At 36.9% G+C, this 71243-nt stretch overlaps 7 protein-coding genes and 1 long non-coding RNA gene across 12 annotated transcripts; 3 read left to right on the plus strand and 5 right to left on the minus strand.

The window, feature by feature from the left end:
* LOC104710243 lies at positions 1249 to 8484 on the minus strand. The gene is made up of 6 exons (XM_010426817.1): positions 8018 to 8484; positions 7640 to 7890; positions 7255 to 7582; positions 6447 to 6892; positions 6230 to 6309; positions 1249 to 1386 (listed from the first exon to the last, which is right to left on the minus strand). The coding sequence occupies exons 1-6, from the start codon at positions 8482 to 8484 to the stop codon at positions 1249 to 1251; spliced, it is 1710 nt and encodes a 569-aa protein (XP_010425119.1).
* Positions 9919 to 11719, plus strand: LOC104700014. Of its 3 annotated transcripts, none has more exons than XR_753479.2 (6): positions 9919 to 10094; positions 10186 to 10641; positions 10762 to 10983; positions 11109 to 11184; positions 11282 to 11389; positions 11487 to 11719. It is a non-coding gene; the product is annotated as an uncharacterized LOC104700014 (long non-coding RNA). The 3 variants fall into 3 exon arrangements; XR_753480.2 differs by having other exon boundaries at positions 9920 to 10411; positions 10586 to 10641; XR_753478.2 differs by having other exon boundaries at positions 9921 to 10641.
* Positions 14784 to 18123, plus strand: LOC104700027. Its single transcript, XM_010415477.2, has 9 exons — positions 14784 to 15021; positions 15118 to 15320; positions 15935 to 16116; positions 16211 to 16495; positions 16579 to 16637; positions 16744 to 16780; positions 16868 to 16939; positions 17033 to 17357; positions 17507 to 18123. The coding sequence occupies exons 1-9, from the start codon at positions 14943 to 14945 to the stop codon at positions 17879 to 17881; spliced, it is 1617 nt and encodes a 538-aa protein (XP_010413779.1). The 5' UTR covers positions 14784 to 14942; the 3' UTR covers positions 17882 to 18123.
* On the plus strand, positions 22492 to 24355 carry LOC104700038 (prostatic spermine-binding protein-like). Of its 2 annotated transcripts, XM_010415484.2 has the most exons (4): positions 22492 to 22614; positions 22755 to 22876; positions 23609 to 23649; positions 23739 to 24355. In XM_010415484.2, the coding sequence occupies exons 2-4, from the start codon at positions 22757 to 22759 to the stop codon at positions 24067 to 24069; spliced, it is 492 nt and encodes a 163-aa protein (XP_010413786.1). In that variant the 5' UTR covers positions 22492 to 22614; positions 22755 to 22756; the 3' UTR covers positions 24070 to 24355. The 2 variants fall into 2 exon arrangements, with proteins under 2 accessions (XP_010413786.1, XP_010413789.1); XM_010415487.2 differs by having other exon boundaries at positions 22499 to 22876.
* On the minus strand, positions 24948 to 26545 carry LOC104700048 (triphosphate tunel metalloenzyme 3). Of its 2 annotated transcripts, none has more exons than XM_010415503.2 (2): positions 25697 to 26545; positions 24948 to 25154 (listed from the first exon to the last, which is right to left on the minus strand). In XM_010415503.2, exon 1 carries the CDS (start codon positions 26325 to 26327, stop codon positions 25701 to 25703), a length of 627 nt encoding a protein of 208 aa, XP_010413805.1. In that variant the 5' UTR covers positions 26328 to 26545; the 3' UTR covers positions 24948 to 25154; positions 25697 to 25700. The 2 variants fall into 2 exon arrangements, with proteins under 2 accessions (XP_010413805.1, XP_010413798.1); XM_010415496.2 differs by having other exon boundaries at positions 24948 to 25157.
* LOC104710252 lies at positions 41661 to 45224 on the minus strand. The gene is made up of 5 exons (XM_010426827.1): positions 45096 to 45224; positions 44719 to 44983; positions 44523 to 44619; positions 44317 to 44432; positions 41661 to 41881 (listed from the first exon to the last, which is right to left on the minus strand). Exons 1-5 carry the CDS (start codon positions 45222 to 45224, stop codon positions 41661 to 41663), a joined length of 828 nt encoding a protein of 275 aa, XP_010425129.1.
* Positions 46228 to 49411, minus strand: LOC104700063 (monogalactosyldiacylglycerol synthase 3, chloroplastic-like). The gene is made up of 8 exons (XM_010415514.2): positions 48792 to 49411; positions 48007 to 48179; positions 47744 to 47905; positions 47378 to 47519; positions 47073 to 47297; positions 46919 to 46981; positions 46735 to 46809; positions 46228 to 46659 (listed from the first exon to the last, which is right to left on the minus strand). Exons 1-8 carry the CDS (start codon positions 49107 to 49109, stop codon positions 46414 to 46416), a joined length of 1404 nt encoding a protein of 467 aa, XP_010413816.1. The 5' UTR covers positions 49110 to 49411; the 3' UTR covers positions 46228 to 46413.
* LOC109128508 (uncharacterized mitochondrial protein AtMg00860-like) lies at positions 69535 to 71243 on the minus strand. Its single transcript, XM_019235108.1, has 2 exons — positions 71113 to 71243; positions 69535 to 70042 (listed from the first exon to the last, which is right to left on the minus strand). The coding sequence occupies exons 1-2, from the start codon at positions 71241 to 71243 to the stop codon at positions 69535 to 69537; spliced, it is 639 nt and encodes a 212-aa protein (XP_019090653.1).

Below are 71243 nucleotides of genomic sequence, written 5' to 3' on the forward strand. Positions count from 1 at the left end.
ATCCGATTTTTCTAACCCTCAACAAGGAGAACCAGAAGTTGAGCCGATGATAGAAGAAGAAGAGGAGCACCAAACTGCCGAGTTTGGAGAGATACAAACAGTCTCTAGATGGGATGAGCCCCCAAGAGACAAGTTTAAGACTTTGATGAAAGCTATTCCGCCCCACATCTCATTCGAAGAAGTGGAGCAAGTTCCCATTGAAGCGTTTCTTCATGGAGAGCTATATTACTGAAGAACATGTGGAGGATCACTTTAGAGAGGCAAGAATATCTCTCTATCCAAACGCACCAGCCGAAACACAAAAACTATGGCGTAGAAGACGCATTAGCGAGGAAGACTTGGAGAAGTTCAACAAAGCTGTCAAAGCTTTACCCCTTGGTACGTCTTTCATGAATGCTTGGTGCCAACATGATATCTCTCGTTTATTTTTGGAAAGCAGAGAATCGGTAGAAGAGAGTTGAGATCTGTTCCTAAAAGCTTTGGAACCTGAAGTTTTGAAAACATTACACAAAGTGGAGAGCCCTGGCCAATTCCTCATCACTTGTTCCATCAATGGTGTTAAATTCGAAGATGCATTATGTGATTCCGGTTCATGTATCAACATCATGTCAACCGATGCTGCAAGGAAGATTGGCTTGAGACACTTACAACCCTCGAACATACGCATAGGACTCGCCAACTCCTCATTCACAATACTCGAAGGAATGGTCCGAGACATTCATGTGAGAGTTGGAATCTGCAATGTTCCAACTGATTTTCAAGTTATCAATGCTGAGAAAGGAAGGTTTACACCACTTATCCTTGGAGGAGCATTCCTAGCCACAGCCGGAGCCGTCATGGACTGGCCTAACCAAAGAATGACTCTCACAAAGATCAATGGAGACATCTTCTATGAAGCTGAACCATTCAACCCACATACTCAACGGTGTAGAGAAGAAGACTATGCAAGAGAGCCACCTGATAACTTTGATGGAGAAAGATCCAAGAGAGCTTGTCTAAGGACAACCCACTCTCCTCATCCTGCTTGAGAAAGCAACTAACGTCGAGCCAACGACAGTTAAACAAGGGCGCTTCTTGGGAGGCAAACCATGTCTAGTAAGTTTTTATTTTTAGGATTTATTTTTTTTTACTTTTAATATTTTTGCATTTTAGTTTCAGGTTTATAAAAAAAAAAACAGAAAAAAAATAGAAAATAGAAAAGCCAAAAAGAAGGAAGAAGAAGGTTCATGGATTGGCAACACACCATGACTAGTGGCAAGAACCACCTACTGACCGGCCATGTTCAACTTGACCAATGTATGCCGAAGGCGATGGATCATCACCATCCTTGAGTGATCGATGCCGAGAGTCCCCACTAGCTGTACCACTTGTAGCTGATGCCATGTCCTGTGTATCATGACCGTACCTGCTGCTTACGTCCGCGACCATTCATCTGTGTGCCGCGAGAAAACTCCAAACCACCACCATCCTCACCACCTACCATCACCATTCTTTTACTTAGGTATGTTTTTCATATTTTTATTTTTCTCATTATTATTGATGGTTTTAGGTTTTTGTTTCAAGGAGGATGCATTTAGAGATATATCAAACACAATTCGATTGAACTTAGCCTAGTTCAAACTCGATTTCAAGCAACCAAAGGAAGTACAAACGGTTAGTCACCACATTTTCATTCCACAGCCGACCCTAAGGCAAAATTTTGGGCAACCATAAAATGTCTAAGAAGTCGACACAACATCATTCCATCAAGGTGACATTGTTCTTAAACCCTACACTTTTCCTTATGATTTTTAATCTTCGTCTCTTTCTTTTTTTCCCACCGAGGACGGTGTGATTTAAGTCTTGGGGGAAGGATGTACCATCCTATACTAATGCTACTTTCTATTTTGTTGACTTGAGACCTTTTTCCACTTTTTACATAAATTATTTTGACATTTTTATCGAGTCACATTTTTTTTATTGAGTCAAAACTAGTAGGGGATTATGATCTTATTCTAGTGGTTTATTTGATTTGGATTAACACTCTTATGACTCTTGATTATGCTTGACAACAGAACCAAAGTTTGGAAAGACTGTGAGTCAACAATCCCCCAAGTCCCTATTCGATGGATATTCAGATGATCTAACGTTGTCTCTAACTTTTATAGGACCTAAACCGGACTTAATTATCAAGCCCTGGGAATTGGTATGCATTGGACTAGATCTCTACATTCAAGCCACACAAGACATTGCACTTCTTCAAGAGTATGTTCCCCTCTCTCTTCCTTTCAATACAAAAAAAAAGAAAAGAAAAAAAAAGAGAAGAAAAGATGATTTTGATCAGTTTAGAGGGGTAAGTAAATTACCTATAACCTCATTATTCTACTCTTGAGTCAAATGATCACACAAAGCTTGGAAGCGAGGGGTAGGTAAATTACCGATGACCCCGGTATTCGCCTACACCTTTGATTAAAAAAAAAGAGAAGAAGTGAGAAAAGGGAGAGGAAATGAATCATATGAATAAAGTCTTGGCTTGAAGAGAGTTTGCAAGCCATTGATCAATTTTCCCTTGGTAAGATTTCACTTTTTATTATTGCTTAATTTATGTAAAGAGATGACAATGGAGATTCTGGAGACTCTAAAGAATTGTGGGATCAAGGAGCATTGATGACTCTCATGGTGGATTACAAATGGAAGTTCCTAATGTCAAGGCGAAGAAGAGTGCAAAGACAATATCCCCAAAGATAAGTGAAATCCCAGTATTTTCAAAACCACTTTTCCATGATTTATTCTGATTATTTGCTTGAGGACAAGCAAAGTCTAAGTCTGGGGGAGTTGATAACATCATTATTTTACCCATTTTAGCTATAGTTTTAGTATGAATTTAGGAAGAGTTTAGTATGATTTCAAGGCTTTATTGTCTATTATCAAATATTTTAGGTTTCAAAAAGGTTTTACAGGTTTTATAGCAAAAATGACCAAAAAACAAGGAAAATACGTTTTAGGAAAGTTTCAGAGCTTTACAGTACGGGCAACGTTTGAAGAACTTTCAGAACTCACATTTCGACATACTTGGTACCTATGGAAAGCTGAAAGAGTCATATTTCTCCTCGAAGTAGAATCAAGTCAATCTATTCACTCATCTGGAAGTTATGCCCGAATTTACCGAGACGTATCTTAAACCGACGTAAGAAGAACCATCAAGCCAATGGGATTTTATTGAAGGCCTGACCAGCTACCACCATGGCGGCCCAGTCCAAGCCTTCACCACGTTCTAGAACATTCCTACGCCGCCTCTTTCCATGCACTTAAAGAAGAAAAGACGTTTCTACCCTTACAAAACTCTAAACCTAGACAAAACCCTATAAATACTCTTCTAAAGCCTAGGGTTTAGTGTGTGCAATCATTGGAGCAGCCAAGAGACACGACCAGAGGAGCAGTCGACGTCAAGACCTCTCCCTCATCCCTCTCTTTGAAGTGTTTCTAAGGGAGAAGATCTTACAACTTTGTTTGACAATCATTGAAGTAATATCTAAAACCCTTTTCTCTATTTATTCTTTTATGTTTATGAATTGTTTAAACCTTTCTTTGATGATTCCCTTAAACATGGTAGAGTAGTTTTCTAGTTGGGTTTAAAGGGATAATCAAAGGGGGGAGATGATCTTAGTTTAGGTGGCAATTTTTAGGGTTTGTTAAATTTAAATCTGTTTATTTTATGCTTTAATTCTAAGTCTTTACTTAATGCTTTAAGTTAGCCTCATGAACTAACTATGATCTAAAGTTTGTGTGCTTTGCCAAAAGCTTGCATGTGTGCTTGACCTAGCTTAGATGTGTGGGGAGACATAGGAAGCACATACCCATTACCTATGGAATTCCACGGATTATAATCGAACCTGTTTTAAATGCTTTGATCTATGCGTCGTTGCCTGCGACAGTTGAGTAACGAATTGTAGTGATCTTAGACGGTTAGCTTGAGAACTTTAAGTTAACGGTTCATTAGTGTTTCATAGTCCGAGTTTAGATAAACAAACTAACCCTAAACTTTCCTAGATAGATAGATCATTGAACCCCTGCGATTCCCCTTGATGCCCAACGCTTGTTTCATTTATTTTACTTGCTTTTATTTACATTCATTTGCTTGCTACAACCGTGACAACCAAAACCCTATTTTTATTGAGTCCTAGCCTTACTTACCTCCGTCAGATTCCGTTGAACAACAACTCTCTCTCTGTGGGATCGATCCTTAAATACTACTATCGATTAATTGTGCACTTTCAGCAGTTGTGTGGTCTTTTTAAGGTAAAAGATTTGAAGTGAAAAACCACACACATTCTCCTGCTCCTATGTTGGTCCTTGCTTGAGGAGCTGGTGGACCGTTCTGATTGTTCATTGTCTCCTCAATGGTTGCTGGTTGCGGTTGTTGAACTTGTTGTTGTCGAAGTAACCGTTGTCTTTCGATGTTGTCGATGAATGGACTCAGGTTGTGGTTACCCTTGGATCGTGTTTTCATGCACAAGTAGGTGACCGAGTGTGTACACGAGGGTCAACCCGATCCAGGTGATCGAGTGACAGGTCGGGTGGGTGCTCGGGTTGTACCTGAGATTCAAAACAAACAAACACGAAAGCAAACAAGTCAGATGCCGAACCAATATAGATAAAAGAACTTGATCTAGCAAGTGCTGAAATCCTAAACGTAGCAAAATTAAATTCGAGCAAATGGAAACAACGCCAAATTGATAACAGGATTTTCACCCAGGGTATCAATTCCCTATGCAGTTGTAGTACAAAAGGTTATCAATCCAAATGGTTGTTTATGCTAGCAGGAAGGATGCAATCAGAACAATGAAAGTCAAGCGAGGCAAAAGATGGTTTTCGTCTAACAATCCTAGAATGAATAAAGAAAGAATGTAAGCAAGAAACCACACGACCTAAGCACTCGATGCAAGCATTCAAGTACAGGATCGGGTGGGGTGTTCGAGTAAGCAAAGAAGGTATGAACAACTTGAGGTGTTACTCGAAGCAGGTGATCGTGTACCTGTTCGGGTAATGGGTCGAGTGATGAATGAAAATGCAAACAATTAAAATACGAAAGCTTCTAAGGATGGGGTAATCGAATCCTAAGTGTTCCTGAACAATACAGATGTCTTACATGCCTCAAGCAAATATTCCCTAGACAATGAATCTGTAAAATCTTGTTAAACCACTCTTGTGATAGAAAAAAACAATCTTAATCACTTCTCTACCCAACTCTCGTTGGAGAAACATGACCAAGTAGGCAATGAGAACCGATTCATTATTGTCAATAAACCCCTTACTCATCTAATCTCTTAGGCTAAGTGAGTAAATCTCTAGCATTGGTTGATTCAAGTATTTCATCTACACCTCTCGGTGGTAAAACACCTTAGATCTAATCTCACCCTCTCGGTTTGTTGACAACATTAAGAACACCAACCTAGAATGGAATCTATAAAACATTTACAATCAAACTAAGACATCCTAACCGATCAAGAACACAAAATCATCTATCCCATCCTTAGAAACTTTGCTGCGCTACTCAGAAATCATAGCAAGAAACATAAAAGCATATATGAACGAAAATTGCATTGTGTAAAAGGATAGAGTAGAGAAATAAGAGTACAAAGTATAAATCTAAAGAAAATTACAAAAATATATAAAATAAATCCTAACAAAAAGTAAAAAGTGTTTGAGTCGCTCTAGATCTCTCTCAGAAGCTCTCGCTCTCTGGTTTGAGGGTCTGCGGCGTGCTCGTTTATATATGGAAACCCATTAACCCTAGCTTCCTTATCCTGCCCGAGAGTCTGCTCGATGGGGTGCACGAGGATGTCCTCGGGTTGCTCTTCGGGTAGACTCTCGGGTTGTTCTTCCTGCTCTTGGATCCTCCTCGATCGTGTTGGGGTTCGGACTGTTCTTCCAGCTTGATGGCTCCTTCGGGTACATGCTCGGATTTGTCCTTGTTTCTCCCCATTTTAGGCTCTAAAGCACATGTTTTCATCTAAAGTATGCAAATGCAAGAATGCAACACCCTAAATGGCCTAAAAGTGAATTCCTACAGTTAATGACCTAAAAATGCTAAGGTAAGGGTATAAACAATGCAAAATATGGACAAAAAGGATGCTAAACACATGTAAATGAGAGAGTTATCAGAAACTGAAGGAGAGTCATCGGCTTTCTTAGAAGCAGAATGAGACTTCGGAGAGGCTACTACAGACGGAGTAACCGGTATTGTTACCAGACCAGTCGGTGCAGGAGAAACAATAGCAATCGGAGACTGTGGTGAATCCAAAGCAATAGGAGGGGAAGAAGACGACACTGGAGCCACAGGAGCAAAGCAATAATCCTTTTCGACAACTAAAGGTGGAGACAGTAATGGAGAAGATGGTGTATATGACGTAGCAAAAGGAAAAACATCCTCATAAAACCGAACATCTCGACTCACGAAATCTTACCAGAGTCAAGATCATAAACACGCCAAGCTTTCTTGCCATAGGGGTAACCGAGGAGGACACATTTGCGGCTGCGGGACTTGAAATTATCTCTATCCCTATGACGAATGTGTGCATAACATAAACACCTTAATGTGCACAGCATGTCATAAGAGGGTCGTGTACCAAATAAGACCTCATACGGTGTCTTGTCGTTTAAAACTGATGATGGTGTCCGATTGATGAGGTGAGTGGCAATGAGAATGTTTTCCCCCCAAAACTTGACAGGGAGGTTGCCTTGAAAGAGACAAGCGCGAGCCACATTTAAAATGTGACGATGTTTACGCTCAGCCCGACCGTTTTGTTGGGGAGTATCCACACACGACGTTTGGTGAAGAATGCCATGTTCTTGGAAGTAAGGAGTAAGGCACATAAACTCAGTACCATTATCACTGCGGATTACATGGATTCTATCATGGCACACAAATTGCGTACGAGTTGAGAGACTTTAGACTTTGCGGATATAAGATATGTCCAAACGGAGTGTGAGTAATCGTCGACAAGGGTGAGAAAATAAACAGCACCAGTAGTAGATGGAGTTCGATATGGACCCCAAACATCGCAATGAACCAAAGAAAAATATACCAATGATCTCTTGATACTAATAGGAAAAGAATCACGTGTTTGTTTAGCACAAAAACAAATTTCACAACTTGCAATCTTGCCAACATCATGTGGAGATTGTCTACAATCTGATAAAGAAAGCAAAACACTAGTAGAAGGATGTCCTAGTCTTTGATGCCACAAGGCTTCAGACGACGCTTGAGCTAACAAAGCTATGTGAACCCTAGCAGCAAGAACACCCGTAAAGTAATACACTCCCTCACGTTCTTCCCCCGCCCCAATCAAAGTCCTCGAAAAACGGTACTGTAAGAAACACAAAGTGTCAGTGAATACCGCAATAGAACTCGTTTGCTTAAGCAGTTTAGATATAGAGATCAAGGTGCAATCAAAGTCAGGAGCGTAGAGAACATCGCGCAATTTATAAGTGGAGTTGAGAGGAAGGACGCCTCGTTTCGTTGCGCGGGACGCAGTACCATCGGGCTTGGTAACAGCGGAGGGAATAATATCAATCACGTCATGTAAAATAGAACAATCTTCTGTCATATGATGCGACTCACCAGTATCAAGAATCACATCAGTTAGACAAGTTTAACCTGATAACTGTTCATAAGACACATTAGGACGCTGAGCTTGAAGAACAGAGATCTGTTGAGGAATCTGATCGGTACTAGTAGCCAAGGAAGAAGCCGCTTGCGCACTGTGAACATGACCACGACCGCGATCAGTACCTCTGTTCGAGCGTCCGCCACGTTGAACAGCTTTGTTGTCAAAGCCGAAGAGGGAGTCATGTGTATCAGGAGTGGAGCGAGGAAGACTCTTTTTCTCATAATACCAGTCCGGAAAACTGTGAAGCAAGAAGCATTCACTAATATCATGACCCTGGCGGCGGTAATGTGTGCACACACGATCACGAGATTTAGGCGGCGAGACTGTAGCAACCTTCAATGGTTGCTCGGCGTGAACCGAAAAACCAATCGCTTCTGGTTTTGTTGTCTCTTTGACCGTCAACATCCAGGTTTTGATCTTCCCGAATCTCCCTCGAATAAACCAGGTTGAGAGAAGGTAATGGATCCTCATCGGTAATTTTGGAGCGAATGTGAGAGAAACGAGGGAGATCAGGGCCAAAAAGGAATTGATGAATTTGATCATCCTCACGTTCTTTTTCTACATCAGGCGCAGCTTCACAACGATAAACCCTGCTTGACTTGTAATTCTGGAGTTCCTCCCATAGCTTGGAAAGGCGTCCATAGTATTCAAGAACCGGTTGACTGTCTTGTTTACAAAAAGCGATCTCGTCCTTGAGAACTTGCTTGCGGACTTCGTTGCCAACAGAGAACCGAACACGGAGACTCTCCGACAACGTTGAAGCTTCGGAGATGAAAGAAACAGTGGAGCGGATGCGAGGATCGATAGAAGTACAAATCCAACCAACAATCATGGAGTTCGCCGCGAGCCACTGAGCAAGTTCTGGGTTCGAAGGTGGTTTAGGAGTCGAGCCATCAATGAACCCGTTTTTGTTTCGCTTGCAGAGAGTTGCGAAGTTCGGTGGCCCATCCAGGATAGTTATCTTCCTTCAACACCACCGAGGAGATAAGAGAACCAAGGTTGTCGGAGCTGCTGAGCGAGTAGGGGTTAGTTGTCGTGGTTGACACAGCAAGTTGAGTTGTGGTAGAAGATTACTTATAACCCAGTTTTTGTGTGTTTATTTACGGAACATGCCATTTATAATTTAAAAAAAAACTTGAGAATTGATGTGTAATTGAGAATACATCATAAAAATCCTAATTCGAGAATTGATGTGTAATCTATCGAATCCCACACACAATTTCCCTAAACCCTAAATCGACAATACATCATAAAACCCCTAAATCGAGAATTGATGTGTAATCTATCGAATCCCACACACAATTTCCCTAAACCCTAAATCGACAATACATCATAAAACCCCTAAATCGAGAATTGATGTGTAATCTATCGAATCCCACACACAATTTCCCTAAACCCTAAATCGACAATACATCATAAAACCCCTAAATCGAGAATTGATGTGTAATCTATCGAATCCCACACACAATTTCCCTAAACCCTAAATCGACAATACATCATAAAACCCCTAAATCGAGAATTGATGTGTAATCTATCGAATCCCACACACAATTTCCCTAAACCCTAAATCGACAATACATCATAAAACCCCTAAATCGAGAATTGATGTGTAATCTATCGAATCCCACACACAATTTCCCTAAACCCTAAATCGACAATACATCATAAAACCCCTAAATCGAGAATTGATGTGTAATCTATCGAATCCCACACACAATTTCCCTAAACCCTAAATCGACAATACATCATAAAACCCCTAAATCGAGAATTGATGTGTAATCTATCGAATCCCACACACAATTTCCCTAAACCCTAAATCGACAATACATCATAAAACCCCTAAATCGAGAATTGATGTGTAATCTATCGAATCACACAAACAATTTTCCTAAACCCTAAATCGACAATACATCATAAAAACCCTAAATCGAGAATACATCAAAACCGAAAACGAATTTGGAACACAAACCTCTTTCAATTGGAACCGGCAGATAACTTTCAATATAATAGAGCAGATCGGCCTTTGCGTGAGGAAATTTTCAAGGTGATAACTCAGATCGGCCGGAGCAAACAAATCGCCGTTATGAGAGAGAGAGTAAAGAGAGAGATTCGGAGAGAAAAGAAATGATCTCGATACTTCGATTTTTTTTCCTTCACCCTACCCATAAAACAACAACAAATTAGATGCCAACACGTGTTAAGACGGACGAAGCAAAATACATCCCAATTATAGGAACGTTCCTTCGATATATCGTTGATTTCTATTTAAATTTAAGATTTTATTACTGAAGGACAGACCATATATACGCTAATGCAGATGCTCTTATGCTCTTGCTCTGGTTTCCCTGTTTTTGTTTTTATTTCTTTTTGAATCGATGTTTGTTTGATTTTTGTCAAATCCTCCTTTACTCTGATTCTGCTTCCTTCGTGAGTTTCCCCTTTGTAAGTGCGATTAGTATTGGTTTTTTGCAAGGTGATTCGGAGCTTGTAATCGAAGGATCTTAAGGCCGTATCGGCGAACTGTGGGTTACAGGTCTCCGTCTCGAATCTCGGAGTGGTGTCTTGGTGCGTCTATGCTGGATTTCGCAAGTCATTCGCTGTGGTGGCTCAGCCATGTCCAGCGATGGTCGCGTTGCAAGGGTGGCGGTTAGGGTTTGTCGAAATTCTTAGATCTGTTCACGGTTCAGTTCCCAAGCATTTCTTCTTCGGGTTTTTTTTATTTTCTTGCTTATCCGCCAACCATCTTTATTATGCTCCAGGTATGTGTCACAGACTCACAGTTTCAGTCTATTGGTACTTCTAGTTAGAAATAGTCGTCCTCGAAGCTGATTAATTTGTGTTTCCTATGATACATATAACTAGCTAGATGAATTTGTTTGATAAGAAATTAGGTGTATTTTGTTTTACTCTCTCTTTGTTACATTTACGAAAAGGTGGCGGCATACATGGACGGAAAGAAGCTACGCATCTTTTTACATGCTGCTCAACTGTAAGTTCAATCACTTTATTAACTGCCGATTTATTCTGAAGTGTATTTTGTTTATGATGTAACCATTTTGGCAAAAGTTGTTCTTCTTTCTTCTCTAACTTCGTTACTTTCTGTTCAAAGGCCCCAAACTGTTAGACAGCTTTGATTCTCTCCATGTGGGAAGGAACTCCTCAGATACCGAAAACGACAGTGAAGGAAATCTCTTTGCTTTGGAAGCATTTGGTTTTGAGGCTGGTTTTGTGTGCGGATTTGTGGTTATTTGTTCAAGTTGAGGCTCATGTTGGAGATAAATTTGCAGGATGGTCTCTAGGAGCCAACATTTTTTTTAACTATTTGGGTCAGGTTAGTTAGCTTAACCCATGAGTCCGTTGTATGCTGCTTCAATACTTTAGTACTTGACTGCAGAAAGTGAAGAGGCTTGTTCTTAACTGTTGTTTTCTTTTTAATATGTTGTCCTCTCGTTGAAGATAATGGATGCAAAAGGATAGAACTCATTAGCATTGTTTCCAGCTAACTTTTGTGAGAGCATGTGGATCAGACGAGGTAAATAAATTTCGTGTTTTTATCAAAACAATGTTACTTGATTCTTCTCTCAGGCTTGAAGTTTGAGATAGTGTTTGATGTTTGTTGCTACATGAAGTTATACAGGAAAGGAAAAGTCACAAGAGTTTGGTAGCAAAGTTACATCTACTGTCTGTAAAGTTCTCTTCTTTGAGCAAGTCCGTCTCCTTCAAAAGTCTCCGGAATGGTAAAAAAAAAGCTTCTTTCTTTTCTTCTGCATGATTATGAATGGCATCTATATTTTCAGCAGCATAGTTCATGTCCGTCTTCTTGTTGTTCTTCAGGTATATATATAAGCTTCTGAGGATATGCTTGAAGATGATGTAGCTTCAAACAAAGCAATAGGACCCTTTGGTTCGAGCCTGTTGAGAACTTGATCAGTTTAGGACATGACTTTGTGTTTTGTTTATGGCTTTGTTTGATGGTTACATCTTCTCTTCTAGAGTTCATGCTTGTGATGTGTTCACTTTGTATGATTTGGATCTTTTATGGAAAAGCATTGGTATTTTATGATTTTTTTGTTGGCTTTAGATTTTTACAAATCTCTCAATACTTGTGTTATGTATGAACTGCTAGTTGGTTTATGAAATGATGTATTTCTTTAAGAATGAAGTAATAAAAGTAGAGATGTTTGAGAAAAGAAGTGGGTGAGTTTAATGAAGTAATAGGTGAGAAATAATATCTATTTAGAAGCTATAAGGAATAGAAGATGGAGCCTTTGCAGAAGATAAAAGAGTTGCAACAGAGACGGAGGGAAGACTTGTTTGGTTGTAATTAATAGAATTTTAGGGTGAATGTGAGGTCTTATGTATAACTAGATCACTTAGGTAGAAAATTTCAGTATAACTTAAACTAGTTGGTGCAAGACTACTAGAGTTATTAAAATAAATTTAAATATGGATCATGTGAAAAGGAATAAAAAATAGATTTTCGCGACAAATATTTATTTAAAATTATCACACTGTGGTAAAATGAACCAAAGACAACATGATATTAGTAAAACATTATTTGGTATGCACATAACTATACATAGTTATCTAGTTGTACTCTTATATTCATAGTTGAACTTTTGCATTTTTTTTGTATTTCTAGTTTATAATATAAATTATTAATTAGCAGTTGGCCACAAGATTTATCACACTATTAATTAGCATATACAAGGTTTTTATAACACAATGTTCATAAAAACTTGGGTTTCACCTCTTTTGCTTCATTTGAAGTGATCACTTACTAAGTCTTCTTTATACTATAAAGAGTGTTTTATGTGAAAACGATAATATATATTAGAAAGTGATAAATTCCTGTATGGTTGATTAAACATGGTTCTTTAATAGTTCAATATGTTTTAGAAATTCTTATAAACCTTAATTATCATTTTCATATTTTAAATATAAATACAAATCTAAATATATATTTAGTTGTACCTAGTTGAACTGAGTAATATATACAATTCGACAAATACCATTTATGTTATCTAAATATTACCTTCTATAGTTAAAATGTAATTTTGTGTGGTTATTATTCATTACCTCTCGAAAATATAATAAATAAATAAACAATTACGAATTACATAGGTTGTTCTAGTAACATCTCTTACTTTTTCTAGTAACATCTCTTACTTGTTCCATTTCCGGTGAACAACAACGCCAATATTAGCTAAGGTTGCAGAAGAAGATATGTTGAAGATGACTACAAAATTACAATAATATCGTTCATTAAAACGGATTTATGGACGTACACTAAGCAAAAGAACGTTATGTACGTACACTAATCTCAATAACGTTATGTACGTATATGTTCATATGTACGTACACGTTTATATGTACGTACACGTTCAATTTTAGGTTTAATGAAACCAAAATTACTAGAATATCCTCGTCTTCTACTTCTAACATACGACTGAAAACCCTAATTTCCTCTGCCTCACTTTATTTTTTCACTGACTTATGTCTATTTTTTTTGTTTCACTTGTGGGGTTTTTACTCAACTATTATAGATTTTCATCTCAACATCTGATTTCTAAATTAAAAACCTATAAAAAGTGAGTTATATAGATCTCCCAATAAGTCTATCGCAACGCTATATTGTCTTTGCCAGCTCAAACAAATTGTATTATTCTGGTAAGACTTTACAGCTGTCAAAAATGCCTACTTAATCTACCACAAAAAAGAAGTCAACCAGTACACTACTAAAACTATTTCAAAAAACAAAGAAAGTATACCAAAAATATCTGTCAAGGACTAAGTCTGTCACATAAATCTGTCGCAACATGTCATTAGTCTACCATAAATATCTTCCCTATCTTTTAAATCTATCGATTTACCCGCTCAAAACATAATTCTATCATCAAAGGTAGTTCCTCTACCAACTTAATCTAACGCAATCATATATCTATCAAATTAATCTACTTTAACCATAAGTGTACCAACACTACAACTAAGTCCACTGATTAAATCTAACGTACCCTTTCAATCTGCCACCTTAATATACCAACTATAACTACTGATTTTATGTACCAGAAAAATGTATCGTCAAAGAACCGGTAGACTTTCTCCCAGTTCCCAATGTTTTTTATTTTCCACTAATGGTATTAGCTGTAATTGCGTTCTTTCTCAACACCAATTTTAAGAATAGTATAGATAAAGAATTTATTCTAGTAATTACCAACAACTATGTGCTACTTTTATAATAAGAAAATTTTTATATAATATTATAGTAATTCTCTCTTATATAGCTATTCGGAGATAAGATAACGTACTACTCAAGATGGAACACATGTTAACTTCTCAGTGGATATTTCCAAATGTTCACCTTCTTGGAATTGTCTACTGAATACGAAATTCGACCCGAACAGAGCGTGTGATACATTATACTCACAATTACAAATACGTATCCGAAGATATTTTACCACATTGAAAATTAAAATAAAGGAACAACAATTAAATAAATAAATAAAGAGGACAGTTGTGCTCAAAAAGATTAAATATCTCTGTCACCTGCAGGCTCCAACAACAAGTCTTTATTCTCAAAGATTTGCTTTGTGACGCGTGGGCATATATACTTAGAAAAATCATGTTAAGTTTCTACTAATTTAATTATACAAAAAGTTTTAAATTTAACCAAAATATTCTTTTTTTATCAACTGATATTATATAAATTAGAAAGATACATAGTGAATTACGATTTAGCCGGCAGAAAACAAGAATATTCTCGAAATTTAAAGTCCAAAAGAAAGAAATTAAGCCGACAAACAAACAGAAGTTCCCGGAAACATAAAACGAAACCAAAGTAAAAATTATAAAATATAGAAATTAAACCCAAAACAGAAGATGAATCTTTAAAATAAAGAAATAGACAACAACGCTAAACCCTCACATGATACAACCAAAATATTCTATTCTCAAATTTTTTCTTAAAAAAAGAAAAGAAAAGAAAATTTATGCTTTTATTTAGGAGAATTAAATTCGATGGAACATCTTTTTAATTTAAAAAGATTTAATTACTTTACAAAATGCAGATTAAAAACTATTATTAAAAAAATTGATTTAAAAAAAAATCAATAATGAAAACGCCGATGATTCGAGGAAGAGAAGAGGAGAACCGCGTGAAGCGAGCTCTCAAAATCAATCGTGTTCTTAACGTGACCCCATTGTTTCTCAAACACGATCATCAAGAATAAACATTAATTTTGAGAAGACAAAAAACAGAGAGAGCAAAAAAAAAAAGTAAAACCAAACATAATGTTGTGTTCCAGATCTAAACTAGTGTTGTGTATTCTTTCTTCGCTTCTTCTTGTCGCCACTGCAACATCGTTTACTGGTAAAAAATACTACTGTCACAGATACATTTTTTAAATGTACTTCATTTATTAATCGTATCGATTCAAGTTCTTAAGGGATTTGGATTGTTTTTAAGGGTTTGGTAAGAAGGAAGAAGAAGGAGGTGTAGAAGAATGGACCAGGACAACAACAAGTGTAATAGAAAGAGTTATTGCAGAGGAAACTGGAGGAAACTCATCTTTGATTTTGGCTGCAAAGAGAACCAAAAGAAAAGATCCTCAAGATGATTTCAAGCTTTACACTGGTGGATGGAATATTAGCAATTCTCATTATTGGACTGTGAGTCGTTTTTTTTTTCTGTGGTCCAAAACATTTCTTTTGTTGGGTGTATGTAATCTCTCTCCTTCCTTGTTGGGTATGCTTCATGTTGCCATGGGTTCTTCTTAGATTCCTGAATTTTGACTAAAGTTTCAATCTTTAGTAAAGATTGGCTAGGGAGGTGTAATTATGCTCACTATGAATTAATCAATGGATTAGGTCACAGACTATTTGGGTTTGGTTTGTTTGATTTGGGTTCTTCTTAGATTCCTTTATTTTGATTTAAAGTTTTGATCTTTACTATCAAAACTCTGGGTAAGTGAAGTTTGATTGTTTTGATGTGTATTTATTATGCTCAATGAAAAAATTAGGATACTTAGCTAGCCTTCTTGATTGGTACAGTTTCGTGCTAATATGGATGGAAGATTTTTTGAAAACAATGGATAAATATTTCATCTTTATGAAATTGGATTAGCATTCATAGCTAGCCTTCTTGTTTGAATCAGTTTTGTGCTTATATGAATGAAAGATGTTTGAAACCAATCGATAGTTTTTCATCTTTGTGACGAGTGTGGAGGATATTGTTATAAACTTTTGACTAAAACAAACTCTCTCATTCTTTGGTTGTGGTGCAGTCTGTTGGTTATACGGCAGCGCCTTTCATTATAATCGCATTAGTGTGGTTTGTGTTCTTCGGGCTATCGTTGTCTCTGATTTGCCTTTGTTATTGCTGCTGTGCCCGTCAACCTTACGGCTATTCTCGAATTGCTTACGCTCTGTCCCTTATCCTCCTCATATTGTTCACAATTGCAGCAATGTAATTCTCATTACTCTCCTTTTACTTTGCTCACCCTTGTTTCTAGCGGTTAATTTCTGGAGTTGACTGCGGTATCTTGTGTTTGATATTCCAGAATAGGATGTGTTTTCCTTTACACGGGTCAAGGGAAATTTCATGCTAGCACAACCGATACTTTGGACTATGTGGTGAGTCAGGCAAACCTCACGTCAGAAAACCTTAGGAATGTGTCAGATTATCTCAACGCTGCTAAGAAGGTGGACGTGCAGTCCTCCATTCTGCCAAAGGATGTTCTTGCGAGCATTGATAACATACAGGGAAAGATTAACTCCTCCGCCACAACTCTTTCTGTCAAAACAATGGAGAACCAAGACAAGATTCAAAATGTCTTAGACAACATGTAACAAATCCAGTACCATATTGTTATTTTTCATCTGTTTTCACCTTCTTGCTTTATATAATTCGTGTCTCTATTTCTTGCAGGAGACTTGCGCTCGTCATCATCGCTGCCGTGATGCTTTTCCTTGCATTTATTGGATTTCGTAAGTCCTAAGTCGTCTAGTTATATGCATCAGCAAATGTCTAGAGATTAATATTTGATTAAAACTCCCAGCAAGCACTTAACTTGGTGATTTTTTTTTTTCACAGTTCTCTCTATCTTTGGACTGCAGTGCCTTGTGTACACGTGAGTGAAGAAGTCTCATTCTTATGTTCCCGTTTACGATGGTTCCAATCTCGTGTTGAAATTGTGTTTGTGATTATCAATGGTTAGGTTGGTGATTCTTGGTTGGATTCTCGTCACGGGTACCTTCATCTTGTGTGGTGGATTTCTGCTTCTACACAAGTGAGTTCTGTTCTCTCTCTACCATTTTGTCTTACTCAAATGCATTGAAAGATTTCTCAAACAAACAAAAAAAAACTTCGTCTACTTTGTCAGCGTTGTAGGGGATACATGTGTTGCCATGGACCAATGGGTCCAACACCCAACAGCTCACACGGCTCTAGACGATATTCTACCATGTGTTGATAATGCAACCGCGAGAGAAACATTGACTCGGACTAAGCTTGTGACATACCAGTTGGTCAACCTTCTTGACACTGCCATCAGCAACATGGCCAACAGGAACTTGCCACCTCAACTTCGGCCCTTGTATTACAACCAGTCGGGTCCTCTAATGCCCCTTCTCTGTAACCCCTTCAACGCTGATCTGTCAGACAAACAGTGCCAGCCTGGTGAGGTCCATCTGAACAATGCTACTGAGGTAAATCTATGATTCCATCTGTATATTTCTAAATTTTCAAAATCACAACTAGAAATTGAAATCAAAAGATTCAAATTGAATGCAGAACATTCTTAAAAGTAGTGTAGAATTTGTATCACAGTCTGTCTTATGATTCGGTATTTATGCAGGTGTGGAAGAACTTCACTTGCCAAATTGTAACACCGGGAACATGCAGCACACAGGGACGTTTGACTCCTAAGCTTTACAACCAGATGGCTGCAGCAGTTAATGTAAGCTATGGTCTATACCGGTATGGTCCGTTCTTGGCAGACCTGCAAGGGTGTGACTTCGTGAGGTCTACATTCACTGATATAGAGAGGGATCATTGCCCTGGACTGAAGAGATACACAAAGTGGATCTATGTGGGTCTTGTATTGGTGTCTGCAGGCGTAATGTTGTCTTTGGTGTTTTGGGTTTTATATGCGCGGGAGAGGAGGCACCGGGTTTATACAAAAGACTACAATGCCATGCACTCTGAAGATCCACGAAGCAAGGGCCATTGAGATATTATCTTCTTTTGCGGGTTCGCAGTGTACATTATGTGTGACAGTTTGGTGATCTTATGTGTAGTAACTGATGGGAGGAATCTTTGATTGTCATTGTTGTCATTAATACTTTTTTTTATATTGCTTTGTGGTACTACAAGATTGCTTTCTGTTTTTTTTTTTACCTAAGATCGTACAGATCTGTAGTGTTATTTATTTAACCAACACTTCTCTTGTGTTTAAAGACCATTTCCTGGCGACTTCCCTGTAGGCTTTATACGTAGATTAGTGTTTCATCTTGTAATTGTAGTCTCCATCACACCACTACAGGTATAATGACTTCGAGAAGTGAGAATCCATCACCTCCTTGTAAATCATTACCTATAAACTTCATGATGTTTTTTATTTATTTATTATATAAGGTTAATCAGTCAATCTTTGTTTTCGACTGAGATTTCCATATTTGAAAGGTTTCAAGAGAATGATTTTCCGAGTTTATGCAATGGAGGCGAGTTATATAAAGACGATATAGCAAAGAGTCAAATTATATGATGTTTTTCCTAGTATGGCCCATACTAGCTAACGGATTTACTAACTCTACTATTTTCTATCTTTCAAATAAATCTTATTTTAATCCACGTAAATGTTTGATATTTTAGTTGTTAGCATTTGTAAATTAATGTGTTTTACCATCTATCTTAACATTTTTGTAATACATTTTTGTGTTATTCTCTTTTTTTTTTTGCAAACAATTTCCACTATTATCCTTAGGTTTAGCCAATTAATCAAAGTTCATTAAGATTATTTGTATAAACCTTATTATTGGATCGGGTTAAATACAAACTAACAAACCCGATTGCTGTAAACGGATCCTCTTTAATTGTGTCGGGTCGGTTTACAATCGATAAACAACATCTGATTTCCACTCTCGGATCCTCTTTAATTCTTAATATAATGTTAAGATAGAAAGATTTTTATGACTTTACTAAGCAGACTCTCTATTATTTACTGTATTTAATCAATTCATATAATATAGCAATTCCTATATGTTTATAGAAACACATATAATTATATCTTTGAAAAAAAATACTTAGGTTCACTCCTAGGGTGAACCTTCTTATTCACTTCTTCCTTTTCAACCAATCAAAATCTTCTATGCATTATCTTGTTTAAAAAAATAAATCAAAATTAAATTAAAATGCAAAACAGATGAAAGAAACAATTCTGTATATTTTTATTAAAGAAAGTTAAATATTGGCTTGGTTTAGATTTTACAATTAAAACGAAATTAGATGTCAGTTTGAGTTTACAAATGAAGTGGTTAGGGTTTAGATTTTACAATTAAAACGAAATTAGATGTCAGTTTGAGTTTACAAATGAAGTGGTTAGGGTTTAGATTTTACAATTAAAACGAAATTAGATGTCAGTTTGAGTTTACAAATGAAGTGGTTAGGGTTTAGATTTTACAATTAAAACGAAATTAGATGTCAGTTTGAGTTTACAAATGAAGTGGTTAGGGTTTAGATTTTACAATTAAAACGAAATTAGATGTCAGTTTGAGTTTACAAATGAAGTGGTTAGGGTTTAGATTTTACAATTAAAACGAAATTAGATGTCAGTTTGAGTTTACAAATGAAGTGGTTAGGGTTTAGATTTTACAATTAAAACGAAATTAGATGTCAGTTTGAGTTTACAAATGAAGTGGTTAGGGTTTAGATTTTACAATTAAAACGAAATTAGATGTCAGTTTGAGTTTACAAATGAAGTGGTTAGGGTTTAGATTTTACAATTATAATGAAATTATATACCAGTTTGAGTTTATAGATAAGCGATTTAAGTTTTTAATTTTATAATAATATATACAGATTTTGTTTCCTTATTTTATAAGGAGATAAATGAATAAGTTCTTAAATGTATTATGACATGTCAGATTCTCATTGACTAAAATAAGTAGAAGTGAAAAAAAGGGTTCACCTTAGGAGTGAACTCAAGAATTTTTCATCTTTGAATAATATCTTAATAATCTCCTAAATATATAGAAACTCGATTACATCTTTGGTAATTGGTAAGATCTCATTATCGTTAAATATGCAGTATAAATCCAATATACCAACTTTCTATAAATTATAAGCCTAACTTATCGGACCTATAATGGTGTAGTCGCAATGATCTATAACTGATCATATTGAAAGATAATTCCATACCAATCTTCCCTAAATCAGATCAAATCAGATCGCAAAAAAAAAATCTTCTAACCTTGCGAATCAAGGCTTCGTGCGACTAACAGTGATGAAACCCTACCTACCACCTTAAACACTACATAAGTGTGCCATTCACCATTCACACATCCACCGCCACACACACAACCATATTTCATTGCAAAAACCCACTCCTACGAAAATCTGAAATGGATGCTTCATTTGCCTACTTAATAGACGTTTTTGTATAGATATAGATTATTATTTTTGTTATATTATAACTAAATAATTTTCTTTCTTTTTTCTAGATGTGCTTGGCCAAATTGTTACTATTAGGAGATGCAAATGCTAGAGTTGAACAACAAGCCAACAAGCTTCATTTCGAAATAAGAAATTGAAAGTGAGTTTAATAGACTTTGATATATATAATTTAGAGCTCTTTTCATTGTATGATATAAAAATAATTTATACTACTTTTTGTATAGTGATGAGAGACAAATATTGTCGTGTACTTAATTTAATTTATATATTAATTTAATTTTGAATAAAATCAGTTTATCATTTCTATTTGTTTCTTCGATTTATTTTAACTTTTACTGAGTATTGTTTTTTTTAAAGTCAGTTTCCTTAGTCACAAAATCAAATATATATGTCATATACATATTAAAAAATCAAACTATTATAAAACGGGGTTATATGGTGAGATAGGTTATTACAATAAAATAAAATAAAAGAATCATCGAGCATTGGTTAAATCGTCATTATTTATTTGGTTAACACCTCAATAATAATAATAATAATAATAATAATAATAATAATAATAATAATAATAATAATAATAATAATAATAATAATAATAATAATAATAATAAAAGAATTATTATTTTCAACTAACTTTATTTCTCAGACATTTAAAATTGAAAACTTGAATATAACATAACAACCCAATCTTTTGAATTTATGTATAAGTTGTGATTCATTCAGATTACTTTTATAAAGTTCTGAAGTTAGTCATACTTCATATTTGAAAATATATTAAAATTTGATACATTATGATAACTTTTTTTTGTAAATAAATCTATCTTATTCATTATAAATTTTAATATAGACTCTTATAGTTTAAAATTACTATTTAATTTAAAAAGTACAAATACTTATGTTTATTTCAAATTTAACTCAAAGAAACTGATTAATGGGCTGTATTAAGTCTTACAAATATAAATATATTGACAAATAGAAATGTGTTTTACTCATACATTATTTTAGCAAATATGAGTTGTATTATATTAACAATACACATATAGTACTTATAATTCTTTCAGATCCAACACATAAATTCAATAACAATTAACACTGCAACATCTATACTTAAAATCAAACAAATTTAATAATTCTGTAACACAAAATCATAAAGTTATATCAAAATAAAAAATTGTCTCGTGGTATACCACAGAGTAAATCCTAGTTGTTATCATTTATTTAAAGTTTTTTTTTCTGTCTTCCAGGGTGGGCGTTCCGGTTTGAAGCTGAGTATTTTGAGTTTTCGAGTTTAGAAATATAGGATCCATTCCACAATTTCTATATTCTGGTTTGGATCGGTTATTTTGGATTTAGATTACGATTAACCAAAATTTGAAAACTTAAATTTTAGTATCCAAATATGTCCAAATAGAAAATATATAAACTATTTCAAAAAGTTAGTATTTTTATCCAAATTTATTAAAAATAGTTTAATACCTAAAAAAAATATCCACTAATATACAAAATCTGAATATTTTGGACATTTAGATGATTATAAATAAATATAAAAATATTACTAATATATTACTATTATATATTTATATTATCAGTGTATTTGAGTATTCATCCAGATTCAGGTTTTCGATTCTTGAAATTTAGAGCCCACTATGATATTTTGTAATTTCAGGGTTAGATTTGCATCGAGTTCAAATCGATTCATCTGGTTCGATTATTTTTGTCATGTTTCTTCCATATAATAGTTGTAGTTATGAAAATTCCAACAATAAAACTAACATTTTACAAAAAAAAATTCAATGGTGTTAATAAGATTAATATTCTATACAAAGAAAAGTTATGAATTTTAAAATAATTAAATATTTTTTTAAAGAAATGATAATTATACAACATTAAATAATCAAGTATGAACTTGAGATTGTTTTTTTTTTTTTTGAAAATTATTTTCATTATAATTGGTTTGAATTTAATGTGTACACTTTTACAGTAACCAAAATTTGTGAATAAAAGTTACATGAAATATTATATAGATAACTAAATTATTCAATTTTTCCTAGATTAAAATTTAATCCCTCACGAAAAAAATCTATTTTTTTTAAATAGCTAATCCCTTAAATAATGAATAATCAGGATAAAAATCTAGATTACACCAATCAAAAATCATCTTAATTCTTATCATGTGTCGACATAGCAATTAATCTGTCTATAAATCAGATCTTACCTCAAAGACCAAAAAACCCTAGTCGTACCAAAATCTAGGGTTTACCTTGACCGGATCTAGACACATAAGCTGTTGAGGTTCTCTCCTCTTATTCTCTCTCTCTTTCTCTCCCTGTCTCTTGGTCTCCTGTAGATTTTTTTTTGTTAAAAGTTGAACACTTTCTGTCTTCTCATCTCTTACAGGAGTGTTTTTTTTGTGTGTGTTCAATTTTGAGTAGCTATGGAAGTGGTTGCTGCTGCTGGGTCAATGGTGACGCAGAGTCAACAGACATGGGCTTGCTCTGTCACTGAGTCGCTTCTCATCCTTGTCGGAAAGAATCTGGCTTGTCTGCTCCTTGTGGTAAAGAACAGTTTTTTTTTCTTTCTTTATCAGTCTCCTTGTAGTGTAGATTTGCTTCTTGTTTCTCTGTTAGGATTGTAGTTGTGGTTGTTTGTATTGTATTTGATTTGCAAAGAACATTAGGGATTTTTCTTCTCTTTTGTCTTAATCCAAGGTTTATAGATTGAGAAATTGCTTCATATTTGCATATTCAGATTTCTGTTCTAAGGTCTAGATTTTGTGTTGATATTGTTGTGGTTTGAATTTAGCAATGTGCAGGTTTTTGATGGGTCTATAGTCTTCTGTGTAAATGGTTCTGGACTATGAAGTTGAATGTAGCTTAGAAAACAAAGTCCAGTGTCACTCTTTTTGTTAATTGGTCACTTTTATTTTGTGGGTTTTGCCAATTGTTGTTAACTCATTGTTTTGCCCACCGCTTGTGTGTTTCTTTGTGTTGAGGATGTGTTCTTGGAGTTGGTTAAGTAATAGAGCAAAACACAAATGAAGTCCCTCTTTGCAAGTTCGGATCTCTATACACAAGGACTGCAACAATGCAAATTTAGTTTTTTTTTTGTTTGTTGGTGGTTGTTATTTGCTTTCCTTTTTCGAGTATGATCCTTTTTAAACTTGTTTTCTCGCTTTTGAATTCCCTTTTCGACCAGTCTTGCATTAATGCATCATATCTTTATCACACATTCTGCTGTTTATTTCTGGCTTCCTATTTTAATAAGCATTCTTGTGTGATTGTCGCAGGCAGAATCATTGCTAATGGGGTTGATTGCTGTTGACCAGAGGTGAGTATGACGGGGTTCCTTTCCTTGTCTTATTGTCGAGGTGCAAGAGTTTTATCTAAATGAACCAATCTGGATTCATGTTTCTCTAGGTTGTCTCTGAAGGAAGGTTACAAAACAGGAAGCCGTGTTGAGGAAAACAAAGATGCCAGTGACAGTGACGATGACGATGATGATGATGAAGACGCTGATGAGGATGACGACGATGAGGATGATGCTAATGATGAAGATTTCTCAGGGGAAGAAGGGGAAGAAGCTGATCCAGAGGATGATCCAGTGGCCAATGGTGGAGGAGACAGTGATGATGATGATGATGACGACGATGATGAGGAGGGTGATAATGATGATGATGGAGATGAGGACAATGAGGATGAGGAAGATGATGACGATGTTCGCCAGCCACCCTCTAAGAAGAGAAAATGAATCATGTGTTAACAAGTGTTTGTGCTTTGGATGGTTAAGACTTGAAGAGGATGATCTTCTGTGTTGGTTTACGTAGTGTAGGGATACTTCTTGTCCTCTTATTGAGATTTCATCTTGTGTTGGTTACCATTTGTTGTCATGTGTGATTTTTTTTCGATGTGGATTTTAGTTATCTTCTGTGTTTAGAATGCTTGGTCTCTTCTTCTTTTCTTTGTTTCCACATCTGCCTACGGTGGTTAGCGGCATGAATGCCCACCGTGGTTGGCAGTTTCTTGGTTGCTGTTGATGTTTCTCTTGCCATTGTTGCAGCAGCTGTTTAGTCGTTAACACTTACTTAGTGTATTAATATGGTAGGCACAATTCATGTGGTCGAACAACGTACACCTTCGCAATAAGAGAAACGAATCTAAGAAGAAACCTAGGAGCTTTTATAGTAAGAGCTTTCTCCATATGTCCTTTTTAGGAATATTTTACGTTGTTGTTCTTTTGAGTTTCAACTAACAGACTTTTGGCGTACTTCTCCAATGCCACGATACAAAGGTGAAGGTTCTAAGACTACCACCCTCTACACAATTTGTAAGGTACGGAACATAGAAATTATGTAAGCTTTTATGGTAAGAGCTTACATAGAAGTCTCACAACCCATCATATCTCAGCTGACTTGTCAACTTGAAGTAGTTCAGACTATCAGTAACCAACTCTTCTTCTTTTAAACGAAGGGCCCTTTTCGAAGTTTATTTCAGATGTTTAACAAATCCTATATAAACCCTTCATTTTTTTGTCTTCATCATTAGGTTCTCTCTTTCCCTCTCTCACTTAACTGTTAAAATTTGTAGTCTGATTATCTTATAGGTGTAAAGGTTTTGGTTGAAATCAAATTTACAGAAAAACCAATTCCAAAATAATATTAAGGCTCGTGAACCAATCCTTAGAACTTAGAAAGATTGACAAGACACTGAGAAAATAGTACAAACTGTGATCATCTAGTTCAATAGTAAAAATTCTTGCAAATGGCAATCACTATAGTTAAGTTGATCATGCTGATGCCCGAAATCCGTGAACCAAGACACCACTCTTCCTCCCACCTACTGAATACACGAACAAAGTAAATTAGATCATATGGAACCACAAACATAAGAAACCAAAATTGTATGAGTCTCTTCAAAGCATAAGATTCCAAAAAGCAATCCACAAAAATGGATATGAAGATGTTTAGCAACACATATTGATAGAAGAGTTAAACCAGTTTAGGCGTCTCTGACATATACATGAATCAGAATAGTATCAACACATCAAAATGAAAACTTTGGTCCTCTCAGACCAGCAAACAAACTAACAAGACATCATACTGAAATGATTGAGATCCATCTATACAAAGAAGAACATTCTATACTATAATCAAATGGAACTCATTTCTTCAAAAACCCCAACTTGACTTCAAAAGAGAGCACTCTAACGTTGACCTACAAATTCAGTCGAAACATCGAGCTAACCATTCTATATTAGAGAATCTGACAGAAACCATTTCTTCAATTACTAATTTTGATCTCATTAAATCGAATACTTATAAGTTTACTGGTGAAATTCAATCAAAACAAGCTAACCACAGAGATTAAGAAAGACTAACCATGTCAAGGAAGCTTTCCTGACCGGAAAACAGCAAACTTTGTCATGTCCGAATTTGAGAACTCAATCTTGTTCTCTGTAAGAAACTCCTCAATCATGGTCTTAACACGCTCTGGTTCTTCTGTCTCACATTCAATCTCAAAACATTTCCCAAAAGCATACTTGGTCTCATCAACCTCAAGTTTGACACCTCTCCACTCATACACATTCCTAACATTCTCAAACCCACCTAAACAAACAAACCCTAGAAAGTCTTTAAACCCATACTCCTCTTGAACCCTTTTCAAAACCCTAGATCCAACGGCTGAGAGCTTATCCGGTGAATCAACACATTCTTTACCAACACCATAGTCAATCTCCTCTTCATCTTCCTCCACACGGCTAATCCCATTAGCCAGAGTCGGTTTCGCCTTGAGGGAGACGATACAACGAGGAGGCGGAGCAGAAACGGCGGCAGCGTTTTGGAGGAAGCGGAGGCGGAGGACGGCGCGGCGGAGGGAGAGATCGTTTTTGGGTGTGTCGAAGAAGATATTGCGTTGGTGAAGGGTTTTGAGGTGGAAAGGAGTGAGGAGAGTGGTGAGACGGAGATGAGCAGCGGCGGTTAGGAGACGGAGCTTGACTTCGACTTCCATGGAAGTTTTCAGGAGAGGCCGATTCTGTCGGATTTGGAAGAAGGGTTTTTGTGTTTTGGGTCTATAAGGTGGAGGAGAGAGGAGGACGAAGCTGTTGTAGCGGTGGTGGTGGTGGTGGTGGGAGGTTGAGATTTGCGTGATTGTTCAAGCTCCTCGCGGTCTTCGATTTTGAGTTGGATTTTTGTGGGTTTTCTTCTCAACATTTCGGAATCAAGCGACCGACCGACCACTCTGCATCGGCAATCTCAATTTCTTTATAGGGTTGCTGTGACGGATTTGTCTCGGCCTCGGCCCGTTTTAAAACCGGCCCGTTTTAATAAATGAAACTAAGAATGTAATAAACTAATATATTTTCAGACTCAAATATATATTTATAAATATATTCTCAAACTAATAATTCCGATCATGAGAAGTTTTTAAAGAGTTAGATGTTAGCAGTTTTCGTTACATCTATTTGTTATTTAATAATGTAGTATAGGATTTTTCTATAAAATAAATTTAGGGTTCTTAAAACATGTTATTAGATTGTTTTTTTTGGTAAATTTTAAAAGTGTTTTTCGTATTCTATGAAAATTTGTTTATATTTATCATAACAGTTTAAATATAAACCAAACAAAATATTATAGAAGAACTATATTAACTGAAAATAGGGTAGCAAACCTACATGGAAGTACCTTTTTTGCAGTCAATTGAATCTATTTTCGTAGATTTGGTTCACGCCTTAGCACATCCTGCATTATGACAAAAATTGTATAAAATTAGTATATAATGATAGATGAAATTAACTTAAATCTATATATATCTATGTATATCAAATAGTTGCAAAATAAAATAAAAGAGAGAAGTATATAAGTTTTAAATAGAATTGCAGAAACTGAACTTATGCATACCATTTTCGATACCTTTTTCTAATGGTTTTGTCCTTCTTTATTATAAGGTTTACTGAATCTGTCAACTTTAATGTTTAAAGTGATATGCATTGACTAAACTTATGCATGCCATTTTTAAAACAGTAAAAGATGGTTTTGTCATTTTATATTTTAATGTTTTCTCGCTTATGTATTTTTCCTATAAGTTATTGCTATCATATATGTAAAATAATATTGATCTAAGATATAAGCGAATCAAAACGGTTATAAAAGATTTTGCAATATTATTATCTTATTTATTAACAAAATGTCGTAACGCTTAGGTACATTTTTTTTTTTTGAATCTAATGTTAAATTATATTCAAAAGAAAAATAAACTTGTTTACATTGTTAAATGCAAAGACTGTTTTGAAACTGAGAAATAAATCATCTTGAAATTAATCTAGCTGCAAACCAAACTTGAATTCGACAGCCACCCCCCTCCCCAATGGTGCTCATGCGATTTCGGACATTCTTGTTAATGAGCTTAGGTACGTATTTTGCATATAAAAGAAAGCAATATATGTCATTTGAGAAGATATCTTCTTCCGATTATTTTCCCCAAAATATTAAAAACATCTTTCACAAAAAATGAATGAATATGATAGAGTCAAATATCTACATTCATGGAGATCTGGCTGGAAGATTCAAGTGAAGGTGTTGAGGAAGTGGAGGAAAGTGTCTCAGGGCGATGCCACAATTCAACTAATTATGTGTGATGCATTTGTAAGTATATAGAGATTAAAATGGTTGAAAGGGTTGAAATGCATCATATATAGTTCGTTGAATTGTAGCATCGCCCTGAGACACTTTCCTCCACTTCCTCAACACCTTCACTTGAATCTTCCAGCCAGATCTCCATGAATTGATGTTTTTAATATTATGGGAAAAATAATCGGAAGAAGATATCTTCTCAAATGACATGTATTGCTTTCTTTTATAGGCAAAATACATACCTAAACGTTACAACATTTTGTTAATAAATAAGATAATAATTTTGTAAAATCTTTTATAACTGTTTTGATTCCCTCATATCTTGGCTCAATATTCTTTTACATATATGATAGCAATAACTTATAGGAAAAAGACATAAGCGAGAAAACGTTAAAATATAAAACGACAAAACCATTTTTTACTGTTTAAAAATGGCATGCATAAGTTTAGTCAATGCAGTTCACTTTAAACATTAAAGTTGGCAGATCCAATAAATGTTATAATAAAAAGGACAAAACCATTTTGAAAAAGTTCTTAAAAATGGCATGCATAAGTTCAGTTTCTGCAATTCTATTTAAAGTTATATATTTCTCTCTTTTATTTTATTTTGAAACTATTTGATATACATAGATATATGTATATAGATTTAACTTAATTTCATCTATCATTATATACTAATTTTATACAATTTTTGTCATAATGCAGGATTTGCTAAGGGATGAACCAAATCTAAGAAAATGGATTCAATTGACTGCAAAAGGTACTTCCATGTAGGTGAAACGACCTGACCCGTTTTTTTTTAAAATAATAAATAATAATAATAGTAACTACAACTAGTGGTCCCATACCCACCTAACCAAAATCATAACCAACAGTGGAAAACCAATACCAATAAAAATCCAATAAATAATAACCAATAATCAAATATGAAACCAGCAACCTAGCAATAATCGAATAACCAATCATCAGAAAACATGAAACCAGCAACCTAGCAATTTTTCTAATGACCCAACTCTAGCAACCTAGAAATGCCAAACAACATCCAATCGAGTCCCTAGAACATCCTCCTCTTCATTGCCTTGATTCCACAATCACACTTTGCCTTTACCTTTGCCACAGAAGAAATCTAACCCAAACACACGAAGAAAACGCTCCTAGGAAGCTCCTACAACGATCCCAGCTACAGATCTCTACAGAAACAGTTTCCAACCCCAAGAAATCACCAAGAACACTCAAGAACACCAAGAATTCTTCTCTCTCTCTTTCGTTTCTCTCAAAAGCGGCCAAAATCGACTAATGAGACAAAAGAAACGATTTAACGGTTTTTCTTTTCCCTTTGCCCAAAACGCAACGTTTCACTTAAGTCAAAACGCAGAAGCTGAACCTGCATCGACTGATGCTCCTCCAGCATCGACCGATGCACATCCCCAAACCGGGATTTTGGTTCGCGGATGTTACAATTCTCCCCCACCAATTTAGATTCGTCCTCGAATCTCGAACAACCATCAGTCAAGGACTCCCGTGCAACCGTCTCCAAGGTCTGCACTCCTCCAACCGGTCTACGAAAGGTCACCTCTAGGCGATAGACTCACGCTCTAGGTATTATTTGCTCTCGACTTTTGGACTTTCCTTTACTCACAGACCTAAACCTTGAGTTTTTATTGGCTCCTCATCAGACCAAAGCCTGCATGCCATAATATTGGCTCCTCGTCGGGTCTAAGCCTGCATGCCATAATATATAAGGAAGTCCAATACTCGTCCCTCGGATCGCCACCCTACAGCGCGCCCCCGAATCGTCATCCGAAGTCGATATACCAATCATACTCTCAAGACACAAAGTCTTAGAATATGACGGTACTAGGAGAACCAAAGTTCCCCAAGAGTCGCGAGCAAACAATTCTGAACACGTCTGAGTCATATCCCTATCCAGGTTTCCTTTCCATGGCTCGCGTAAGACAACACGATGTCCTACCAACCACATATCCCCTCACTGGAATACCTCATGACCACACAAGGATCATCTCACTGCCCCACTAGCCGCCACAAAGGCCAAACAAATGTCCTAAACAGGACCGTCACAAAGGCCAAACAAATGTCCTAAACAGGATCGCCACAAAGGCCATCTATCCCGAAGGACCATCACAAAGACCATCTGTCCCGAAGGACCGTCACAAAGACCATCTGTCCCGAAGGACCGTCACAAAGACTATCTGTCCCGAAGGACCGCCAAAACAGGCACTCTGGCTAAACAGCCCGCCACAAAGGCCACACAATTGGCTAAACAGCTCGCCACAAAGGCCACACACGGCTAAACAGCCCGCCACAAAGGCCACAAAAGACCGCCACACACGAGCAAAATGACTTAAAAGTCCATCACAAAGGCCTCACAAGCCCCTCCAAGGCTCACAATCACTAAAAATGGACAAATTCTAACTCACATAAAACTTTCCATTTTTAGACTTTCCACTTCTGGAAACTTTCCACTTATAGAAACTTCTATTTCAGGAAACTTTCCCTCAAACCACTGCCTCACGGGAATTCCGTACCGCGAGCACCACCTCATCTTGTTACTTAGTCGCACAACCAACCACCTCAAGCGACCATGTAAACAAGAGAGATGGGCTGGAATACTCCATTCCCGCTCCAGTCACTGATTACAGATGGGACCAGCCTAGGCAAGCTCAAGTCGCGGCTTGCTTCTCATACCACTTCTTAAACCTTGCCTTCATCCTCGCCTCAGCCTCCCAAGTCTGCTCCTCAACACCATCACAATCCCAAAGGACTCTCATCAAAGGAATCTTCTTCTACCGAAGTTCCTTGATCCTCCTCTCGAGAACCCTTACTGGTCTCGCTTCCAAAGTCATGTTAGGCTGAAGATCCTCAGGAATCTTAGCCAACAACTGATCGTCCTCACGGAGACACTTCCACAACATAGACACATGGAAAACCTTATGGAATGCTCACATAACCTCAGGTAACTCAATTCTATATGCAACTGGTCCAACTCGCTCAATCACTTTGAACGGACCCATATACCTCTGACTCAACTTAGTCTCAGTTAATGACCTGTTCGGACCCCGCAACATGGCCATCTTGAGGTACACTCTATCTCCAACATGAAACTCAAGATCTCTCCTCCTCCTATCGGCATAACTCTTCTGCCGATCCTGAGCTTCCTTCATGTTCAGCTTGAGAATCCAAATCTTCTCCGAGGTCTCTTGAAAAAAATCTGCCCCATACATGCTCCTCTCCCCCACCTGAGTCCATCATAACGGTGTACGACACGATCTTCCATACAAAGCCTCATAAGGAGCCATGCCAATACTGGCCTGGTAACTATTGTTATAAGCAAACTCTACCAAGCTTAAATGATCTGCCCAATGGCCACCCCAATCCAACACACATATCCTCAACAAATCCTCCAACGTTTGGATCGTCCTCTCTGACTGTCCATCTGTCTGGGGATGAGAAGCTGTACTCATATGCACCTTAGGGCCCATCTCTGCCTGAAATGCCCTCCAGAACACCGAAGTGAACTTGGAATCCCTGTCAGACACAATGCTCACGGGCACCCCATGCAACCTGACTATCTCCTTCACATACTTCTTAGCCAAGACCGCTGCTCCATCAGTCTTCTTAATGGCCAGAAAATGTGCCGACTTAGTCAACTAGTCCACAATGACCCAAAAAGCATCAAACGTCCTGGACACTGGCAAACCAACCACGAAGTCCATAGTAATCATATCCCACTTCCACTCTGGAATGGGAAGTCTCTTCAACAATCCACTTGGTACCTGATGCTCAACCTTTACTAGCTGACACACATCGCACCTCGCAACCCAACTAGCCACATCCCTCTTTATCCCGACCCAGTGATAGTAGCTCCTGAGATTACGGTACATCTTAGTCGCTCCTGGATGAATAGAGAACATGCTCGCATGAGCCTCTCTCAGGATCTCCTGCCTCAACTCCTCATCCTTAGGCACACAAATCCGCCGATGCACCAGAATAGTACGATTAGCCGAAACATGATACTCTGAATCAACATCCTTTGAGGCATTCACCAGCCTCAAATCCTTCTCCTGAGCCAACCACACTCTGCTCAACAAATCTGCTCTATCAGCTGCAACCAAACCCAACGGCTCCTGAGAAACCGCACACAAGCTCAATGCACTGATCTCCCCTACCAGAGACTCCATATCCTGCTCCTGAGCCGAAGCCACCCGCTTCCGACTCAATGCATCTGCAACCAAGTTAGGCTTACATGGATGATAGGCTATCTCCAGATCATATTCCGCCACCAGCTCCATCCATCGCCTCTGCCTCAAGTTCAGCTCGGGCTGAGTGAATATATAGTTCAGGCTCTTATGATCTATAAGCACCTGTATNTATAAGCAAACTCTACCAAGCTTAAATGATCTGCCCAATGGCCACCCCAATCCAACACACATATCCTCAACAAATCCTCCAACGTTTGGATCGTCCTCTCTGACTGTCCATCTGTCTGGGGATGAGAAGCTGTACTCATATGCACCTTAGGGCCCATCTCTGCCTGAAATGCCCTCCAGAACACCGAAGTGAACTTGGAATCCCTGTCAGACACAATGCTCACGGGCACCCCATGCAACCTGACTATCTCCTTCACATACTTCTTAGCCAAGACCGCTGCTCCATCAGTCTTCTTAATGGCCAGAAAATGTGCCGACTTAGTCAACTAGTCCACAATGACCCAAAAAGCATCAAACGTCCTGGACACTGGCAAACCAACCACGAAGTCCATAGTAATCATATCCCACTTCCACTCTGGAATGGGAAGTCTCTTCAACAATCCACTTGGTACCTGATGCTCAACCTTTACTAGCTGACACACATCGCACCTCGCAACCCAACTAGCCACATCCCTCTTTATCCCGACCCAGTGATAGTAGCTCCTGAGATTACGGTACATCTTAGTCGCTCCTGGATGAATAGAGAACATGCTCGCATGAGCCTCTCTCAGGATCTCCTGCCTCAACTCCTCATCCTTAGGCACACAAATCCGCCGATGCACCAGAATAGTACGATTAGCCGAAACATGATACTCTGAATCAACATCCTTTGAGGCATTCACCAGCCTCAAATCCTTCTCCTGAGCCAACCACACTCTGCTCAACAAATATGCTCTATCAGCTGCAACCAAACCCAACGGCTCCTGAGAAACCGCACACAAGCTCAATGCACTGATCTCCCCTACCAGAGACTCCATATCCTGCTCCTGAGCCGAAGCCACCCGCTTCCGACTCAATGCATCTGCAACCAAGTTAGGCTTACATGGATGATAGGCTATCTCCAGATCATATTCCGCCACCAGCTCCATCCATCGCCTCTGCCTCAAGTTCAGCTCGGGCTGAGTGAATATATAGTTCAGGCTCTTATGATCTATAAGCACCTGTATCGTTGCACCATAAAGATAAGATCTCCAAATCTTCAGGGCAAAAACTACACCACCCATCTCCAGGTCATGAGTAGGATAATTTTCCTCATGCTTCCGCAACTGCCGCGAAGCATAGGCAATCACCTTCCCATGCTGCATCAACACACACCCCAAACCAACTCTGGATGCATCTGTATAAACCACATAGGGTTCTCCCTGCTCAGGCAAAGCCAACACTGGAGTAGTAGTCAACATCTTCTTGAGGCTTTCAAAGCCTNTCCCTGTCAGACACAATGCTCACGGGCACCCCATGCAACCTGACTATCTCCTTCACATACTTCTTAGCCAAGACCGCTGCTCCATCAGTCTTCTTAATGGCCAGAAAATGTGCCGACTTAGTCAACTAGTCCACAATGACCCANAACCTCCTGTAGTAACCTGCCAGACCAAGGAAACTCCTGATCTCTATGACACNAAAGCATCAAACGTCCTGGACACTGGCAAACCAACCACGAAGTCCATAGTAATCATATCCCACTTCCACTCTGGAATGGGAAGTCTCTTCAACAATCCACTTGGTACCTGATGCTCAACCTTTACTAGCTGACACACATCGCACCTCGCAACCCAACTAGCCACATCCCTCTTTATCCCGACCCAGTGATAGTAGCTCCTGAGATTACGGTACATCTTAGTCGCTCCTGGATGAATAGAGAACATGCTCGCATGAGCCTCTCTCAGGATCTCCTGCCTCAACTCCTCATCCTTAGGCACACAAATCCGCCGATGCACCAGAATAGTACGATTAGCCGAAACATGATACTCTGAATCAACATCCTTTGAGGCATTCACCAGCCTCAAATCCTTCTCCTGAGCCAACCACACTCTGCTCAACAAATATGCTCTATCAGCTGCAACCAAACCCAACGGCTCCTGAGAAACCGCACACAAGCTCAATGCACTGATCTCCCCTACCAGAGACTCCATATCCTGCTCCTGAGCCGAAGCCACCCGCTTCCGACTCAATGCATCTGCAACCAAGTTAGGCTTACATGGATGATAGGCTATCTCCAGATCATATTCCGCCACCAGCTCCATCCATCGCCTCTGCCTCAAGTTCAGCTCGGGCTGAGTGAATATATAGTTCAGGCTCTTATGATCTATAAGCACCTGTATCGTTGCACCATAAAGATAAGATCTCCAAATCTTCAGGGCAAAAACTACACCACCCATCTCCAGGTCATGAGTAGGATAATTTTCCTCATGCTTCCGCAACTGCCGCGAAGCATAGGCAATCACCTTCCCATGCTGCATCAACACACACCCCAAACCAACTCTGGATGCATCTGTATAAACCACATAGGGTTCTCCCTGCTCAGGCAAAGCCAACACTGGAGTAGTAGTCAACATCTTCTTGAGGCTTTCAAAGCCTTCCTCACACTCTTGTGACCAAACAAAAGGAACATTCTTCCCTGTCAACTTAGTCAATGGTCGTGCTCTGCTCGGAAACCCCTGCACAAACCTCCTGTAGTAACCTGCCAGACCAAGGAAACTCCTGATCTCTATGACACTCTGCGGTCTAGGCCAATCTCTGATAGCCTGAATCTTTTCCGGATCTACAAAAACCCCATCTGCAGACACAATGTGACCCAGAAAACTCATCTCACGCTGCCAGAAACTGCACTTGCTCAACTTAGCAAACAACTTCTACTCTNCTCAGGATCTCCTGCCTCAACTCCTCATCCTTAGGCACACAAATCCGCCGATGCACCAGAATAGTACGATTAGCCGAAACATGATACTCTGAATCAACATCCTTTGAGGCATTCACCAGCCTCAAATCCTTCTCCTGAGCCAACCACACTCTGCTCAACAAATANAAAGGCTTCTCATGAACTTATGTATCTGGCAAACATGCCTTTCCCGGCTTAAACCTGCTGCAACTCCCTTCGTGGGACTCCAGAACCACCAGCCTCACAATCCTGGCGCAACAACTACACATTCATAATTGCCCTGGTCTTAAATCCCTGAGNAAATGATGACAGACACGTCCATAAACTCCTGAAACACGCTGTTCATCAACAANACCAGAGACTCCATATCCTGCTCCTGAGCCGAAGCCACCCGCTTCCGACTCAATGCATCTGCAACCAAGTTAGGCTTACATGGATGATAGGCTATCTCCAGATCATATTCCGCCACCAGCTCCATCCATCGCCTCTGCCTCAAGTTCAGCTCGGGCTGAGTGAATATATAGTTCAGGCTCTTATGATCTATAAGCACCTGTATCGTTGCACCATAAAGATAAGATCTCCAAATCTTCAGGGCAAAAACTACACCACCCATCTCCAGGTCATGAGTAGGATAATTTTCCTCATGCTTCCGCAACTGTCGTGAAGCATAGGCAATCACCTTCCCATGCTGCATCAACACACACCCCAAACCAACTCTGGATGCATCTGTATAAACCACATAGGGTTCTCCCTGCTCAGGCAAAGCCAACACTGGAGTAGTAGTCAACATCTTCTTGAGGCTTTCAAAGCCTTCCTCACACTCTTGTGACCAAACAAAAGGAACATTCTTCCCTGTCAACTTAGTCAATGGTCGTGCTCTGCTCGGAAACCCCTGCACAAACCTCCTGTAGTAACCTGCCAGACCAAGGAAACTCCTGATCTCTATGACACTCTGCGGTCTAGGCCAATCTCTGATAGCCTGAATCTTTTCCGGATCTACAAAAACCCCATCTGCAGACACAATGTGACCCAGAAAACTCATCTCACGCTGCCAGAAACTGCACTTGCTCAACTTAGCAAACAACTTCTACTCTTGCAGCTTCTCCAGAACTGCCCTCAAATGCACTGCATGCTCTTCAGGACTCTTAGAATAAACCAGGATGTCGTCGATGAAAATGATGACAGACACGTCCATAAACTCCTGAAACACGCTGTTCATCAACAACATAAACGCTGCTGGCGCATTTGTCAACCCAAACGGCATCGCCACGAACTCTTAAACCCATACCTCATCCTTTCTACTTGACGCACCACACCGACGCTCCCCACGGTGAAATGATAAGACGTAAGAATCCCCTTTTTCCTTCCTCAACTCTACTAGACTAATAATCAAGTACGCTGACATCAATTCATCACCACCCGGATATCAACACCTCTTGTCCATCCAAGAAGCTCTAGTAACTTGTCTCTTAAAGAAACTTCCACAAGATAGGTTATTACAAAATTAGCTTCCCGCTTAGGAATTCTCCACAGCAAATCATCAATACGAGCGTAATAAAACAAACAAGTACCATACGTTCGCATATTCTGATTCACCGCATCGAATGCTTTGCAAGCCGCCAACTCAAACCACTTGCCTTGTTTTCCTCAACAAGCTTACCAAAACCTTGAATCTAGCAACCCTGTCCATCTCTAATGAACGTAAACCAAAATCGTCGCAACGATTAGATTATCCTGCCATAAAGGCTTCTCATGAACTTATGTATCTGGCAAACATGCCTTTCCCGGCTTAAACCTGCTGCAACTCCCTTCGTGGGACTCCAGAACCACCAGCCTCACAATCCTGGCGCAACAACTACACATTCATAATTGCCCTGGTCTTAAATCCCTGAGCCATTGGTCAACACATCCAAAACCCGAGATTAAACCAACCTCAATCTCTCAAGGTCTACATTCAATCGGTTTGTTTATACTCACGTCCTAGGCATTGCTTGCTCCCAACTCCTCCACCCTTAGGTCGCAACCTTCGAGCCATACCGATCTCACTCTCAAACCAGCGTCTTCAAGTTATACCGTCTCACTCTTGGACCACAATCCTCAAGATCTCAGTATCAGGGGAACTACTCATCCCCTCAGGGGAACATAATCCCCTCTGCCACTCTCGGAGCCCCCGTCCCCTCGAGCTATCGGTATTCAGGAGAATCACCATCCCCTCAGGAGCAACAATCCTTAACGACTATAAACATCTCCTGATCAAAAGTACCTCATGTGGTCCGAGTATAATATTGCAATGTTACACCTTCCCACTCAAATTCTCATATCAACCTGCATATGAACACCTATCTGCCCCTCTAGGCTTGATACCTCTCGAGAAGAATCTCGTATCGGTCATCTACAACTGCTCCTTCCTCCTAACAAAAGATGGATAGTCCTCAACATCCGCTGCCCTCGGCTGCACCCCACCACATGCGGTACAACTGGAGCCTGCACTGGTACCCCTCTCGGTAACCGCTCCCACAACACGCCAACAGATCCACCAGCTGCAACCCCACACTTGGGTTCCCAGCACCCCCGACACGCTCACCGGCTAATCCCCTCTGGTAACTCCTGATACGCTTGCGCTCCTACGACGTACCTCCTCGTGGAACTCTGGACCACACACTCGCGGGCCTCGGAAACCTGTCCGACCATGACCACAACAATGCCCACGTCCATGACCAACAACTCAAACCCGTTTAACCACTGCAGTCCCAAGAACAAAGGCTAACAAGCAATCTTAACATAACACAAAACCACAAAAACATAAACTCACCATGGAATCACACTATAGGCTCGAAAAGGATGTTCTAGGACTCCAAACCACACATAATTGACTAACTCACATACTTAATCAAAGCATGCAATCCCAACATCAACAACAGAAAACTAGTGAACCCAAACCTAGAACTGTAAGGGCTCTGATACCAAACTGAAACGACCTGACCCATTTTTTTTTTAAATAATAAATAATCATAATAATAACTACAACAAGTGGACCCATAACCGACTAGCAACCTAACCACAATCATAACCAACATCGGAATAACCAATACCAATAAAAATCCAATAAATAATAACCAATAATCAAATATAACAATAATCCAATAACCAATCATCAGAAAACATGAAACCATTAACCTAGCAATGCCAGACAACATCCAATCGAGTTCCTAGAACATCCTCCTCTTCATTTCCTTGATTCCACGATCACACTTTGCCTTTACCTTTGCCACAGAAGAAATCTTACCCAAACACAGGAAGAAAACGCTCCTAGGAAGCTCCTACAACGATCCCAACTACAGATCTCTACAGAAACAACTTCCAACTCCAAGAAATCACCAAGAACACTCAAGAACACGAAGAACTCTTCTCTCTCTCTTTCGTTTCTCTCAAAAGCGGCCAAAATCGACTAATGAGACAAAAGAAACGATTTTAGGGTTTTCCTTTTCCCTTTGCCCAAAACGCAGCGTTTCACTTAAGTAAAAACGCAGAAGCTGAACCTGCATCGATCGATGCTCCTCCAGCATCGACCGATGCACATCCCCAAACCGGGATTTCGATTCGCGGATGTTACAGTAGGTTTGCTATCCTGTTTTCAGTTAATACTAGGTTTTACTCCGTGGTACACCACATGTCTATTATTTTGTTGATATGATACTGTAATAGTTTTGTGGTGTTTGTAATCGATGGTGAATTGCATCTATATATATATTGTTAACGGTTGTAGATAGGTTTTGTATAAACTCTTGATTCGAAAGTTGGGAATATACATTTGATGATTTAGTTAGTTATGATTTAGGAATGAAAGATATGACATATTCTTATTTTGATTCTCAATTGATATTATTGGATTAATAGTGTACATTTAAAGCTAATAAGAACTTAGCAAATATGCAATCGCTTATTAAACGCAAATTAGATATTTTCTAAGATGTGTTCATCTTGAATTATTTGCTATATTATAGGGATGTGATTACAGAATTTGTGTTATCAATTCTTTTTGTCAAACTCAGCCCAAAAAAATTGGCATGTAAATTAGATCTTTCCTAAGATACAATGGGCATTAATTGGCATTAATTGGATGTAAATAAGTACGCTATGGATTAAAAACCGGCCCAAAATATTTGGTAATCTTAAGGAGGATCCGGATAATTGAATCGGTTATAATTTTAGTTAAAAATCTGACCCGAAGTTGGCAAAAAGCCAAAAAGTGATGGCACCCTATTGTACTTTAAAAATGTATTTCGAGCTCTATATGTGGATATACTTGTTTGATTATAAATATCCTAAGAAATTTTTTAAAATATATATCCGTTTATAAAAATTCAAATCACATCATATGCTGAAAAAAATCTAAAATTTTATCAACTTTATGTATTAAATAGTAATTAAAATAATTAAATATAAGATTAAATAAAAGTGCAAGGAGAATTATATTTTAGTCTAACATATTGATTTAAATTAGGTAGATAGTTTTAAGGAAATTAATATTATCAAATAAAGAAATAATTGTGTTTGGTTGTAAGGATTGTAGAGAATTTTGTTGAGACTTGTTTGGATACAAAGATAAGAGAGGATGACACAAAAATGTACTTCAAAAATGTTAAGATAGATAGTTCTTCTATAATAATTTGTTTGGTTTATATTTTAACTGTTATGATAAATATAAACAAATTTTCATCGAATACAAAAAAAACTTTTTAAATTTGCCAAAAAGACCAATCTAATAAGATGTTTTAAGAACCCCAAATTTATTGTATAGAAAAATCCTATACTATTATTAAATAACAAATAGATGTATCGAAAACTGCTAACATCTAACTCTTTAAAAACTTCTCATAAACTTGAGGAAGATCCGAATTATTACGGTTATCCAGTAACGAATCCTGTTTCAAAGGTGAAAATGAATTATTAAAGTCTGAAAATTCAAAGAATAAAAATATGAGTTAAACAGTTTATAAATCAAGCATGAGTACCTTATCTTATACGTCGAAAATGACAGAAGCTGATTTCGGTGTCATTAACAAATATTCTGGAAAACTTCTTTGAACACTACATTCATCGTTTTACTCTCTAACTTTCCATCTTTATCGAGTATCAGAACTTTCAATCTTTTTCTTGATGTAACCCTAGATATAGCAACATAGAGCTGGCCATGTGAAAATACTGGTCTAGGTAAAAACAATCCTACATTTTCCAAAGACTGCCCCTGACTTTTGTTTATTGTCATCGCAAATGCAACTGAAATTGGCAACTGTCTTCTCCTCATCTTGAAAGGCAATCTTGTTTCCGATGGTGTTATCAACAACCTAGGAATGACTACTTTATCCCCTACGATCACCAGTAATAACTCTAGCCTCAATCACAAATTCAACCATTTGAGTGATTTGTAATCTTGTTCAATTCATTAGACCACCGGTAGGATATATGTTCCTTAACAACATTACTGGACAACCAATCTTCAATCGTAAACGGTAGTGGGGCAAACATGAAAGTTTGATACTGTTGAGGAAATCTGGAGTGAAAACAGCGTTATTCTTGGACTTTTTGTCAGACAGATCCAAACTATCAGCACTAAGATATACTCTCTCATCACCTGCAAATTAAATTTACAATATCTTTATCACATATTCTGATAAACAGTGTATTATTGAGAATTAATCATAATACTGTACCTTCCATTTGATCTAGGATATAATCATTTATTTGATAGATATCGTCATTAGTTGGAGCGAGTATAGCTCTGGCTTAAAAAATTTTATGATCATTATTTTTTTCAAAAACCGTGGATCACCATAGACCTCTTTGCTTATAGCTTCTATAGGATTAGTGTCTTCTGTTATAAGCAAATCTTCTGGAATATCTATAACAGCCTCCTCATCATTGGGCTCTGCAATTTTACCATCTTCGACATCCAGTATCCATTCTGAAAATTCTTTAATTGCCTTCGCCTTATTAGCACTGATGTCCTTTGCTAGCAGACGCATATTCTTTGTAATAGTACTTTGCAATGATCCCAAATATATGATGAATTCAATGTAGCCATCACTATTTCTGTCTGAGAACCACCATTAATGACTAGAAGAACTTGTCTGAAATCTCCTCCAAATACTACAACTTTACCACCGAAAGGTTTGCTATGATTGTTTACAACAACATCCTACAAACTTCTATCCAATGATTCAAAACAGTACTTACTCATCATAGGTGCTTCATCCCAAATTATTAGAGAAACTTCTTTGACTAATTTCCCTAAGTCTGAACTTGGTTGCATTCTACATGTTGAAAGCTCATCCTAAATTAATGGAATCCCAAATCTAGAATGAGCAGTCCTCCCTCCTGCTAATAAAAGCGATGCTATACCACTGGATGCAACATTTAGGACAATCTCATCGTCTTTTCTTAATGCAGCAGATAGTGCTTTCCATAAAAACGTTTTCCCAGTACCACCAAATCCGTATACATAGAAGACTCCTCCCCTCTTAGTTAATACAACATCCATTAGCTCTGAGTATACTTTTCTCTGTTATGGAGTCATTATCTCTATCCAGCCCGCATGTTTCTTTGCCTGATCATCATGGTCATAGTTTTTTTCGTCAACTATCAACACATTAGAGTCACTAATACTCCGTCTAGGTGGCTGTGGCATTGACTTAAATTTATCAAGAGAACTGTCGTCTCTTTTAGGTCTGATGTCTATATCTTGTAGCGCAAATTTCTTTTTCTCTTCATCAGATAAAACTAACTCTGCAAAAAATATGTTTACACTACAAGAAAACATCTGTTTTGCGACTACATTATTCGTCGCTATGTAGTCGTTAAAACTGTGGTTATGTCTAAATAGCGACTAACGCAAGCACTCAGCGATCGAGAGTCGCTAATTAATGTATTCGTACATATAGTCATCTTTTTGCGACTACTCTACGACCAAAACTTGTAGTCATAATATTGTCATAAGGTCGTCGTCCCGTAGTCGTTAAATTAGTGATGGTTTTACTACTATATTGTGATTAAGTGTCACAGACAAGTGGTCTTCTTACTGTTGTTGGTTTTTAGTCGTATAATTGTGGTGACTTGTTGGCGACTAAGTACTAGACTATGGGTTTCGTAGTCGCTATATAGTCACTTATCGTTGTGACTTTGAGGAGACTATTTAGAAACTACATTATGACTATTTGGCCACTGATGCTGATTTCAGAATCTGAATGTTGCATATACTAATTTTCCCTTTATCCTCTTCCTTTCATTCTTTTATACCAATTTAAATAGAATGATTCAAATTTGGAAAGACATAATATTGAAATATAGAATTACACCGTACATGTTCAAGTTACAGAAATAAAAAAAGTCATAAACACAATCTAAAAGCGGCAATAAGTTCATCCTAAAGAGTGAGATAGAGTTCATCCGAAAAGAGTTAGAATGAGTTAATCCAAAAAGAGTTAAGACAGAGAAACCTATTCAGCAGATGTTGATGGAGTTGGAGTTGAATCATTTTGGGGAAGAGGTTCTATGGTTGTCTCTTTAGTTGAATGGCTTGCAACGAAATTCTATAACCGCGGATCACATTCCCTCAGAAACTGCTCCACCAAGGAGAAGTGGTCAATCTTGTCCTTCTGGTCAGCAATAACTTTGGATTGCTCAGCTTCACGCGCAGCAATTTCTGCATCACGCCTCAACGATTGAGTAGCCTGTTCTTCTATCATGCGTTGAGCTTCGTTCAACTGTTCTTGGAGAATGGAGAGACACTATGGGCAATTTTTCTCTTTTTTCCTTGATTTGGCATCGTGTGACTGATGAGCAAAGATTTGATTCGAATAGAAAGAAGAATGGAGAGAGTTTGGGTTTTGAGTTTGGATTGATAGAGAGATCAATGAGAGATTCGATTAGAAAAACTGAGAGGAAGAATTGAGAGAGGGTTTCGAGATTGAATGACTTAAGGGTTCTGATTGTGAGAGAGGGTAGCTAGGGTTTCATATAAAGTAGAGGTTAGTGGTTAGTGGGCTTAATTTAGGAATATTTAGGCCTTAATCATTTAATTAGCCCAATTTGTAAACTGTAAAAATCAGTAATCAATTTTAATGTTGTTAGCCCATAAAATGTTGTTGTTAATTCAAAAAAAATATGTTATTACATAAAAATATATAGCCATCCATATAAAAATAAACACATATAAACTTAAAAACATAATTCATTCTTGACATTTTATTTAAACATAAAACAACAAATTTTAAAAATAATAATAGTACATAATATATCAAACATAATTAAATAGTTTTACACATTGCTTTTATACATATATAATGGTTTATGCTTTAATTTTTATATAAATATTATAAAATTTTAAATTTTGAAAGTTTAATGTTTAAATTATAGGATTTGGGGTACATGTTTAAGATTTAGGGTTAAGTTTTGATAATAATATAAGATTTAGAAAACTATTATCTTTTTTCAGCCTTAGATCTCAGTTTTTGGATATATTATATTAATTAGACTTTCTTATGTAAGTATTAAACCTTGGTTTTTTGTATATATATATAATAATGGTTAAGTTTTGGTTTTATGGTTTATGAATTAATTTCTAAGATTAATAATTGAAAGTTCAAGATTTAGAGTTTATAATATAAGTTTTAGAGTTTACTAAAGGGTTTGAAGTTTGGTTAATGGTTTGGGGTATAGGTGTTTAGGGTTAAGATTTAAGATTTGGGATAGATTTTCTTATAAGTTCTAAAGTTTGGTTTATGTATATAAATAATGTTTATGTTTTGGTTGTATGGTTTATGAATTAATTTCTAAGATTAAAAATTGAAAGTTTAAAATTTAGAGATTATGATTTAAGTTTTGGAGTTTGGTTAAGGGTTTGAGGCTAAATTTTAAATTTTTTAAAATTTCCTAAACTGCGACTGATATGCGACTTTTTAGCGATCTTTAACTTGAGTCTCACATTAGTCGCTAAATTAACGACTATTTAGTGACTACTTGTTCCGGTATGCGACATAGTCATAAAACAATCGCTAATTTACGACTAATATACCGACTACTATATGTAGTCATAAAAAGGCGACAAATGTACGACTAAATATTTATATCTATATGTAGTCACTATATAGATATAACACCCAAACAGGTTAGTATTCATATGATTCTAGTACTATTATTTGATATGGTTGAATATGACTCACCTCTGAAAGTATGGATCTTTGTAAATCTGATCAAACAAACAACCCTGGTACCCTCAACGTCTTCACATGCTTGGTAAACCTGATCAGCAAATTTGCCCCATATTGTGCACGGTAGACTGTCATTGTTATAGGAATCCCACACAAACCAACAAAACTAGAGATTGTTATATTGATATTGAAATCGATGGAATGGTCATAATGTTTACCTTATGTTTCTGATTTCAAACTCAAGCTTTTTTGTTGGTTTGTTGTTTACCTCAATGGTATCCATTGGACCAACATTCACGTTTTGACCAAGTACATCTACAACAAAAATGTCAAATAACAAATATTTTAGTTCCTATATTTGTAAGAAACAGTGCAACTTAAATCTGAATTTTTTTTAAAAAAATAGAAACTTACCAATCAAGTAGAAGGGATTAAGATCCCCAACAATGATGTTTTGAAAGTCGGGCAATGTGAGGTACACATCATCAGAGATGGCAACATACGGGGTTACATGAGTGTTGTTCACGAATCCCATCTTAAACAGATGGTTAGTAACCCTGAACTGGACTCTGACCTGGGTTAGCCCGAAATTTTCAATGACCCTCCACTCACCTTTTGTAACCTGCCTCTCGAACTTACTCACAAGTTCTTTTTTGATGGAAGCATTAATCTTAGCACTCTGGTTATAATAATTATTTAAAAAATTATCAACATTATAAACATTGATTATAAGATGTTTACTTTTTTTTTTTAATATAGTAGCCTAAAAATACACAAAAATAACAACTAACCTTCTGGTCAGCTAACACCATCTCCAATGTTTCTCCAGATTGGGAAGTGTACTGCTTCCACGCATGAAGTACCTTAACCTGAACCCTCCAACTGGTTTTGTATGACTTGACATCAGTGAGGTAAGTCATTGCCATAAGACCATTTATCTTTGGTATGTCAATTGCTTCTAATAAGAGGATAGCTGTTTACGTATTTGTGTGGATGGTTTGTAGAAAGTTGCTAATGGGCTGTTTATATAGATAATGAAGTAGCAAATATGTTAGGTTTAAATTGCAGAGATAAAAGTTTGATATTATCATCAAAAAGGGATCATTCGACTAAGAAGATCTTTTACGATATATTCCAGGAACTATATGATCAATGTATGATCCCTTCATTGAGAGAAGGTTCTTAAACTGTAATATCTCGTTAGTTGTGTAGTTGTGGGATTGCCAATTGCATGTAATTGTAATTTTGAAATGCAGAATCTTAGTTGTTCGAGCTTATAACATATTTTCTGATTGTATTGTGATTCTTCGGTTCAAGAATAAGATTTGTTTGAACAACTCTATTTTGGTGGGATTTTTCGAAGTCTATTATGAGGAATGGATCCTTTACATACGAATTCAGTTATGATGGTAATTTTAATGTTATTTCAGTTATGATAATAATTGTAATGTTATATACTATTTCATTTTAATAGGTCATTTTTGATTTTCTATTTTGTTGGGTAATCATTTTCTGGTTACAGCAAAATAATATTAAGATAATATTAAGATGAGGTTATTATATTTTGTAATTAAATACAGTGACATTTTGTGTAATATACCACAGGGGAGTAGGGTTTTTGTTGTTGTTGAAAATTATGTACGAGTTTTCTTTTCTAAGGATGAGTAAAATTTTAAAATATTTGTGACTGTGACACTGTTATTGGTCAAGGCTAAATTTTTCTAGAGATGAGACAAAAATTCTCCTTATTTATTCAAAAACATGTTTTTAACCGTGTAGTGCCATTAGCATTCCCTAAGATGATTGAATTGACAATATCCCGTCTAGAATTGAAAGTATAAAAAATTAAAGGTAACAAAAACGCATAATCCGCTAATCCGATGTAATAAAGTTATAGCACAACAATGTTAAAAACTAAATAACTGGAGAGAAAAGGATTAAATATATTCAAAACTTAAATCCATAAAAGCACATGAAAAGAAATAGCTAATGTGATGGACAAGCTATATATGAATGTTACAAATGAGCGATCAAAGAATATGACAAAAGCACTAGACAATATACAATATTAAGAAAGGAAGGAAACCTAGAGGCTAAAAAAGAAGTACGTCAGTCAGTAGGAAAATCTGTTAAGAGTGGAATACGTTGTTGTTGTTGCTGAGATAGATGATGGATATCCTTGACGATGTCAAAAACGGCCTCAGGTTGCGCCAACTTAAGAGCATTTTCTGACATACTTTTTAATCCTGTTTTGTTGCTGCTGAACCAATCGGCCACGATTCTCGCCGTTTCTTTGGGACTTCGAGTGAAAACTCCAGCCCCATTATCGACAACATACGGTACATTCCCTTTTTCCTTTAAGAGTTCCATTCACAAGAGTTAGTTTATGGATTATGATGGGCCTGATCAATCCCAAAGGTGAATATGTACCTGTCCAGGAATATAGTCATTGAGAATAATTGGGAGACCACATATCAATGCTTCCGCGATTGTACCTGGACCAGCCTGTTTGATGACATAAACCCTTGTTAAGCTTGTGGTTTTTTAAAATCCATCATAAGTTAAAGTAGTAGCAAGGAGTATAGAGGAATCAAACTTCAAAGATATGACTTACCTTTGTGATGATACAATCACAAGCTCCCATCCATTTTTGCATTTGTGTTTCAAACCCTCGAACCTATAAACCATAACGAATATATATTACTAATTACGTACTGGCTATAAGTATAAATATAATTAGTAGTAAAAAGTAACCTTTTAATTTGTACCTTGACGGGAATCTTCCATTCATAGGATGCTAATGTAGAGGCAAGAACTTTGTTCCGGCCGCATATGACAATCAATTGTCCTATTGGCTTTCTTTCTTTAGAGTTGTATAAAGAAACCCCAAGGGCTTTAGCGGTTTTCTGAACCGGACCCATTCCTTCACCGCCTCCCATTAATAGAACCGCAGGTAGATTTAAGTCTATTTCAAGCTCTCTCCTTAGTTCATCCTGACAAAACACATAATATTGATCTTGGTGACGGAAAACAAAAAAAAAACTCTAAAAGGTTTGGATGGGACAAAAGTTACTTTGTTGATAATAGTGCGGGGGAAAGATGGGCGGACGGGTAAGCCAAAGACACGGATTTGAGAGTCATCAAGGCCGTCTACTAATGCTCTCTTAGCGACCTCTCTGGACGGACAATAACATCTGCTGACTCCATGATGGAACCTATTACGTACGTACATCAAAATAAAAGATTTCATTTTCGAGCTGTTAGATTAATTTTAAACATCGCATATCATCTACATTTATTATAAGAAAAATCATGAGAGAAACATGAAATGATTTCTGTGAACCAAATAACATGTTGACGTGTGGATTAAACTGATTTGAGGTACTCATACAATAAATACATATAGTATATTATAAGTATTAAATATCATATATCTTACCATGTACGGTGACAAGTGTTTAAATCGGTGATGACCGTCACGAAAATGACTTTCTTATGAAGTCCTTGCCATTTCATTACCCACAATGGGATGTGTTGCATCAATGGATGCACGCTAATAATAATGTCCGGTTTGTACTCCATTAAACCGGCCTCTATTTCTCTGTTAACCAAAAGTAGAAGAATAATATCCATTATATTGCTAATTTTGTCACACTAAGGGATCAATAAGACACAAAAAACAGAAGGTTGTCGTATAAGTACTTGGCATAATATGCGGCAAGAGCACTGAGATAACTTTTGTGGATCCATTTGGGAGAGGTACCATGAAACGCGACTGACCAAAGACCAACATGTTTCACCATGAACTTGTACTGTCTCTCCATGTCATTCAATGGCCATCCAGTGTATTCTTTCCAAACATCTTTTATGATTATCTATAATACAAAAAAAAAAGGTCATTAGTACGTCGAGTAATATCAGAGCTAGAGAAATAAATAATGCAAAAATTGTAATCATCATTAATTGACAAACAAAATAAAATGACGTGGGACAGGTTTTTAAAGACATAAAATGTTGACATCAGCGCGTATCTCCGACACCCTGGCAAACTCCAAGAGCTATACTAGGCTACAAAACTTCCAAGTAGATATTTGTTTGGTTTTTATTTTATTTTTCTTTTTCAGAGTCAAGAAGACCACACTACGACGGCTTTAAACGGCTGAGATTCATCAAGCTTGTTGTTAGAATCAGTAACTCCTCTATGATATATTAGCATAATAGTCAATTTATTCGATGTGTATATTACCAGCTTTGAAAATTTCTAAAATGAACACTTCAAAATGTTTTTTTTTCCCCGTTTAAATAGAAACTTAAAAGAAACAAGTAAATGCTTGTGGATTTTGTAGCTTATATAATCTTTTTTTTTTTAATTGTTTTTTGTTGGTTATAAACTTATATGTTTTAGGAACCCTGTTACTGGCTCCACTCCACCCTATGCGTTGGATTCAAGGCAAAGAGAAAATAAATTAAAATAATAAAATATTTACCCGGTAATCATCTCCGAACTCGATCTTGAAAGCGTCACGGATAGCTTCGGCGGAGGCACGGTGGCCACCGCCTGTATCACTCATGAGAATAAGAACAGTTTTGATCCTCTCTGCTCCCATCTGCTCCATCTCCATAACCTCTTTCTTTTCTTGGAACCCTTTCTTTCTTAGACTCACTTTCTCGTAATCACTTGATCTCCGACAATGGATGTAGTCATCATCCTCGACCGTGGAGATGTTAAAATTGCTGTAGACTCGTCGGAACACCTTCTCAGTGATTGAATCCGACCGTGTACGAGGAGAGGCTACTTGCATCATGACTGTTTGGTGTTGAAGAAAGAATAAGAAGAAGACCGATGGTTGTGAGTTCTATGTGGCTGGTTGGTGATCTTTATGTAAAGATCTTTTGGGGTTTTAAAATTTTTGGAAGCAAAAAAAAAGGGAAGACCAAGTTGCTGCTTTGAATAATTGTCTTAAAATGATATGAGGAATGATGCTGGAATGATTCTTTTTATTTATTCTGTTCCTATAGTTTTGCTTATGTGTTTATATTTCGTGTCTTTATTGTTTTATGTGGGGTTTAATTTAGTGGTAGAAGTAACTAGGGAATAATGCAGCTTGGAGCCGTCGGATCCGTCTTTGGTTTCGGAATCTTCGGATATGAAGATTCGGATCTTTCGTTGTATCTTAAGTATTTGAAACAACTTGGCTTTTTTCATTTTTTTAATCACATGGATGCTACTTTATGTTTGGTCAGGCATAATTTTAACAAAAAAATTATCTGGTTATGTGAAATATGAGCGTGATTGGTTTTGATTTTCAAGGCATTTAAATATATATATATATATATATATATATGTCAAATTTTCCAATCATAGTTGATACCAATCGACCCTCTGATTCGATTCAGATTAATTTGGGTCCATTTTTAACATATTATTATAGTAATACTTTTGTTTGATTAAAGTGATTTCAACTTTTGTTTAGTTTTAACTTAGACTAGATATTTATCCACGGTACACCGTGGAACTATATTAAAAAAAATAAATGGTCATTTGTACAATAGATTAACTATATATGTAAGTTATTAATATTTTTAAATATACTACCCTTATATAGTCTAGAAATATATAGATAACTGTGTTTTATGTTTACTTTTTTTACTAGGGAATCACCCGTGCTACACCACGGAGTTATATTTATTTTTAGTAATTTGTTTTTTTAACTTTTCTTTTTCTTGCTATAGACAGATAATTTTTTTTTTCTTCGATTACGGACATCTTGGAGAGATAGCTATAACCCCAAATATACAGATAAACACAAATATAAAAATCTATATACTATATAACCCCAAATATACAAAGAAACAATATATAAACAAAGAAAATAAGTCAAAATAATAAACTACCTTACAAAAATACTAATTACAAAAAAGTAACTAACAAAATATATAATCTCTTGTAGCAATAATAATGATAATTTGTGTTTATGAGTGTTTAATATCCAAAGTAAACAATAAGAGAAGAAAAAAATTAAAAATAGTAACATTAGACATGACTTATAAACTGACGGAGGTATCATACTCCTTCCTTAACCGCTTTAACCATTTATTGTATTTAACCTGTACACCAAAATAGAATAAATATAGAGTTACTAGGTAAACAACCTGCACATAATGCGGATGAATGATTCGAATAAAATTATTATGAGTAAAATTATTATTTGAGATCTAAGATTCGTTTGTATAAAACCAAATATGTAACTAATTTTTTATTGTTATTCAAATTTGTGACTATTTTGTGTAAAAATAGATTTCATCCGTGAAATATTTGAATGTAGAAAAAAATTTTAACGTGGTGGAGAAATTTTTATGGACTTTAAATATGAATAATCATCAATTTAAAAAAATAATTTGTTGTTTTTTAAAGAATAGTAATATAGATTCAAATTAAATGGTTACAAGTAGTTTTAGTTTATGTAATGACTTTTGATTTAAATCTATAATGGCATAGATGTAATTAGTATAATTAATGAGGGTTATTTGTTAAAATGTACTTCGAGCTCTCTGGCGGTGACACATCAGCATTTTTTCAAGAATGCTTCTCTATTAATATATAGGGGCTTAGTATAGATATTATTTAAAAAAATTATTAGTTACCAAATATTTAGGAAGTAATTACCATTCCTTTTCCTAATGCAGATTTTGGAAAACTTCTTTAAAAATAACGTTGGTTGTCTTTGTTTGAGGTTTTCCATTACTATCTGTTATCAACATCTTTAATCTAGACTTTGTTTTAACCCTTGACATTGCTACATATAACTGACCATGTGAGAAAACGGGTCTAGGCAAGTATATCCCAATTTTTTCAAGAGATTGGCCTTGGCTCTTATTGATAGTCATTGCAAAAGCAACTGAGACTGGGAATTGTCTTCTACGCATTTTGAAAGGCAACATAGAATCTGATGGTGATATCAACATTATAGGTATGAGAACTATCTTACCAACTCGCGTACCTGTTAAAATCTGAGCTTGTAAAACATGGTCCGCCATTTGGGTGATCTGCAATCTTGTACCATTCATTAAACCACCATGCGATCAATATTTCTCATCAACATAATTGGACAACCTATTTTCAAACGAAGCCGATGATAAGGTATACCTGAAACTTTAATGGTATTAATGAAATCTGGTGAGTAAACCTTATTTTTCAGGGTATGTTTATTTTAAGGGTCAATGGAATCAGAACTTAGATAAATTCTTTCGTCAGCTGAAAATATAAGAAAAAACAAAACCAAGATCAATGAATAGGATGAAATATGTCTGAAGGATTACTAACAATAAATGAAGGACGATTAAAGATGAACTAACCGTTTAAACTTGATAACATGACATCATTGATAGAATTGACATCTTCATTGGTAGGGCAAAGAATAGCTCGTTCTTGGAAAAATTTAGGATCCTTTTGGGTGGCAAAGTTCTTTCCGTAAACAACTTCAATAATTGACTCTAACGGAGAGGAACCCTATGGAATAAGTAACTCTTGTGGGATATGTATTTCACAAAGACCATCATTGGGTTCATTAGTTTTTCCTTCTCCAACTGCCAGTATCCATTTTGAAAACTCTTCTATCTCTCTGGCCTCTTGTTTACCAATGTCTTGGAAGCAACCTCATGTTCTTTGTCAGTCTTAAAACTTTGCACTGATTCCATAAGTATGAAGAGTTTAATGATGCATTGACAATCGCTTCCCTTCCTGCGCCAACAATAACCAGAAGAATTTGTCTGAAATCACCTCCAAAAAAGACAACTTTTCTCCAAACAATTTGTCTTCTTTATTCCTCATAATATCTTTCAAGCTTCTATCTAATGTCTCAAAGCAGTATTTACTCATCATTGGAGCTTCATCCCATATGATTAACTTTGCTTATTTAACCAACACACCAAGTTCTGAGCTCTGTGACATGTTGCAAGTAGAAGTTTCATTTGGATTTAAAGGAAGGACAAACCTAGAGTGAGCTGTTCTTCCTCCTTCCAGCAGTAGAGATGCAATACCGCTAGATATTGTACCGAGAACAATATGACCGTTGGATCTTATTGCTACAGACAATACTTTCCACAAAAAGTTTTCCCTGTTCCTCCAAATCCATATAAAAAAAAAGACACCACCTTTGTCGTTGATAACAACTTCCATTATTTCATCATAGACCTTCTTTTATTCTTCTGTTAGCATATTTTTCCAACCATCATGTTTCTTTGCTAAATCCTCACGGTTGTAGTTGAGTTCATCCATTATCAACTGATTAGGCAATGTTACATCTTCAAGGGATATGTGTGGCATAAGGTTATATTTTTTCAATGAACATCCATTTCTTTTCAATAGCTTCTGTAACTCTCTTAGTAGCAATTTCTACTTTTCCAGTTCTGACAAACAAAAGTCTACGAAAAAAATAAAATAGTCATTTGGTTAGAGAAATTTAATTAAGCTATCATATATTTAATGGCTGGTATATAGTTTAATTACATTAAGCTATATAAGACAAAATATATCTGGACGTTGTCTCCTCTGTTTTTTTTTCTCTCAATATCTTCTGATAGGATTTTCCATGTTTCTTCCCATACAGTTTTAGATGAAGTTAAACTTTCAGATATAAGCATTATCACAAAAAGTCTACGACAAAAATTTGATGAACACCAAAAATTAGCTTCCTTTATGCTTTTAATATACTCTTTGTCATCATCTAGCAGACCTAGAGCAAAACATGCCTCTTTGTAGGTTTTATAAACAACACCTTTGACAGTTTTGATGTCGTTGAAACAGGTAGGACGGTAGGACCTGTTTTGCTGTTGATGAGAATTCGAAGATGGTAGGAATCTTCTAAATTATGGGGCACATAATTGATTCGCCCAATAAAGAAACCAGTTTTACCTCTACGACGAAACTCTTTCTCCTTTTTATCATAGATGTATTTATTTGGAATCTGTTCATATGTAAGCTTTATGGCTTCCTCATCCCTTAGACACAACTCAAACCAAGCCGTAAACATTGTCTGATCAAGAGTTGGGCGATTTAATACGGTTGTTGGCTTGTCACCATCTTTGTAGAAAATAGGATGCTTCCCTTCCTCATGGAATGTAAGTTTCACAACAGGTGTTGTTCTATAGTGTATAGGATACTGATTCGTCCTCCAGAATGCTTCACATGCGGAAACATATCTGCAAATTGTTGAAATTCATAACATTCAGTTTATAGCACGAAATAAACATCTTATAATGAAAAAGTTAAATGTTTTATAATGAAATATAGTTAAACCTGTAGTCAAAGAAATCTTGAACATCATCCTTTTTATTTGTCTCTTTATTATTGACACTGTCGGAGGGATACTCTGTTTCATCCCCTTCCTCATCGGCCTCAACAGACACAGTAACATGATCTTAACCTTTGTGCACATACTTAAATAAGTACTTGACCGATCCAGTTTGGTTACACCATTCCACGTTAATGTGAGCTCTGTACTTCATATGTATTGTCGCACTTGAAACCATTCTTCTCTATAAAACGGTCATCATCCCTCCTCCTGTAAATTGGATATCCATCTCTGTCTAAGTTTGTTGTGTTAACAAATTCCTTAGGATAGAACTTTGAACATTTTCCTCCAACCATACACGGAGAGTTAATATTCGCACTTCCACAGGGACCATGAATAATACATTCTTTGACAACTTCGTAGAGTTCTGGATCTTTCTCTTTATCTGGGATTTCAGCAGAAATTATCTTGTCGATATGATCGGCTGTTGGGAAATTATGTTTTTTATCCATCCAGACAATAATATGAGCATGAGGAAGACCTCTTTTCTGAAACTCAATCTGATAAATAGCTGCAAAATAGATTATGTTTATAAATATCTTTACATTCAATGAAACATATTTTTATAAGAATTAAATTAAAATTATTAGTCGAAGAGATTTACCTGAAACTGTTTTGCCCAATATATGCTTCTTAGTTAAATCATCCATAAATTTCTCTAGTTTCATCTTAAAAATCTTGCAAATGATGTTAGGTCGATCATCATCTTTTAAATTCCTCTGGTTGACGAATCTCGTGATTTCTGGCCACTTCGCGTTGCAAGTGAAGGCTATAAAAAGGTTTGGGAACCCAAAATGTTTACATGTACACATGGCATCTAAATAATTTTGCCTCATATAACTTGGTCCACTGGTGAAAGAAGGTGGAATAACAACTCTGTTACCATGATTTGTGAGATCATTTTCTCCATCATTCGCTGCTTGCCGAACCTCCTCTATGTTTGAATCCTTAATTTCTTATGTTTTTTTTTATGTACTGGAGACGATTAGACTCAATCATAGTATATGTATCAACCAAGAACTGCTGAAATAACCGCTTAGACCGGAATAATATATGTTTCTCATCTTTCCTTTCGTGTAGCCTATACGCGTACCACTGCCTCATACTTATATCCTTTCTCTTCTTCTTCTTTCATCCTTTTTTAGCTGTCATTTTTAAACCCAATGTGTATCCATCTTCACCGAGTGGAAATAAAAGAGGATATTGCAGAGCAAGATAAGAGATATGACACTCATGAATTCTTTTCAACTTACCAGACTGCATTTCAATAACTATATCACGCTTATTCATTTCGTCATTGAAATCTCCAGGTATCAATGTTGCAACTTCAAAAGCAGTAGGCAAGTTATATTTGGTGCCATCTTGCTCACGTGTAGACACGATTCACATATGGAAATTGGCTTTTTCTTTTTCTAAAGAAAACCTATCTCTTGCATAACGAAAATGTTGTACGTCAGGATTTATCTCATTCAACATCTTCCGTAATTTTTCAACTATTTCCTCTCTGAACTTTCTCTTTTCAGATCGATTCTCATCATCTTTACTGTAGATAAAAGAAGGATAATATAAGATCAAATACTGTAAATTGAATAAATTGTAAAATATTTTCACACATAAAATTTAGGATTTATAATTACCTCATTATCATCATTCGGTTTGCAACTTCATTTTCAGTATCAACAATGTATAACTGTTGAAACTTTGGATAGTCGCCAGGTTTGGGTTTCAAAGAACCCATTAGATGATAATTTTCGCCTTGCAGAGCAAACATAGAAGGCCCTCGACCTTTCTTTACTGAACGATCCACTTTACCTCCTATAGAGGTAAATGAGAATATCGTGTTATAAACTCTGATATTTTCTCGGAAATTTTTGGCTAATTCATCATTAGATGTTAATAACCACAACAACAAAGGTGGAGATTCTCTCCATGATGGTAGTTGAATTTGTCCATGCATGCAGCATCCACTGTATATTGGTGTTTTTGTATTCTTCCTCCTATTTAATCTTTCACCATACCAGAAAATAGCACCAAAATCTTTACATGTGTGGATAGGATCACTGTCATCATCATAAGCTGGATTTGGTTAAAAATCTGTTAATTAAATTTGACGAAACTGACTATCCGATATAGTAAAAAAATTTTGTTAAACATACCGTCTTTTGGGCTCATCGTCTTTTGTTTCTCTGTGGAACTTATATTGTTCTTGACAGTTGATTTAGGTTGACCAAACACCTTTTGTCTATGTTCAATTTTTTGTGTAATCGTTTCTGAATCAGAGTCAGAATCATTAGAATCAGATGGGTCATCAGGTTCATCTTCTTGACTACTACAGTCAAAGACTTGTTGTTCATATTCAGCTTCTGAATCATCTGAGAAACAATTTTTTTTCTATGAATATATTGAGTTGAATAAGTATTGACTATAAATTAGTAGAGAGAATAAGAAACATACCACTAACAAAATCCTCATTTTCTGAGTTGTCTTCTTCGTCAGATGTGTTATCCAAATCTCTGAACTTACTGATAGTATTGTTATACTTAGAAGGGTAAGATGAAGAAACCCTTAATGTGTCTGGTTTGAAAAGTAGGAGCTTAGTAGAATAAACACTTTTGCAATATTTTGAATAGAAAAGGTACCCAAATAAAGTGAAAAAAATCAAAATTAAAATTGTATACCAAATCTAGTTTGTTGTTTTTTACTGATATTGTCACTTGGATCTATGATAGTTGGTAGCACCGATTGAGATGTATTTTGAGTAAAGACATTCAAGGTAACTCCTTATTCATATTGCCTGCTTGATTAGTATTTACAGAATCTTTGCTTGGAGTGTCAATGATTTCTGACAAATTTGATCCATTGCCTGTATATATATATTCAAAATAAAAATATGTCTATTAGAACTAAATTATAAAGTATGCAATATATTAAAAATAGTATATGAATATACGAAAATATGACCTTTTGAATATGGACTGTTCCTTGATTTATTTATTTGAGAAGAAAAACGCCGGATTGGAGAAATGCATACGTTAGGTGTATCATAATCTGCAAAATCTATATTGGTAGGAGGTGCATATCCAGAACCTTACGAACATAAGAACTACTATGAAATAATGGATGTAAATAATTATCTATAATCTATAATTAAGAGGTACATACCATAGAGGATTTTTCTTGAAGTCGATGGTGTTAATGTATTGATTCTGCTACTATTTCTATGTGTTGACCTCCTTTCTGACCTCTCTGTAGATTTGATAACACTTGTATTACTATCACTTATATTTGTTAAATCCTTCAACATTGGACCGAATATAGAGTTGATAGGGACTGTATTATTAGATCCAATATTTTTAGGAGCTGCATCAACATGACCTGACAAAAAATAAAAAATGCATTAAATTGATGGAGCTATATGATTATGTATAATCTATACTAACGAGTTACATACCATGGAGTACTTTTCTTGAAGTGGATGGTGTTAATGCTACTTGTTTCTCATTTTTTTTTCACATGTTGACCTCCTCTGTGACTGCCCTGTAGGATTGCTAACAGTTTTATTACTTTCAGTGATATTTGTAATATCCTTCAACACTCGACGAAGTGCAGATTTCATAGGGACAATATGATTAGATCCAAGAAATGGCTGTGCTGGATATTCGTTTTCAGAAGATGTAGTTATCCGAGATTTCTTCTCTTTGTTTGGAAAATGTGGAGTTTTATGAGTTCTGTTCTCACTTTCATCTTTCCTCCGTTTCATATTCAATGATTTAACAGTATGTTTAGAAAAACTCTGGATAGTAGAAAGTATAAAAACTCTGTTTGCGTAGAATGAGATGAAGAAGGATAATTTTGTTAGTTGTTGTGATTGCGTATAATTACAATAAGTACTCAAAAAGATATTTATTCCTATTCTAGTTTCTTAGATATAATTCACATTTAATATTTTAAAGGAGTAGATTAATATGTATAATAAATTTTATAAACAATTGTGGTAAGTTATAATTGTAATGCATATATGTATTTCCTTATACCGTAAAAGGTGTCCGCGAGTGAGATTGTTTAGTTTTTAAAACATACCAAGCAAAATTAACTAAATAGCCGCCAAAATCAAGAGTACAACTAAACAAAATAACATGGTCCAACAACACTTAGGTTTAAATACATAAAAGGATAGATGCATAGGTTTCACTTATAAATATTGACTTTATCCTTGATCTACTTATGCAATGTTCCTGTGGCTTCATCATGATGTCCCATCAGGTTCCTTATGTAATACGACGCCGCGAATTCAGAGCTGAATATATTTACAATTTAGCTTAGACCTGAACATATTAAGAAGAGATTATAAATATTTGCGTTTTAAACTTACTTTGTTTTGTGATTTTCCAAACCAGCAATGTTTAGTTTTATGAAGATCCTTGATGACCCATTGAGATTGACAATGCATAGTTTCCCTATCATAGTCGAGATGTTCTATTAAATTTGATAATAGAATTTTAAACAATAAAGTCTAATATCGATAAATACCTCCAATAACACCAACATTCCAAAAACGTAGAACACAAAACACTGGCTCCGTTTTGTATGTGAGATGGCATCCTTTTAATCTCCAATAATACATAAAATAGTCAGCATACAATCCTTTTGCATAACAGTTGAGCGTGTCATTCCTATTTTTATTAAAACATAAAACCAAGATTATTATTTTCTTAGTATCTAAATATGATAATTCTAATTGATGGAGTAAAAACCAATAATCCACATGCAAAAGTGATATGTATATATTTTACTTTGTTTAACCACTGTTCATATAGCTTAAGGACTGTTTGTGCATTAGAGTAGGATTTGCATTGCATTTGCATTGTTTTTTGTTTAAACAGGTGAATTGGACTCAAGAAGCACGAAAATAGCATCTGGGATGAGAAGAGTACAGTCAATGGAGCGAATATGAGATGAATCAAGAAGAAAACCAACAAAACATGGAGCACTCGACCATCGGACTCTGAAGCACTCGACCATCGGACTCTGAAGCACTCGACCGTTTGGATGACAGCGCTCGACCGTGTGGAACTCAAGACTCGACCGGTGGAAAGCAGAAGGATGAACACTCGACCAAACCCACTCGACCACATCTGGTCGAGTACATCGAGCCGCCTTGCTATTTTGTCTGGTAGCCAAATCAGGGCTTCATTCCCCCTCTATATATACTCTTTGTACCCCAGGGCCGCAAAAAAAACCCTCTTTAGCCAAAAAAGTCTCTGTAGCCACCAAAAAACCTAGTTCTTACCCCTTAAGGGTTTTTAGGATTTATTAACTGCTTTGCACCTTTTATTTACTGTTTTTCTCAGATTTCTATACTTTGTAAGTTCCATAACTTTCAGTGTATTGAGAATCTGAGCTTGCTTCTCTATATTAAGTTGTTGTTCATCATTTCATCATGCTTATCATGCTAGTTTCATCATTTTCTAGGTTTATGTTGATCATCATCATGTTTTGTTCATCTGAGTAGTAAGTTAGGATTTTGGAGATGGATTAGGCTGGTTTAGGGCTGTGGTAGTCTAGAATGGTCAAGCTTGCTTGTTTAAATATCTCTTGTGGGTTGGGTGTGCTCTAAGCTGTTCTTATATCTGAGAGGGTAAGAGCATATCTTAAGCTTCCTAGCATCACACCAATGTCTAGGTTGTTAGATAAAGCCAACACTGGAGATTATCATGCTTGTCCCAAGAGATTGGTTGCACATGGTGGTTTTTGACAAGTAATGGTCCGGTTCTTAATGCCTGTTCAATATGGTTTCACCAATGAGATTTGGGTTAGGATGTTACTGTAACTTGATCACTTCTGTCATGAGAGTGGATAAGTGAGTCATTAAGATCATTGTCTAGAGATATCTCAGGTTTGTTCATAGCCACAGCCTGAACACTAGCCCATGAATCCATCTATAGAAACCTTCTTTATCATTTGATTGTTTACTTATCACATATTAGCTTGTTTCGTTGCATTTGTTTCAGTTTAAGTTTGTCAAGATTGCATCTGTTCTTCGTCAAAACCCACTCGACCAGTCACACGGTCGAGTGCTTGATCGAGCACCTTCGGGTTGTTCATTTATTTTCTGTTCCATTTCAATTTTGCACATTTACTTTTACTTATGTTGGTTTAATTTCAGCATTGCTTACTTTATTTACTTGCATTTTAATTTCTGTTTCAGCATCTTACTTTCTGCATTTACATTATTTTCATCAAACTGTTTCACCAAAACCACTTTCATACTTGGCTTATCTTGGATTACTGTTCATACTCTGATTGCATACACATCTCACACTTTATTGATTGACATCTCTTATACTACAACTGCATAAGAGAACTGAAACCTCTTCCACTTGATCATATCATTTCTTATGTCTTTGTTTGCTGGTTTGCATACATTCATTGCATAAGTACCACCATTTACCACACACCTACTTTAAAAAAGATAAGTTTCAATTGGCGCCGTTGCCATTAGTGTGTTGATTTGTTTCATTTCGGGTTTACATCGATCCAAGATTAAGTTATGTTACTAATTGTTCACCACTATCACAATTTTGGTTGATTATTTTGAGTTTCAGGTACACCACTCGAGCATACACTCGATCGAGTGACCTCCGACTCAGTGATCGAGTACAAGTCAGTCAGTTAGCCAATCGACCAGGCCACTCGAGCAAGTACACGATCGAGTGTCAGTCTGAGCAGTTGGTCGGGTTAGTTGATGCAGACAAGATCAAAGGGGAATCAGAACTTGCAGAAGTATATAGATCACATCAATCGCCTACCAAGTGACTTGCGACAGCAGAAAACCAGGATCCTTCAAGAACAAGAGCAACAACTACTGATGGATCCACCTATGCAAAGACCAAGACAAATTGGAGCAGGAGATGCTCCAAATACTCATACACAAAGAGCAGGAATAGTTCCTCCTGCAGTGGCAAACAATAATTTTGAAATCAAAAGTGGGCTCATCACAATGATTCAGTCAAACCAGTTCCATGGTCTGCCAATGGAAGATCCTTTAGACCACCTTGATGAATTTGACAGGCTCTGTGGCCTAACCAAGATCAATGGTGTAAGTGAAGACAGTTTCAAGCTCAGACTATTTCCTTTTTCCCTTGGAGACAAGGCTCACTTGTGGGAGAAGACCTTACCAACAGGAGCCATCACCAATTGGGATGGATGCAAGAAAGCCTTCTTGGCCAAGTTCTTCTCCAATGCAAGGACATCAAGGTTGAGGAATGAGATTTCTGGTTTTGCACAGAAGAACAATAAAACTTTCTGTGAAGCTTGAGAAAGGTTCAAGGGTTATCACACTCAGTGCCACACCATGGGTTCAGCAATGAGTCCCTACTTAGCACACTATAAAGAGGAGTTCTACCAAAGATCAGAATGTTGCTGGACTCTGCATCAAATGGGAACTTTCTCAACAAACATGTGGATGAAGGATGGGAACTGGTAGAAAACTTGGCCCAGTCAGATGGAAATTATAATGAAGATTATGATAGAACTGTAAGATTTGTGGATTCAGCCCTAGATGAGAAATACAAGAAGGATATAAAGATTGTGAATGACAAGTTAGACAAGGTTCTGCTCAGTCAACAGAAGAACATTCACTTTCTTGCTGAGGAGGACACAACAATTCAAGATGGGGAGAATGAGGTAGCTGAGCTATGTTACATCCAGAACCAATGAGGTTTCAAGCCATATAACCAGTTTAAGAACAACAATTGTCTTATAGAAGTACAAATGTGGCAAATCCACATGACCAAGTCTATCCACCACAACAAGCACAACAACAGTACAATTATGTGCCTAAACAACAGAACCAAGGTTACCAGGGTCAAATGTGTCCTCCACCAGGGTTTCAGACCACCCAAGCCCAGAAACCAGACTTAAAAACATTGATGCAGCAGCTGTTGCTTAACCAAGCCACTGGTCAGATGGAAGCCTCCAAGAAGTTTGTTGAGGTAAACAAGAGGCTAGACACCACTTATTCTGATCTGTATACCAAGTTTAACACTCTACAATCCAAAGTCATGACAATGGAAAGCAAGCTCAAAGGGAAAGCAGTTGAACAAACTACTGAATTTGTCAGTGCTATTAATCTACGCAGTGGAAGGACACTACCAGAGAGGGTTGGTATCTTGCCAGTCACTAAGGACAGTGAAGATCCAGATGGGGAGGAGTTTCAGCCAAGAGCAACTCAGAATGAAAAACAGGCAGAGCTCGATCACCCACTCGAAGAGGCAAACGACCGAGTGAGTGATCAAGCAGGTGGTCGAGTGCCTACCCAAGAGAAGGTCAAACCAGCTGCTACCAAAGAAAAGGAAGTCTGGTTTGTTCCCCCTTCTTACAAGCCCCCATTGCCTTTTCCAGGAAGGTTTAAGAAGCAAATGGTAGAGAAGTACAAGGCACTGTTTGATAAGCAAGTCAGAGAGATTGAGCTTAAGATGCCTTTGATATATGCTTTTGCTTTGATCCCACCTTACCAGAAGTTCTTGAAAGATGCTGATGGAAAGAATAAAGGAAGTCCAAGGGATGGTAGTTCTCAGTCATGAATGCAGTGCCATAATCCAGAAGCAAGTGAATCCTCAGAAATTGAGAGATCTTGGTTCCTTTACATTAGCCTGCTCCATTGGACCTCTAACCTTCAATAGATGCCTTTGTGATTTGGGAGCTTCAGTCAGTCTGATACCCTTATCAGTAGCCAAGCGCCTGGGGTTTACAAGATATAAGCCTTGCAATATATCATTAATCTTAGCAGATAGATCAGTAAGGCTACTAAATGGTGTATTAAAGGACCTACCAGTCAGGATTGGATCAGTGGAGGTCCCAACAGACTTTGTAGTTTTAGAAATGGATGAAGAACCAAAAGATCCTTTGATCTTGGGTAGGCCTTTCCTAACTACAACAGGGGCTATAATTGATGTAAGGAAGGGAAAAATTGATCTAAATTTAGGAGAAGACTTCAGGATGATACTTGACATTGTTGAGGCTATGAAAAAACCAACAATTGAAGGAAAAGTCTTTTGGGTTGAAGAAATGGAGGAACTAGCAGGAGAATTGATGGAAGAGCTATCAGAACAGGATCACCTCAAAACTGTTCTAACCAAAAGTGGAGAAGATGGGTTCCTCTATGAAGAAACCAAGGTTTTTGAGGAGATATTGGATTCCCACAGGAGGTCTGACACCCCAGAAACATTTGAAGAATTGGCAATATCAAGAGAAGAAGTCTGGTCAGTTGGGGTTGGAGAAGCACAGTGCTCGACCCCACACTCGAACGAGCACTCGATCGAGCACCTATATCACCCGGTCGTGTGCCTTGCCGAGTCACTCACAGATGACTGGTCTGAACTTAAGGCACCAAAAGTGGAGCTAAAACCACTCCCATCTGGTCTAAGGTATTTGTTTCTGGGAGTTAACTCTACTTATCCTGTGATAGTAATTGCTAGTTTGAGTAATGAAGAGCTTGATCTGCTAGTAACTGAACTTAGAAAGTTTAGAAAGGCTATTGGCTATTCCTTGGATGATATCAAAGGGATTTCACCTAGTCTTTGCATGCACAAAATTCACCTTGAAAATTAATCTTATTCTAGCATAGAACCCCAAAGAAGACTTAACCCAAACCTTAAGGAAGTGGTAAAGAAAGAGATCCTTAAACTACTATGTGCTTGTGTGATCTACCCTATCTCTGATAGTACTTGGGTCTCACCAGTGCATTGTGTGACCGAAAAAGGTGGAATCACTGTGGTTAAGAATGATCAAGATGAATTAATCCCTACAAGGACTATAACAGGACATAAGATGTGTATTGATTACAGAAAGCTTAACTCTGCATCTAGAAAATATCATTTTCATCTCCCTTTTATTGATCAAATGCTTGAAAGGCTAGCTAATCACACTCATTACTGTTTCCTGGATGGTTATTCTGGATTTTTCCAAATACCAATCCATCCTAATGATCAAGAAAATACAACATTCACATGTCCATATGGTACTTTTGCTTATAGAAGAATGCCATTTGGACTATGTAATGCACCAACTACTTTTCAAAGATGCATGATGTCTATCTTTTCTGATCTTATTGAGGATGTTGTTGAAGTTTTCATGGATGATTTCTCTGTCTATGGGGACTCTTTCTCTTCTTGTCTAGCTAACCTATGCAGGGTTTTAAAAAGGTGTGAAGAGACAAATCTGGTTCTGAACTGGGAAAAATGCCACTTCATGGTTCACGAAGGGATAGTTCTTGGTCATAAGATTTCAGAGAAATGTATTGAGGTTGACAAGGCTAAAATTGAAGTCATAGTCCAACTTCAACCACCAAGGACAGTTAGGGACATAAGAAGCTTTCTAGGTCATGCTGGTTTCTACAGGAGGTTTATCAAAGACTTTTCTAAGATTGCTAGACCATTAACAAGGTTGCTATGCAAGGAAACTGAGTTCAATTTCGATGAAGAGTGTTTGAAGGCTTTCAAGGAGATCAAGACTGCTTTAATATTAGCACCATAGTTCAATCTCCAAACTGGGATCTTCCATTTGAAATCATGTGTGATGCTTCTGATTTTGATGTGGGAGCAGTCTTGGGACAGAAAAAGGACAAGAAGCTGCATGTTATACACTATGCAAGCAGAACTTTGGATGAGACTCAAGGGAGGTATTCAACCACAGAAAATGAGATTTTGGCAGTTGTATTTGCATTTGAAAAGTTCAGAAGCTACCTGGTGGGTTCCAAGGTGATAGTGTACACTGATCATGCTGCTTTGAGACATATTTACTCAAAGAAAGACACCAAACCCAGGTTGTTAAGATGGATCCTGCTCCTACAAGAATTTGACATGGAGATAGTGGATAAGAAGGGTATAGAGAATGGAGTAGCTGATCACTTGTCCACAATGCGGATAGAAGAGGTTATACCTATTGATGATTCAATGCCAGAAGAGAGACGGATGCAATTGGAGGCCACTCGATCGCCCACTCGAACTCACACTCGATCGAGTGTGTTAGGGGACTCAATCGATCAGGACTAGATGGAGGAGTGGATGGCAGTAGACAGTGGATATTTGCCTTGGTATGCTGACATAGTGAACTACAAGGTTTGTGAAGAATTTCCAGAAGACATAGACCCTTATAAAAAGAAGAAACTGCTCAAGGATGTCAACAATTACTATTGGGATGAGCCTTATCTATACAAGAAGGGACAGATGGCCTGTTTAGAAGATGCATAGCAGAAAGTGAAATAGAAAGAGTTTTGAAGCACTGTCATGGTTCACCTTATGGAGGACATTTTGCAACATTCAAAACTGCCCAAAAGGTTCTACAAACAGGTCTATGGTGGCCAACCCTGTTCAAGGACACTCATAAGTTCATTACAAGCTGTGATGCCTGCCAAAGGATGGGAAATATTACCAGACGGTATAAGATGCCCCAAAACCCAATTCTGGAAGTTGAGATATTTGATGTTTGGGGAATTGACTTCATGGGTCCTTTTAACCCACCATCAAATGACAATGTTTACATATTGGTAATTGTGGACTATGTCTCCAAGTGGGTTGAAGCTACAACGAGCCCCACCAATGATCACACAGTGGTTCTTAAACTTTTCAAAACCATAATCTTCCCAAGATATGGAGTTCCAAGGGTTGTGATCAGTGATGGGGGGACTCATTTCATTAACAAGGTCTTTGAGGTAATGTTGAAGAAGTATGGAGTTAAACACAAGGTATCTACAGCTTATCACCCTCAAACAAGTGGGCAAGTGGAGGTCTCAAACAAGCAGATCAAAGCAATTCTATCAAGGATAGTGGGAGAAACAAGGAAAGATTGGTCTAGCAAACTTGATGAAACACTTTGCGCCTATAGAACAGCTTTTAAGACTCCAATAGGAAGAACCCCATTTCAGCTTGTTTATGGAAAATCTTTCCATCTTCCTGTTGAAGTAGAGTATAAAGCTCTGTGGGCAATCAAACTTTTGAATCTGGATTTAGAAACAGCCCAAGCCAAGAGACGCCTTGATCTGCATGAACTTGAAGAGATAAGACTAGAAGCTTATGTGAAACATATCTTTTTTGGTGGTTTTGAAATACTTATGAATGTATGAATGATGCAATCGGACAACATACACAAGCTGAAACCAAAGATATATATAATAAGGTGGAATGCAAGAGGTTTCAATTACTCTTATGCAGTTGCAGTATAAGAGATGTCAATCCATAATGAGTATGATGCAAGCAGTCAAGATGTAAACACTTATCTAAGTTAAGCCAAATATGAAAATGGTTTTGGTGTATCAGTTTGATGATAGAAATGTAAATGCAAAATGTAAAACTAACAAGTTAACAGTTTAAATGCAAAATAATAACTGAAACTAAGATATGCAATGAAACAAGAATGAAACTAGAAAGATGCAGGACATAAAACAAGAACTTGGGAACAGACTCGAGCAAGAACTCGATCGTATGCTCGATCGAGTACAAGGTCGAGTGGGAAGCTACGAAGAACAGAAATAGAACTTAACAATCAAACTGAGCAGGTAGAAAGTAAATCAAACAGAAAACGGATAACAATAATCAACTAGAGAAATCAATAAACACAGAAGGTCCTAGGGATAGATTCATGGGCTGGAATTGACCTATACTAATCTAAACTGACCAACAAACCTCAATCAACAGTGAGCTACCTCTAGACAATGATCTTCCAATACTTGTTAATCCATTCTCATGACAATAACAATCAAGCTTAGATACTCCTAGATCTAGTTCTCACTAGCTATTGCATATAAAAGCAGGCATAAAGATCCAGATCATCATATGTCAAAAACCTTCCTACACAACCAATATCTTGGGATATGAACAGTAATCTCTAGTATTAGTATTATCCAGAAGCTTAAACATTGGTATGATGCTAAGCAACCTTGGATTTGTTCTTAACCTCTCAGATATAAGAACATCTTAGAGCACACCCAACCCAGAAGAGATATTTAAACAATCAAGCTTGGTCAGTCTAAACTTACATAACTCTCATCCAGCCTAATCCATCCCTAATATCCTAACACACTACTCATATGAACAACACATGATGAGCAAAATCATAAACCGTAAATCAGTGAAACTTCCATGATTAAAAAGATAAGATGAAGGTCTACAAATTTGTTCAAGGAAATAAACTTAAAAGTGTTTATGATGTAAACTTAAAAGCTAAATCCCCAAAAGGGTAAAAATTAGGTTTTTGTGATATTTTTCCTCTGTAAAGTGGCTTGTCAGCGGCCATAGAGTACAAAGGGTATATATAGAAAAGTAGGACATCCCTAAAGTGGCTACAGGACAAAATAGAGAGGCGGCTCGGTTGACTCGACCAGGTGCTCGGTCGAGTGCATGGTCGAGTCAGGTCTTCTTCTGCTCCTTTCAGTCGGTCGAGTCCCTCTCAGCACACGATCGAGTGTCTGGTCGAGTGAACTCCCGGACCTTGATTCTTTTCTGCTCTAGCTCCTTTGTCTGCTTCTCTTGATGACTTCACTCTCCCTCAGCACTTATCCATGCTCCATTGGGTCCTAAATCACTTGTTTATGCAAGAAACAATGCAATGCAATGCAAATCTACCCTAATGCATAAACAGCCCTAAAACTACTCAATGATGACCTAACAAGCTAGTAAAACATGCAAAATGTGTAAATAAACTAAGGTAGGACAAGGTAAAATATGTGAACATCAACACCCCCAAACTTAGTCTTTGCTTACCCTCAAGCAAACAAACAAGACATGAGTTGGAAAGTGAGGTTTGAAAGTGGGATCTCAGAACCTTAAACATGCTAATAGACTACCTAGAATCAATGTCCAAGTTACTAGTACTAGGATGCAAGGTGAATGAGCTGTACTTAAAGATTTTAGACAAGCCTTTCACTACCTTAACTGATTCAAGCCTTAGACTTCAATATGCATTCAAATCAACCATTTCCTTTAACATTCATTAAACAAGAACATGAATCAGCTTATGCAATGCTTAAACTCATTTGGCTTGGTAATAAGGGTTTAGAGACAAAAATGGTCTCTCTTTTAAGTGGGGCTTATCAATAACAAGGGTTCTCTCACAAAAAGTGGATTGAGCTTTAGAAGAAGGCTAAAGGTAAGATCACTTAGACACATACAAGAACAGAACCTTGTCTACCCAAAGGCACCCAAAGTGTTTGTTCCTAATCATTCTAAACCCATGATGTCCTATTTCTACCCTTTAACTTCATCTTTTCTCTTTTGCCCTTTTTCTCTTTGTTTTTCTGTCCTAGGAGGGGTTTCTTATTTGATTTCTCTTAGTGGAATGGGGTTTCTTTCTTATTTGCTAAGGTTCTTACTCTTACTTGTTCCCCAAGTCATAAAGCTTTTCTATAGACTCTTCTTTTCTTTCTTTCTTTTCTTTGACCAGAACCTTACTTAGAACTTTCAATGCTCCCATTCTTTCACTTAGAGTTTGGATTTTCTTGAAAACATTTCCCTCCTAAGGACTTTACCCTTTCCTTTCTCTTTTCACTCTTTTATTTTCTTTTTTACTCACCAAATCCCTAACCCAGAATTTAAGCCACCTAGTCCTATCTAGTTTGAAGAATGCAAACTAGAACTACACAAGGTTTTATTCTTGTCAGTTCAAACCTAACACTTTCTACCAAGCTCAATCCCAAAATAGGCCTTACACACACAAGATTTAACATGGCTTGAAAGAAGGGTTGGTTAAGGGTAGGGGAAAACTGATTCAATGATGAAATCAGCTACTTGGATCAACAAGAGTGGTGAAAGTGGGAAAAGATGATCCAAATATGTATAAAGTATCCATGAGTATAAAGCAATGCACAAACTGATAATTAATAGTCAATATTAGGTTCTTATAAATAGGAAATGGTTTCATATCACCACATGCTTCAGTTTAGACAGAATGCGATATAGGAATTCTAGACTTGGTTCAATCTTATGTTTCTAACTACTCAACTAGCATCAAAGTACTATTAACTTGGCATTGATCCTAGCTTAGTGAATTCAAGCAAGTTAACAAGGCTAAACTCATCATAGATCCCTAATACAAATATGAAACAGTCCTAGATGAAACATGCTAAACAAGATCCTAATATGCAATGCAAACTACATGAACACTCTGTTTTTTAGAGATTTTTGTGAAAAAAATTTCAAATTTGTTTTTTGGTTTTTCTATGCCTTAGATGAAATGCAAATTCTAATATGATAATGCTAAAATTTGAACTAAGAAAATAGAAAACAATGTCAAATGTCATCTCAAACCCTCTCCCAAACTTAAATTACACAGTCCCTTGTGTAAGAGAATTTTGAAAGAGGATTCACGACTTAAAATAAAACAGAACAAGAAATGCAATGCTATTTACAAGGTAAAGGTGAAATTGGTACCTTATGGATTTTGGAAGAATCTGTCCACAAACTTTATAATTCACTATGTCAGCATACCAGGGTAAGTCTTCACTGTCAACTGCCATCTATTCCTCCATCTGGTCCTGCTCGATCGGGTGTCCAAACACACTCGCTCGAGTGCATGCTCGAGTGGTGGGTCGAGTAGTTTCAAGCTGCATCAGCTTTTCTTCAGGCATTGAATCATCAATCGGTATTGCCTCGTCGATCTGCATTCTGGACAAATGATCAGCTACTCCATTCTCTATACCCTTCTTATCCACTATTTGCATATCAAATTCTTGTAGAAGCAAGATCCACCTTAAAAGCCTAGGTTTGGTGTCTTTGTTTGAGTAAATGTGCCTCAAAGCAGCATGATCAGTATACATAATCACCTTGGAACCCACTAGGTAGCTTCTGAACTTCTTAAATGAAAACACTACTGCCAAAAGTTCCTATTCTGTGGTTAAATATATCCCTTGGGTTTCATCTAAAGTTCTGCTTGCATAATGTATAACATGCAGCTTCTTGTCCTTCTTTTGTCCCAAGACTGCTCCTACAACAAAATCAGAAGCATCACACATGATTTCAAATGGTAGATCCCAGTTTGGGGCTTGAACTATTGGTGTTGATATCAAAGCAGCCTTGATCTCCTTAAAAGCTTTCAAACATTCTTCATCAAAGTTGAACTCAGTTTCCTTGCACAACAAACTTGTCAAGGGCCTAGCAATCTTGGAAAAATCCTTGATAAATCTCCTGTAGAACCCAGCATGTCCCAGGAAACTTCTTATGTCTTTTACTGTCTTTGGTGGTTGAAGTTGTACCATGACTTCAATTTTTGCTTTATCAACCTCAATCCCCTTCTCTGAAATCTTATGTCCAAGAACTATCCCCTCTTGAACCATGAAGTGATATTTTTCCCAGTTCAGAACCAGATTTGTCTCTTCACACCTTTTTAGAACCCTGCATAGGTTAGTTAGACAGAAGAGAAAGAGTCTCCATAGACAGAGAAGTCATCCATGAAAACTTCAACAGCATCCTCAATAAGATCAGAAAAGATAGACATCATGCATCTTTAGAAGGTACCTGGTGCATTACATAGTCCAAATGGCATTCTTCTATAAGCAAAAGTACCATATGGGCATGTGAATGTTGTCTTTTGTTGATCATTAGGATGAATTGGTATTTGGAAAAATCTAGAGTATCCATCCAAGAAACAGTAATGGGTGTGATTAGCTAGCCTTTCAAGCATTTGATCAATAAATGGGAGATGGAAATGATCTTTTCTAGAAGCTGAGTTAAGTTTTCTGTAGTCAATACACATCCTATGTCGTGTTATGGTTCTAGTTGGGATTAATTCATCTTGATCATTCTTAACTTTAGTAATTCCTCCCTTTTTGGGCACACAGTGTACTGGTGAGACCCAAGTACTATCTGAGATAGGGTAGATCACACCAGCACCAAGCAGCTTGAGAATCTCTTTCTTTACTACTTCTTTAAGGTTTAGATTAAGTCTTCTTTAGGGTTCTATGTTGGAATAAGATTCATTTTCAAGATGAATTCTATGCATGCAAAGACTAGGTGAAATTCCCTACATATCATCCAAGGAATAGCCTATAGCTCTCCTAAACTTTCTAAGCTCAGCAACTAGCAAATCAAGCTCTTCATTACTCAAACTAGCATTTACTATTACTGGATAAGTAGAGTTAATTCCCAGAAATACGTACCTTAGCCCAGAAGAGAGTGGTTTGAGTTCCACTTTTGGTGCTTTTAGCTCAGACCAGTCATCAGTGAGAGTTTTGGCTAAGTGCTCGGTCGAGTACTTCCTCCGCTCGAGCGAGTATATGCTAGAGTGCTGCTTCTGCTCGATCGAGTACATACTCGAGTGCGCGGTCGAGCTCTCTGTGTTTATGATCTGAACTGACCAAACTTCCTCTCTTGATACTGGTAACCCCTCAAATTCTTCTGGAATATCACATTCTCTCTAAGAGTCTAACATTTCTTCGTAAGCCTTGGTTTCTCTATATAAGTACCCTTTTTCCCCATTTTTGGTCAAAGCAGTTTTAAGGTGATCTTGTTTTGATAATTCTTCCATCAGCTCCCCTGCTAATTTGTCCATATCTTCAACCCAAAAGATTTGTCCTCCAATTGTTGGTTTCTTCAT

The sequence above is a fragment of the Camelina sativa genome, chromosome 1 (assembly GCF_000633955.1).
Source record: "Camelina sativa cultivar DH55 chromosome 1, Cs, whole genome shotgun sequence".
Taxonomy (NCBI): Eukaryota; Viridiplantae; Streptophyta; class Magnoliopsida; order Brassicales; family Brassicaceae; genus Camelina; species Camelina sativa.

Coding starts and splice junctions, on each gene's coding strand:
- LOC104700048 (XM_010415503.2), bottom strand. CDS start 26,327: ATGGAAGTCGAAGTCAAGCTCCGTCTCCTAACCGCCGCTGCTCATCTC.
- LOC104710243 (XM_010426817.1), bottom strand. CDS start 8,484: ATGATTGTTGGTTGGATTTGTACTTCTATCGATCCTCGCATCCGCTCC. Junction 6,310..6,446: donor TGTTTATGATCTTGACTCTG/GTAAGATTTCGT, acceptor CTGTGGCTCCAG/TGTCGTCTTCTTCCCCTCCT. Junction 1,387..6,229: donor CTCCTGCACCGACTGGTCTG/GTAACAATACCG, acceptor CATGATACACAG/GACATGGCATCAGCTACAAG.
- LOC109128508 (XM_019235108.1), bottom strand. CDS start 71,243: ATGAAGAAACCAACAATTGGAGGACAAATCTTTTGGGTTGAAGATATG. Junction 70,043..71,112: donor ACCAAAAATGGGGAAAAAGG/GTACTTATATAG, acceptor TAACCTATGCAG/GGTTCTAAAAAGGTGTGAAG.
- LOC104700038 (XM_010415484.2), top strand. CDS start 22,757: ATGGAAGTGGTTGCTGCTGCTGGGTCAATGGTGACGCAGAGTCAACAG. Junction 22,877..23,608: donor TGGCTTGTCTGCTCCTTGTG/GTAAAGAACAGT, acceptor TGATTGTCGCAG/GCAGAATCATTGCTAATGGG. Junction 23,650..23,738: donor TTGATTGCTGTTGACCAGAG/GTGAGTATGACG, acceptor ATGTTTCTCTAG/GTTGTCTCTGAAGGAAGGTT.
- LOC104700063 (XM_010415514.2), bottom strand. CDS start 49,109: ATGATGCAAGTAGCCTCTCCTCGTACACGGTCGGATTCAATCACTGAG. Junction 47,906..48,006: donor CTTGCCGCATATTATGCCAA/GTACTTATACGA, acceptor TTTGGTTAACAG/AGAAATAGAGGCCGGTTTAA. Junction 47,520..47,743: donor AACACTTGTCACCGTACATG/GTAAGATATATG, acceptor CGTACGTAATAG/GTTCCATCATGGAGTCAGCA.
- LOC104710252 (XM_010426827.1), bottom strand. CDS start 45,224: ATGACTTACCTCACTGATGTCAAGTCATACAAAACCAGTTGGAGGGTT. Junction 44,433..44,522: donor TTTGAAATCAGAAACATAAG/GTAAACATTATG, acceptor TAACAATGACAG/TCTACCGTGCACAATATGGG. Junction 41,882..44,316: donor AAAGATCCATACTTTCAGAG/GTGAGTCATATT, acceptor TATTTTTTGCAG/AGTTAGTTTTATCTGATGAA.
- LOC104700027 (XM_010415477.2), top strand. CDS start 14,943: ATGTTGTGTTCCAGATCTAAACTAGTGTTGTGTATTCTTTCTTCGCTT. Junction 15,321..15,934: donor GCAATTCTCATTATTGGACT/GTGAGTCGTTTT, acceptor GTTGTGGTGCAG/TCTGTTGGTTATACGGCAGC. Junction 17,358..17,506: donor ATCTGAACAATGCTACTGAG/GTAAATCTATGA, acceptor GTATTTATGCAG/GTGTGGAAGAACTTCACTTG.